We start from the raw sequence: 65,441 nt of genomic DNA, 5'->3' as shown, positions 1-65,441 counted from the left end.
GGGACTGAAGCAGTCATACCTGCAAAGTGCACATGGCCAATCATAGGGTAGCAGCCTATCAGGACAAGATAATGAGGAGGCAACTCCGCTTGAACCTTGATCTAATAGACGAGGTGAGGATGGACGCTGAGCAGAGGATGGCAAGATACAAAAACCTTATGGCTAGGCAATATGATGCAATGGTAAAGCCAAGGCGGTTTGACATAGGCGACCTCGTCCTGAAAAGGGTCTCCTTAGCCACAAAGAACCCAGCTCATGGAAGTTGGGACCTAATTGGGAAGGCCCCTACAGAGTTGTCAACTGCAAGAGACAAGGATCCTATTACTTGGAGGCCTTAGACGGGAGGAAGTTGGAGCATCCTTGGAATGTTGAGCACCTGAGGAGGTACTACCAGTAAAATGCCAGCCTAGATGAACATAACTTTGGACGAGTTTGGAGGCTATCTATCTACATAAAAGACTTGTTTATTTATATTTGTCTTATTATTATGTTAAGGACAAAATTATGGTTTGGCTTGTGTTTGTTTTTCTTTGAAGGCAGGCATTAGTTTCTTAAGAACATGCCTCGTCTATGAAAAATATCTATGTTGTGAACAATATTTGTGGAATGTACATAATGTTGTGTGAATCCATGATTTTAGTACCACTTTTTGTTCATATTGACTTGAAAAAAGCTAAAAAGCTCAACACGAGAAAATTTCTGGACGCGGAGATGTAATCTCAAGATTTCCTAGAAAGTGAAATCAAGGCATGCTCGTCCAAAGCAAAGGACGAGATGAAGCCCATGCCTAAGATCAAATTACAAACGAGCCCAAGGCATGCTCGTCCATTAAATGGGCAAGGTAAAACATAATACCTAACTATACCATGGACGGGAAAAGCATGGGCGTTTTGAAATTGTTTAAATCACCTGTTAAAAAACTGTCCACAGACAAGCAAAATGCAAAGACAAGTCTAAGGACAGACAAATGCACAGACAAGTCTGGGGACGAGTAATGCTTTTACTTAGCCATTTCAAGTAATGCTTTTACTTACCTTTTCACATGGACAAATTACACTCAAGTGGAATTCCAATAAAAATGTTTAAGTATGTATATGAAATGTAGATGAGCAAAACAAGAAATCCTGTATATAAAAATAAACACTCTCGTCTATGCATATATAAGAGAAACAACATTCATTTGATTGTTTCAAGGCGGACAAGAAACGTCCTAAACACCCTTACAAAATTAAACTGTTTTATCAAAACTCGTCCTTAAACATGGACGAGCTAAATGTACTTGAATTACATTAAAAAAAAAAAAAAACCTAAGTCATCAAGATATTTTTTAAGCTGAGGCATCTAAGTTGGGGTCGTCCTGAGGTTGGGTTGTGGCATCGTCCTCTATATTGGCGTCCTCAGAGTCGAGATAAAGGAGAGAGCTAGTGGTGGCAGCATTCAAATTGAGCACGATGGAGCTGAAGTCCACATCAAGAAACTTCTCAACAGCGTCCATCCTAAAATCTTCAAACCCTGCTGCATAGTTGGTATCCAAAGCATCAGTATATTGTTTAGATGCTTTGAATTCAGCCACTGCATCTTCCTTAGCCTTGGAGAGGAGAATGCTGTGCTTGTCGCTCTTTTTCTGCAAGTCTTCAAGACGAGCATCTTTTTTTGCAGCACTAGCCTTCAAATCCTCAACCAAAACTTTCAGATCCCTTCCTCGTCCGTCGTCTTAGCAGCCACCTCACCCATTGTTTAGCTTCTTCCTTTAACTCCTGTATCCTCGTCTCTAACAAGATCCTCGTCTTGTCCAACCCTGTGGCCTGTCTGGACGCTGCTATAAACTTGGACATGCCCTATAAAAGTCAACAACAAATATATATTAAAAAAAGAAAAAAGAAAGAAGAAAAGAAGGGAAATGAACATTTGGTCAAGACGAAGATAAATGTTACCTTGAAAAGGTCATGGACACCAGAGTGTTCAAAGTCCTTGAGGACATGTCGTAGCAAACGTTTATATCTCGTTCGAAACAGCGTTCTTGAAACGTTCCAGGCCAGATCCTCGTTTTCAATAATATTTGAAGGGGCCTTTTGGGACGGTTGAGACGAGGTGGGCACAGTTTTGGACGGTGGAGTCTTGGACGGGGTAGACTCAACAGGAGTAGACGAGTCAATATCATAGACTTTGGCTGGCTGATGGGACGACGGAGTAGGCTTGACTACTTGGGACGAGCCATGCTTGACCTTCTTGCCACGTCTGCTAGGGAGGTTTTCCAAATCCAAGTGTTTGGATATGGTCTTCCTCTTATCTCTAGCTACAGGACGAGCTTGACGATCAAGCTCAGGACGGTCCCCTCAGCACTTACCTCCTTTCCCTTATTGCCTCTCATGGTTGCCATTCCTATAAAGAGACGAAGAGAATTCACTTTGACACACAGGAAAATGAAAATAAAAGATACAAGGAATGCTGAAATTTAATACTTACTTTTTCTTACAGTAATCTCGTGTGCAAGTGCTATGTCAGACGGATTAGGGCCTAACCCCCACTTGGCTAGTCGTCTGAGATTGACCAAGGAATGGAAATCCCTGTCTGTGTGTAGACGAGCCCTGTGGACACGGTCACGGTGCAACTTGCTCAAGGCAGGTCGTCCAACGGCTGTAATGGAATAAATTGAAGTTATATGATGATAATAATAAATAAAAGGAAAAAGAGAGAAGAGGGGGAAAGCTAAGGGACTTACCTCAGGACGAAGGTTCCCTAGGTCCCCGGTAAAACGACCAAAGGTATCCGGCCAAGTCTACAAGATTTCCAGCCCAGAATCCAGAGACGAAGAAAAACTCCGTCTTCCATTTTCTGTCAGACGAGGCCAAGGATTTCACCAATCTACAATCTTTACTTCTGGCTGTGAATTGATAAAAGTAAAAAAAAAAAAAAAAAAAAAAAAAAAAAAAAAAAAGAGAGAACCAAAACGAAATTTACCGAAATAACCTTGAATGACTTGAAATGAACTAAAATTTAGCCTGAGGTGGAATGAGAGGAATATCCACCGCAATGTGTGAAAACCCAGGTAATGCTCAGAGGGTGGTCTCATGAGAAATTTTAAGAAAATGTAAGAGAGTGGTCTCATTAGAAGTTTAAGAAAACCCACGTAATGCACAATCATTGCTTAACCACGGCAACAAAACAAGAGGGTATCAACTGGACCTGGGAGGCCATCAACTAGATCTCTTCAATCAAGTGATCATATAGGGCCGTTGGGCAGTGGTCAAATTTCATGACTAGGACATATTCAACGTCATCACACTCAAAGATGGGACATAAAATAAAGAAAAATGCTAACAAGTGCTCTTAAGGTATTAGTTAATAATTCATTTTTAAAAAAAAATTTATAGAAAATAGAAAAAAAGTAATTAATATTGACTATTTCTTTCATTTTTCATAAAAGTTGTATCAAAACTTTCTTAAAATGAATTATTAACAAGTGCCCTAAGGGCACTCATTAGCATGACCCTAAAAAAAATACCAATCTCCTTAAAAAAACACCTGATAGTCTTCTATGGCTCCAAAATATAAGAATTAAGTCGGTCATTTACCAATAGCAGTCACGAACATATAATGGGCTTACATAATGGAAGGTAGTGTAAGATCCAAGAAAGATAGGATGGGGAGAAAGAAAAACTAAAGTCCGATTGACATAGAAACAGTATAGAAAGAAAAACATGGAAAGAAGTAACATCGACTAAGAGCATTCACATCAGCATATGGATAATCATGTATAATACAAAATTTTCCTCATTTTACACATTTTGGCCAAAAATCCTCCCACATCAGATTATGTAAAACCGTGTAAATTCATCTAAAAATTTCCATGAGCTACAGTACCGTGTATATATACACGGTTACTGTAGCTCATGTATAGATTATTTTAATATTTCTAATTTCGCTCCTTTTTTTCTCTCTCTTCTCCATCTGCTCAACCAACCCCTCATCATCTTCTTCCTCCGATACACACTTCCACAGACAAAATAAAAAATCAACCACCACAAAACCAACAACAAAATAACCCACAGACACCACAAAATAACCCACAGACAAAATCCAAACCGATCGGCGTGCTTGGATCGGAGCTGCGGAGCGGAGTGGTGGTGCGGAGTTGCGGATCGGAGCTCGTGGGAGCTCGGATCGGAGCTGCGGAGCGGAGCTTTGGATCGGAGCTCGTATTAATTTTTTTTAATTAAAAAAAAAAAAAAAAAAAAAAAGAGAACCAAAACAAAATTTACCGAAATAACCTTGAATGACTTGAAATGAACTAAAATTTAGCCTGAGGTGGAATGAGAGGAATATCCACCGCAATGTGTGAAAACCCAGGTAATGCTCAGAGGGTGGTCTCATGAGAAATTTTAAGAAAATGTAAGAGAGTGGTCTCATTAGAAGTTTAAGAAAACCCACGTAATGCACAATCATTGCTTAACCACGGCAACAAAACAAGAGGGTATCAACTGGACTTGGGAGGCCATCAACTAGATCTCTTCAATCAAGTGATCATATAGGGCCGTTGGGTGGTCAAATTTCATGACTAGGACATATTCAACGTCATCACACTCAAAGATGGGACATAAAATAAAAAAAAATGCTAACAAGTGCTCTTAAGATACTAGTTAATAATTCATTTTAAAAAAAAGTTTTTATAGAAAATAGAAAAAAAGTAATTAATATTTTGACAATTTTTTTCATTTTTCATAAAAATTGTATCAAAACTTTATTAAAATGAATTATTAACAAGTGCCCTAAGGGCACTCATTAGCATGACCCTAAAAAAAATATCAATCTCCTTAAAAAAACACCTGATAGTCTTCTATGGCTCCAAAATATAAGAATTAATTCGGTCATTTACCAATAGCAGTCACGAACATATAATGGGCTTACATAATGGAAGGTAGTGTAAGATCCAAGAAAGATAGGATGGGGAGAAAGAAAAACTAAAGTCCGATTGACATAGAAACAGTATAGAAAGAAAAACATGGAAAGAAGTAACATCGACTAACGCCAACAGTTATAAGTTATAACAAGATGCAGTAATATAGATTTCTTTGGTTTAGAACATGGGACAATTTGTTTCTCAAAAAAACAAGGAGTAAATTACAAATAGCATCTTTAAAGTTTTGAGATATTTAAATTTTATACCCTAAAATTTTAAATTTTGGATTTTGCCCCTTAAAGTTATATTCCATTTGCATCGGCAACCCTTCTATCTATATTTTCCGCTAAGTGTACATAAGCTTGCCACTAATGTTTAATTCGTTTTATAAAGCAATGTTACGTCATTTTTTTAGCCTATAAAATTTTTAATAATTAAAATAAAAATAACATAATATCATTTTATTGGACAAAATAAACAAGCATGGCAAACTTATGACACTTAATAGAAAATATAAATAGAAGGGCTACGAAATATAACTTCAATGAATAAAATCCAAGTTTTAAAATTTTAAGGTGTAAAATCTAAACATTTCCAAACTTTAAGAATACAGTTTGCAATTTACCCAAAAATAAAAGAACATTGCAATATTTTTGTACACATTGGAATACAATTTAGGCCTGAATGTTGGCCAAAGTCTAAGGAATCCAGTAAAATTACCATGAAATTAAATGTTTAATAATTACCACAAAATCTTATTTACATATTTATTTGTATTAATGATTAGATGAAACATCAGGCAGCTTCATGATGGGGCAGCCTTCAATACCTCAATTCTGTTTACCATGATTCAATTCTGTTTCACTATAGAAATATGGGTCTATTGAGCTACCGGAGAAAGCCATGGTAGTCTCTATCCAAAAAGAATACAGGAATGTATATACTGTACTTTCATTTAATTTTCTATAACAAAAATTTTTGATTGACAAAAATGAACAGCCTAACCTCAGACCCTAAAGATCTTCAACTTCAATGACAGCATACTTACAACTCAATTTTTGTTTCCTTTAAAAAACAAAATGCCTGAATACATCTAACAACAACGCACTCTATAGATATACATAGGATTGCTCTGCTAGACTAATACTTATGTTACACCCACACAGACAGCATCGAATGAAATTGACTTTGATTTTGAACAAGGCCGCCAACAGGCTCTTGTAGTATATCTGTCCTGGTGGTATAATAATGGTATCCATGTCTTTTGTGTTCCATATCCAGTAAAACAAATATCAAAGGTCTAAAACTACGACTTTATGAGGGGTTTGAGCCCATCACCTTCCCAACCAAGCTTGAGCATTTGATCCAGCACTTTCAAACTCAACTGCAAGCAAAAGGCAGCAACAGTGTGACAACATTTCAATTTAGAATATGCATTTACAGTGATTGCTACTTATTTCCTTTTTCTTTTTGCAGGGTAAAGAAAATCTATTCTGTTCTTAAAATACTGTTTTATAAAACAGAAAGTTCATTTTAATTAAACAATTTTGCTTACATCAAAGTAACAAAATAAATCAATGTACAATAACAACAATTAGAACAGTAAATAAAAACTAAAAGGCTGAGGAAATTTCTTTTTCTTTTGAATATCTATTGTATTCCGTTATAAAGATGAAGGCGCTCAGGTAATTGAAAGTCTCAAACAGAGTCAATTTGTTCTTTGCTTAAGTGGGACAACCACCCTCAGTCCCCAGAAAAGACTGAAAGCATTTGCTGGTTGTTAGCAATGTCCTTCATAGATTCTTCAGTTTTTTTTTTTTTTTTTTTTTTTTTTTCTTCTTTTGTTGAGCATCATATGTTCTTCAGTTAATCAAATGAAAAAAGATCATTTAACAAAACATTTGAGCATGGTTATCCCCTTAAACAGTGTTAAAAGGAGTCGAAGAAGATTCCCCAGCTCAAATAGTAGCATATTGCTCTGCCATGGAGTAAGCAATAACAACATGAAATACAAAGAATAACATAACATTTAACTTACAGCTGGATCCGTGAATATTATCAACCGTTTATCTGCAGTTGACACCAAGAGATTCGTGTTATCCTTGTTTAGAGCCAGAGCTGTAATATCTTGCCCTTCACCAAGCTCCAGTATATGAAATACCTGCAGGATTAGGTATTATTGCCTGTTAGTAGGGCATGAGCCAACTTACTCATGAGTTATGACACCAAGCAAGTAATTTGTGAGCAAAATCTAAGACATCAAAATGAAAAATATCCATGTTAAATGTCAGTCGTAAGACATGCGCAAGAGGCAAAGAAAAAAAAAAGAACAGATAAAATGAAATTCCTGTCATCATGATCTGTTCTGTCTCGTTGATATTATAGGAATGCTAAGTTTTACAAAAACTTATTCAGACCCAGGGCATGGAATGGAAGGAGAAAAGACAAGAGGGCTTAACAATTTAGCCAAGTTCCTGTATCTTAACAAAGGGCTTTAAACACCAAAACACACTCCGGCACCTCAACGTACCAGATTTCAAGTAATTTATGTGGTTAACACCACTAATATAAGGAGAACAAATATGACGGATTGTTGTACCAATCTCATATGTACCATGCCTCCTACCTTAAGAGTATGCAGATCCAGGAAGCCAATTGAAGGCGATGGAAGATCCAATTTGTTGCTTTTCCCAGTTTCATCTGATTCCAAATCAAGATTTTCAGTCCCGGGCTTCAGTAACTTCAGATCCCAGCTATTATTGGCAGTCATATCATTTTCCAAACATGAATTCATTCCAATCAAAGCACTCTCCCCGTCCATAGAAATTTCCAAGCAACTGATGCTACAATGGAAAGGAAGCTGTGCTCTAGCAATCAAAACCCCATTAAGAGAGAAGGTACTGAGAGTTTGTTGTGATTTATTCCAGGTCATTACAACCCCCTGAGATGAGAGGCAGACAGCATGGGCCTCCACACCAGAAAGCCTTCTTATCAGGCGACCCCTTCTTATAGAATGCAAGAGAATATCTGAAGAAGTGGAGCATGAAACCACAACTCCCAGATCTGAGTTGACACAACAACAGAGTATTTCCTGGTGGTGACCCCGAAGAACATGTAGGGGACCTTCAATATGACACCTCCTGCTTTTGTCTGCTAATATGTTTGATAGAGTAGTACTGCTGGTTGAAGTCGGTGCCCCTGTTCCAGTGGAAGGCTCTAATATGCTGGTTGAGCGAGAAGTAAATGCCCTATGTATTCTCCAAAGTAACACCGTCGTGTCCCTGGATCCCGTCACCAGGTAGTTGCTATCAGGTGAAAGACCAAGACAAGTAACTGGAGCACAGTGCCCATGGGCTGTTTCTAAGGTTTTTGCACCATCAGATGATATTAGCTTGATACTATTATCCAAGTGTCCACCTAGTTACCAGCAGAAAAGGTACAAGACAAAGTTAATCTAGAAGTGCAATAGCAAATACTTATCTCAGTCATCAAATTCAATATAGGCTGAATTTTAACATGCAGCAGTGGAAAAAGAGTTCACACTAGAGATATATGTAGAAAATCCAAACAACCATAGTGCAAATAACAACAATAACATCAATATATTGTAAGTTAATAACCTTCCGTAGGGCCCAGGGGAGGATTAAGTCCATCAAATCCAAGTAATAAAAGACAAAAGTAACATTAACATGACATTGGAAAGGACTAACTAACAAATCCAAGTAATATGTAGACATGTTCTTGTTAGGCTCCCCCAGGTTTCCAGGAACACCAGAATGGCAAAGAAAATGAAAACACAAGTGATAGAAATAGATTATGTCAATTCAAAATTCTACACTGTTTCCTTTGTCTTTTCCACTATCTTCTAGGGAATCAAACTAAGCAGAAATATCACGCAGACACACCTACACATTTCTAACATTAGTCTTCCTTCAGTGTGAAAATTAATGAGCAAAGAAAGAAAATAGAAAAGGAAAAAAAAAAAAAAAAAAGAGAATTATTCAGGGTTCGGGTATGTGGATTCCAAAAATTTCATTCTCTCTTATAGGCATTTCCAAATTCCTTATCAGAAATCAAACTAATAGATAGAGCAAACACACATAAAATTTGATGGAAAATGCACTGTTACCATTGATAAAAAAATATGTCAAACATCCTAATGTAATATAAGAATTAGATGAATCTGAAATTGAATAAATAGAAAATCCAAAAATAAAAAGGTCGCCAGTGATAAATTTAAAACCCCCAAAATTGATGTATTCAGAAACAAGTACCAAATTAGCTTTCCATTCTTTTTCTTCCAGTTCCATTATTTGGTTCTCCTCAAATGCAGCTCAGAATTTTCTAAGGGTCGACTGCTTTTAAACATTAAATTCCAAATTTATTACTAGTTTAATGCATGCATGTACTGTGCACCTATTAGCCAAGACATTTCGACAAAGATGGCTGAACAATTTAGCACCCGCAGGTTTCTCGGATACTCACAAAAGCTATCTATCAGAACCGCACTAATCTGGTATATCAATAGAAAATCCTATGAGTAAAATAAGTACTATCTATTAACCATGAATAACTTGCTGCTCTAGTCGGTTTCCTCCACCTTTCCAGTAACACAACAAAGCACAAGATTAGTATACAACAACAACAACAACAACACAGCTTTAGTCCTAAAAATTTGGGAAGGCAAAAGATTAGCATCAATAATTTTAATCAACCTCTGATCACTTAATAGCCTTTCAAAGATTTATTTTTGTTTGGAAGAAATGCCGTATAATTGATGAATGAAATGTGTAAGGATGAAAGTAATTCTTTTAAAATATTACCACAAATGGTGTAAGATATGCCCAGGTAGACAACACTGCTAACCTGATAGGTTCTTTACAGATACAAAAAGAGAAGCAAGAATGCAGAGTTGCAAGGTTGTAAGCTAGTAAAGTCCCATCATTAGATTAAAAAAGTACACAATGAACTCACAGTATACCCAAGGAAAGTGTTTAGCAAAAAAATACTTCATCAAGTTAAAAAATTCTCTAGTTTTTTTACAGGAATGGAAGCACTCTACTTGATGTATTAAATTCAAAGTACGTAAGGTTAGAATAAAAACAAAATATATGCTTACCAGTAATAATTTCATTGTCACATGTAATTGAAACTATAGCTGAGCTTCTGATCCCAGATGTGGCAAATGCTAGAGCTTGAGGAAAGTGCCACTCGTCAGCACCAGATCCAGCTGGTCCTTTGAACATGCGCAGAAATGTTCCACCAGCAGAGCTGGCTGAGGCTCTGCCATGTTGAAAGAGGAACGGTGTACCCTGACCATCAGGTGTGTTAGGCTGCCACTTGTGCTGTGCAACACGCGCTGCTGGAGCATTGATATCAACAATTACAACAGTATCTGAAGAAGCATGAATGGCAGCTGCAGGTAGATTGCAGCGTTCAGGTGTTGGAATAGCATATGGTTTGACTTCTTGAGGATTGCGAAAGATGGTCTGACAAGTAAAACTACAATCAGGATCATCTTTTAAGTATATGCTTTATCAGATAACAGACACCATAACAGCTGAAACCTCAATGTTAACATGAAAACTCAAGTGAAAGGAGCTTTTATTATTTTTTTGATAAGGGGTTGTATTTGGGGCGGGGGGGCGGGCAGGGAGGAGGGAGAAGACAACTCCTGCACAAAGGATGTACAATAGCAGTACACCGTTATCATCATTATCATCATCATGGATGTACCATTTAGCCTTACTGGGGCATCTTGCAATATTTACACTCACACTTCTTTACTTTATTTACCCCCAACCCACTCTTATTTTATCATCTGGATGGGCAAATAATCAATTTTAGTCCTATTTAATGTGGTCAACAGCAAAAGGCAACCTTGACGTGCCAAGCCCTTGTATCACCTAAGGTACCAAAAAAGCACTCAGGGGAGCAAAGTGAAGTGCAGAACTCTAAGTATAATTATTACACTCTTTTCATACAAGGACCACAAATTGTGCTCTTTGATTACAAAGGTAGGACATTCAATTCCATCAAAAACCCTCCTGTTTCTTTCATACCACAAATTCCACAACACAAATGGGCATGACTTGCCACACCTTAGCTACTCTATGGCAATGAAATCATCCTTGCCAATACTCCAAAAGATCAAGCCCAAATTTAGGCATCACCCAGACTAGTCCAAACAATGCAAAGACAAATGAACATATCTTTGTTGCCAAAGAACATTTAAGTAGCAGGTCATCAATAGACTCCCTGCTTCTTTAACACATACAACACCAATCAATTATCGACAAGATGCCTTTTTCGAAGTTGTCAATTGTCAAGATCTAAAGCCGCATTCCACATTGTGGGACCTTGGTCATCCATATGCTCCTCCAAGGGAAGGGAATCCTGTAGAACCCCTAAGGGCATTATAGCATGATCGAACCTTAAACATGCCTTTCTTGTTTGGTATCCACAAGGCACAGTCTTCACATGTCGACGAAGGCAAATTATCCTAGAGCAACTCAAAAAAAGAAGCAACTGATTCCGTTCCCAATCCTGATGACATGAGGATTAATGTATTGGACCTCACCCTCATAGGTATTGAACAATTAAGATGTTGAAGCCTCCTTGTCCAAAATCTTACTCGAGAGCTGGCTCATACGAACCATGAGAATTTGAAGAATGGCTTCCATCCCCCACTGATACTCTTCTGACCCCAAGGCTGCTCTGTTATCAACCCTCCCCAAACTTCACCATATTCAGCGTAGATTACTCTCCTCCAGAGATGGTCCCTTTCCGCTCCAAACCTCCAAGGCCACTTCCCTAAGAGTGCCAAATTAAAAGAGCTAAGCTTCTTGATACCCAAATTCCCTTTCTTTTAAGGGTGAGCACACCACTCTCTAATCCACCAAGAACTTCTGAGGTATCACCAATGCCTCCCCATACAATATATCTTTGGAGTTTTTCCAATTTATTGGCCACATGTGTAGGCATCATGAACAAAGATATAAAAAATAAAAATAAAAAATAAAAAAAATTATAAATAAAAGAAGATAGCATACTCTTAATCAAATTCACCCTTCCTCCTTTTGGAAAGTACACTTTTCCCACCCTACCAACCTTCTTACCACCTTTTGAACTCAAATCATATGTATCTAATGCTTATTAGGAATAGTTTGAAAATTCAAACCTGTAGCAGGCTCTATTAATCTTAAAAAAAAAAAAACAAAGCTAAAAGATTATATGATTGAAGGTTTTTTTTTCCCCCCTTTTATTTATTTATTTATTTCCTTTCTTTCTTTTTGTTGAATTTCATTGAAGCTCTCACCTCAAGCACCTTAACAATCTATAAGACGCTTGGGCTCTCACTTAAGCTTTAAGGCAAGCTTGAGTGCTCAGCCGTTCACCTAGGCTCCAAAGGCAAACACCCTATTTAGAGGCACCTTGCCTCAAGGCTTCAAAGGTGCCTTGCCTTGACCAAGAACCTGGCTCGCCTTTGACCATACTGGTCCTATTTACCTTTAAACCCTTATATTTTAAAGTATCCCTCCAAACTTCCAATGAGTTAGCTCTAGTCTTATCAACTAACAACAATATCATATGTAGAAAGCAGACACCATAGAACCTTCTCTTGAATAGAGTATGCTCATTCATAATTAAATGTGAAGAGATAAGAACATAATACTGATCCTCAATACAAACTTATTGTGATGCCTTTCTAAATACCTTATCATAAACTTTCTCTAAGTCAATAAAAACCATTTGAAAATCTCGACTCCTTTCTCTATTTTCTCCATTAAATGCCTAGGTAAGAAAATAGCCTCCATTGTTGTCTACCCTAAAATAATACCAAATTAATTCTCTGATATTGTTGTTTCATGTCTCAACCTGTGCTCAATTACTCTCCTAAAGCTTCATGGAGAGACTAATAAGCTTAATCCCCCATTTTGGTTTTAAATTATCATGAAATACATCCCACTACCTGCAACATAATGGAGATACACGACACCTCCATAAAAATCTAGGGGGAAGATATAGAATGCTACATTAAAATTAAGGATGAAAACAAATAAATTCCATATGTATAAGCAAATCTGCAAAAACAAATTGAACCCAAGAAAATTAAGGTTCAGCCAAATGAAATTGATTGTTACCTGCAAATGAAGAACATCGGCTAATGGCATCTTCTTCAAATGAGGGACAGTCAGAAGTTGGGATGGGGTTTGTCCAAAGTATGCAATCTGGTCTTGTGTAGCACGCTGTTGTACCTTTTGTTGGTACAAAAGAGGAAAACAAACTGAACATAAGTAAGAAGCAGAAAAATCGAAGAGTAATTATGGCCAGCAAAATAGACTTACTGGGTCCAAGATCTTATCAATATCAACTGTCCCTTCATAGGTGATATAAAAGAATACATTATTTGCCAATATAGCTTCTTTGCCCCGTTGCTTATACCTGAACGTTCCAATTCAACGCAGTAAACACCAGATGAAAAAAATAAAGCTACAAGTTGATTTCAGTATGACTGTTTTCTAATATCTCTACCATGGTTAACAATTGTCTAAAGATTAAAAATGAAATAACAGAGCAATATGAATCGGCGCAATTATAATTCCTGTCACAAAATTGGGATACCTACCCAAATATAAGATCAATCCACTCATGCAAATGGGCAGATACATGCTCACTCTCAAGAGCCATTCGATGCTTATGAATGAAATCAATTGGGTTTTCAGCCCAAGGAGGAAGTTCAACAGAATCTGATATGGTGAATATAAATCAAAAGAGAACATTCAACTTCAGTTTGATGGCCATCAATATTTATCCATGTTACTAAAACAAAGTACTTTGAGAAACATACCAAGCTTTCCACCTAATTGTGTTGTACCAAAATCAATTGAGTTTTCATTTGTCAAGGTCTCAGGGAGGTAAAATAGCTCAGGAACCTAAGATACGAAAACACAGAAAATTTATTCCAAATTCATAGCCATTATATGAAATTGAAAAGCAAACAAAGATGAGAGATGTAATTCCTTCATAATAATGATCATACACATACCAATTCCTTCACATCACTCATTTCCTCAAGAATTCCATTCCAAGTACCCGCAATATCTGAAAACATCCGATCTGCATGATCAAATTTGCCACCTTGCAATTGAATCGAGAGAGTTGTAAATGGTTCGACCCTAACAAGGTAATATAGAACCTGTAATAGAAACACAAAAAATTACAGAGGTATCATCATAGTGTCTCCTAATAATTAAGAAACTTCACCCAATTGATACTGAATTTAATTGGTACACAAACACAACGAACATTGTATAAATATCAGAAATGACAAGTTTCAGAATATTAAATCAAACAAATTGCCATTTTTCAACACTGACTGCCAGATTACCAAAGAATAAAGGTGTCTTGTCACGAATAAAGTTGTACTTTGAGAAATGACAAATCTGGAAACATAGATTTTTTTTTTTCAATAAGCAATTGAATTTAATTGAAAGGTGCAAAAAAAAAAGGGGTCGCACTGCCCTAATACACAGAAAGTGTACAAAGGAGAGACAAATAAAAACATGGCACATTTTATATAATATAATGAAGATAATAGATGTACCTAGAATTTCACATGAACTTTCAGCAAGGAAAGCTCAAGTTTTTCTCAATTCAATAACTAGCAATCTAGGGTCCAGTGTGAATTGCAAATTTTCGGTGTAGACAGCTGAATTACCAAAGAATAAAAAGGTGTTTTAACTTTGAAATAATCTGAGATGTATGCTCTGAGAAAATGACAACCTAATTAGTAAACAGGCAACATTTGACATGTACCTAGAACTTACTGTGAACATTTAGCAAGGAAAGTTCAAGTCTCTCAATTCACTAGTAACTAGCAAACTAGGATCCAGGATAAATTGCAAACTTTTCAGTGCACACAGCCGAATAACCAAAGAATAAAAGGTATTTTCACTTTGAAATAATTTGAAAATGACAACAAAATTGAAAAACAAGCAACATTTCATATAAACTAAGGCAAACAATGGATGGAAGCAAACTTTCATGCTAACTTTTAGCAAGAAAAGTTCAAATTACTCTTGAATTTGTGAATTGTCATAATTCACTACTACCCTAGCAAAATAGGATCCTGAAATCAAACCAGAAAAATTTTCAATATATGAATAATTTTTTTAGTTTTTAGTTATGGATTACACACAAGCAACATGATATTTTGCAAAGCAAATAAAGAAATATCAAATATCATCAAATTCCTCAATGGAAGGTCCATGGCTGGCAGTCTCCAACTTGCAGCAATCATTGAATTCCTCACTTGAGTAATTTGAACCCCCGATCTCGCCCTCCAACCAATTACTATCGGAGAATGGAGTTTCAGATGAGCTATAACTCATTGGGCACAGCAATTACAATATATTAACACAGCAAAAACACTAATACAAAAAAATAAATACAAGGGAACACCTACTGTTCCAGCACTTGAATAGTGTGAACCATAATGGAATTTGGGGATGACGGGATCCTCAAAGCTAGAATATCTCTCTTGGAATTTTTTGAGACGGTCAGGATTCAAAGCACCGACAGGCTGTAAAATGTAAGGTTTTAATGGCACCATAAAATTCATAATTGCTGATCTGCATGAGAGTTGTGATTATACAGATTATTATTCTCATCTCTTTATGGGACATATTAAAATTTAAGAAATGAAAGCACTAAAGCTATATAACTGCAAACAATATTCCTGACAATGTGAAGTTCACTCTGAACTCATACCTCCCACCTTGCCCAACGTTCCATAAGCTGAGTTCTCTTCAGGAGTTGATCAGGTCTCTCAAAGAGTAGCCAAACACCCCAGCCCAAGTGCAACTGGATGAGAGTCAAAACTTGAAGTAAACTAAAATAAAGAATAGAATGCAAGCAATCAATCAAATTAGAAAATTTCTTAGACCAAGTTACAGTTCAAATGAAAAAGATTCAAAAGCACTACCAAGCATCCAATCCAACTACTTTAGCAATAAACAATTCCAAAGTACAATCAATGAGATTCAACATACAGAATAACTCCAAGGGACCATAAATCAGCTGTGTGGTTGTAAGGCTGTTCCCGTACCAGTTCCGGAGCCATATACAGTGGAGTGCCTGTATTAGAACACCTTAATTCCTCAAGGATATCATAGCATCTCAATAAAAGTTCACAAAATAGAAAGGTAACCAGAAATTTAATGCAAAGATTGGACAAACCTTTTATGGATCTCAAAACAACAGTATTCGTGGACATTGCACGTGCAAACCCAAAATCACAACTGGGGGGCTTTGACTTATAAAATTGTAAAACCACAAACGGGGACAGAATAATTATAAATAACCCCATAATTGGTAAGGTAAACAATGCCAAATTATAATTACGAATTAAAAACTTAGATTTTGCCAACTATCCTACCCTTTCTGTTATAAAAAATTATATATATTTTTCAAGGAGAAATTATGAAACATTCATAGTTCACTGAGAAACAATTTAATTAATTATCTTTTCTATTATTTAAAATAGTACTATTCAATTGATTATTTTCAGATTTACATTAATGATTGAGTGTAAATTAAGATAAATGCAACATACCAGCAAAGTAATCTGAATAGGCAGCAAAACTGTATCGGTTTTCTTCTTCCTAGCAAAACTGACCCAGCCTACTCCATGATTACAAATTTCTCCACCAGCGCAATGAGCAAAATGACCCAGATGGGCAAAACCTCACACAAACTCCCACCCACAAAACTAAACTATCACCCAAGACCTTACCCACGCCGACAAATGAAAATACAATAAGTAAATAAACAGAAACCCAAAACAAATCATTGAAAATACCATGAAAAAAGATGCACAAACAAATCAAAAAAAACCCACAAACAATTTTAACAATATATTCCCCAGGCCTAAAACTATTTCTATATGCCCTGTAGTAAGAAAAATCTTCAAGTTTATTTAATGCCTGCAATTCAACAGAAATGGCTTCGGTTATTTAATGCCTGCAATTCAACAGAAATGGACAAGTTGTGCAACTGAAAAATAACTTACATAAGTTATTCTTGTCCATCTGCAAATCATTCCCGTTTTCTTCTCCTCACTGGTTGCTTGACTGATCTCACCTTGCCTTAAAAGAACACAAGTAAATATTAATATGCAAATCATTTATCTATTATATGTAATCGGAATTGAATCGAAGTATCATACCATGTCCAGTCCCACAATTAGGAGGATGTGTCCGTGTTCGTTGCGGCCTTCGCGACCGATCCTGAATGTGTGAAGCCTCTGGTGGGGCAGCGGGTATCTGTGTCTAGATGAACTCGGTATGCACAAACTCAGGGGGGACAGCACTAGGGGTGGGTCGCCCAGGGGTGGGCATGAATCTCATCTCATCTCTACCATGTACATCTGCGGGGGCAGTGCTAGTAGTCACTGGGGGAGACATACGGGCGGTGGGCAATGGAGATGTAGTAGGGGATGTGGGTGGGCAGGTATCATCGCTCCTCATGGATGGGGACCGAGATGTGTCCCCATGGGCAAATGCATGGGATGGACCCGCATCATCGTGTGCCATGGAGCCCATGTCATAACCAATGTCCAAACACATCTCATCTGATGTCTGACTTGCTTCCTTCATGGTGTGGTCATGCACGGGTGTGTGACGCCGACCAGATGTGGGCACGGGTGTCTGACGCCGACCAGATGTGGGCATGGGTGTTTGACGCCGACCAGGTGTCTGACGCCGACCAGATGTGGGCATGGGTGTCTAACGCCGACCAGATGTGGGCCCGGGTGTCTGACGTCGACTAGATGTGGGACGCTGACTAGATTGACGGCCTCCTTGCCGTTGACGTCTACCTGCTTGCCGACCACGCCCTACAGCCGGTTCACTTGTGTTGCCCACAGTGCGTGCATCGTCCAATGTCAACCGACCGAGCTCTTCAATACAACTGTTGAGAAAAATCAACCTGAGTGATGTCATTATAACTACGACCAGCCAGGGTATTCAGCTGCATCAGATATTCAAAATTGCTGATCTGCATGAGAGTTGTGATTATACAGATTATTATTCTCATCTCTTTATGGGACATATTAAAATTTAAGAAATGAAAGCACTAAAGCTATATAACTGCAAACAATATTCCTGACAATGTGAAGTTCACTCTGAACTCATACCTCCCACCTTGCCCAACGTTCCATAAGCTGAGTTCTCTTCAGGAGTTGATCAGGTCTCTAGAATACATAAATAATTAAATTAGTCCTCAACTATAAAAGCAAAAATGAAGGGGGAAATCCTTGTAAAAATTATAATACTGCACTGAAATCACTCAAACACATGAAGCTAAATTCAAATGTCATAGAGATCATGTCTAGTGGTTTTTTTTTTTTTTTTAATAATGTTGTGAGTGTGTTCAAATAAGCTTATTTTGTTTAAAAAGAAGCTACGTAAAAGTGTAATACCTAGAATAAGTGAGATTTTAAGCTCACATTTTAATTTTAAAAACACAAACCCTATGATTGGGGGTATCTTGTAACTCATTAGTCAATATCAAAGACTATTTAATCTACAATTGTAATTCTTTAGGAGGCTCTATCTTGTGAGTTTTCTTCTTACCTAAAAAAAATCTTTATTACTTATAAAGAAAATTCCTATTTTACACTTCCACAATCAAACAAAGAGTGCATAAGGTAGGGTGGAAAAATGAGAGGATAGACAAGGGTGAAGAGAAAATGGAAGATAGATTGCAATTCTCTCTTGTTTGGTAGAACAAAAAAGTAGAAGAAATGAAAAAAATGAAAGCTTATTGCTTTCTATCTAGGTGTGCCACTTAAAATCTTCCCAAAATGGGAGAAAAATGTCTTACATAGGTGATTTTTTTTTAAAAGTCTAACATAGGTGATTTGACAATCTAATCCCTCTAATTTATTCAATAAAAGGATATAATAGAATTTAATACAAGATGCTTTATTCTCTCCACTTTTCTCTCCCTCCTAACAAATATTAATCTCTTCTATCCTTTTTTTTTTTTCTCATCCACTTTACATTTTCTTTCCTCTCACTTCTCTACTAGACAAAACCTAATGCACTCTACATGCCTGTCATGTATACCAAATATTACATTCACAAAGTAGCTATCTGATTCATAATCTCAGATAATAAATAAATAGAAACTTTAGTTTGAGCACTATCTGGACGGGAAAGCTCCATGTCTAAAATTCTTTGAAATTTAGTAAGTTTGACTGGAATGAGAGGATATTTAAACCAACAATGGAGTTGACAGATGAAGTTATTGTGGGTGTAAAAGTAGAAAGTTTATACCTTTTATATTTTTGCTAACATGATCCTTACACAACACTGACAGACAAAAAACTTTCACAGAAAATTATCTACACATATACCAGGAGGAACAAGATGCAAACCTGAGTTGCCAAATATATATTGTTCAAATGAGGAGGACGTGCTTGAACAATAGCTCGATATGCGTTTCGCCGCCCCTCAACACTCTGAATATAAAAAGGGGGGGAAACAAGAGAAAGTAAATGTCAACAACAGGCTGATTAGCAGGCTATTGCAAGGATTGGATACCGTTAAAATACTTTTATACTTTTATTATTTAGACAAGCAAAAAGCAAAGGAAATGGAGAAGATATCTTTCAAAAATGTACCCCAAAATCAAAGAAGAAATTTGAGCGGTCAACCATGAACAGTTCCAAAGCACTCCTTCTTAGGAGATACCTGTGGGGAAAGGAACCCAGTAAAGGGAGACGAAGAACAGAAACAAACAGAAAAGTATCAAATAACTTAACATGAACAGCTGAGAGGCAATGGCATCACATTATATTACATAACTACAAAAGATAGTATGAGAAATAACATCTTGGACTTAAGTGAGGAGAAAATGAAAGAAAGGCATCTTTCTTCACAGCAAATAGATGTTAAGTGGCTTAATATCTTTTGTGTTGGATAACTATTAAGATATATCAAATCCATAATAGCTGGTTCTTGCCATTACTCAATCTAGCCTTAGTGTTTAGGTGTGTTTAGGTAGAGGTGGCAATTTGAGTTAGCATGCCCGATTCGTGTCGTGTCGTGTCGTGAGTATTCGACTATATGGGTCAACACTAACTTGACACGTATATTAAACAGGTCAGGATTTCTCAACCCTAACACGACTTGTTTATTAAACAAATCAGTCATGTCAACCCGTTTATCAGATATTATCAAAGTGAAAAAAATACAAATTTTAGTATATACCCAATTGATCTAAACCATGAAAAACCAAACAAATAGATTTTTTTAATATCAAATTTAGAACTAATGAGTAACTGCATCACAAATAATCATTAAAATCTAAAACATATCTCAAATATCACAAATATTCAATCAATATGTCAAACAAAATAAACCTTAGTTTCTAAAACCTAGGGTTTTGAAAAGTATATTGGTAAAATGACAATTAGATAAACATGTCAGATAAGTCAAACAGGTTCCATGGGTTGAACACAAACACGACACATTTTATTAAACGAGTTAGTCGTGTTAACCCGAATATGACACGAACCCATTAAGCCTCAACACATAACCTGCCAATTTCGTGTCGTGTTAACTGATTGTGTTGAATTTTGCCACCCCTATGTTTAGGTGCCTAAGGATTATAGGTAAATCAGAATTTGACCAAGTTAGTTTAGAAATGGAACCATCCACTACATTGCAATGCCCTTTTTTTGAAAGAAACCAAACTGTAAAGCTAGGTTTGATAAGAAGCAATGAAAATTCCATATGTTACAAAAATAGATTCTCGAAGGGAGAACAATTTTGAAAACCATTTTCCATTTTCCCTAACCAAATGCGTTTTATGGGAAACTTTAAAAAAAATAAAATAAAATAAAGACTGAGCCAATGAGCTCTAACTCATCTGGCACCTCCTCCCCTTGCAAGTGCTTGGTGGCAGGTGAGGTCTTAAGTTCATGACCTATGGGGTGCATGTGTGACTTATCAATCAAAAAAAAAAGAAAAAAAAAAAGACAGTCTTCAGATATTTTTCGCTGAAACAGCAGATCATTATAGTTCCATGAACCAAATGCCAGTCCATCTTTATTTCTTTTTTCTAAACTCAGTTCCCCAATGACAAACATAATCTTATTGTGCGCTTGGAACACACGTTTTCCGTGTGTTCTTGCTTTTTGCTGAAATAGTGGGTCCCATCACTGTTCACGGGACCCGCAAATACTTTTTTCAGCCAAAAAAAACTTTAAAACTGAGTCTCATGACACTATTCACACATTTAAAAATTATTTTGCTACAGTGTTTTCAATTTTCAATTTTTTACAATAAGCAGTATCCAAACAGACCTTTAATATGTTAGATACAACCCAAAAAAAAAACCTAGATTAATTCACTATTAGCTATCTAAAAGCTTAATATTTCTTACAGTAAAAAAAAAAAAAAAATTGATGTATTCAACGATATTTCAAAAATTAATAGCTCAAATTACTAAAGTTCCAACAAGCACAAAAATAAATTACAATAAAACTAACATAAATATACTATTGACTTTACCTTCTGCTATATATTTGATGAAGAGAGGACATCAACCAGCTGTGATCCTTTTCTAGTCCTCTCAACTCAGTACTGCATTCCAACCCATCTGTGATGTTGGCCTCACTATTATCAACTATAAAATTTATTCTCCTACTGGTTACCTGAAAAAGGAGACATTGTAGTCTAAGCTTAGTAGAAATTATTATGAGTAATTACAATAAGTCAAATTTCTTGGGACAAGTTATAGCACTTAAATATTGATTTCAGTTGACTATCTCAAAATTAAAAGAAAAGAAGGTAGTCCAATTTCAATTCCAATCCATTGGAAACAGAAAAAAGGTTTGATAGTCACAGTCACTGTGGATGAAATATAAAAAAATAAGACATCATTTTAAAATGCATGCTGTGTATCTAGAAAGGGGGGTTTAAAAAATAGTATCTAGAAAATGGAAATAGACAAGGGATTTTTTTTTTTTTTTTTTAAATTGTAAGTTGCACTTGCACAGGCACACAATAAGCTTCGAACCAACAACCTCACCCTCCACCTTGTTGTTACAAGGGGAGAAAGTGCGATTTCAGTTAAAACTCAATCGTTCTTAAACACATATTAGAGACTTTTTTTTTTTTTTGATAAGTAAGAAAGATGTATATTTCTTGCCAACTTATATACATCTTTCTTGCTTATCAAAAATAATAATAATAAAATAAACTTGCCAACTTATATACATCTTTCTTACTTATCTATAATTAATTAAATAAATAAATAAATAAAACATATATTGGAGACATATCTACTAGTATCTAGCAATCCAAACAAGGTTTGGCTCTATAAGCAAATTTTTCATTTAAAAAAGGACACCATGAGTGTTGAACTCTATAACACCATATAGCCACAACATAACTCCATCTTGATATCGGGTTGAGCACAGCATTTTAACAAGCAGTAATATCATTCAAACGGTACAGCTCACCGCCATTGCGCTAGGAAGTGTCTAAACAGGGCTCATTCTCTTAGGTAAGGGACAACAGCAACAATACCAAGTTGGCCCTTAAACATAAATGGAATAGTGGATATTTTCAATGATCCAAAAGAGGAATTTTCCTTAGTTCTAATTGATTGCATATACCTCTCTGACATATATGGAATAAAAAAAAATTTAGTGCGCCCACATCATAATATGTATCTAGACATGGCATGATGGCAAAGCAAATGACATTATCAAATGTAAATTGAAAGAAATGTCAGGCTTGAGCTTGTATAACTTACTTGAAAGGTTCCTCGTACAACCCTCAGTGGCCGAACCATTGATGAAGGAAGCTCAAAAACTATTCTTTCATCAAGTTCACTGGGAACATACCCAGGTGCAACTGCTGATGAACTTTGGACCAAGTCTTGGTCACTAGTGAGTTGATCATTACCTCCAAGGGATGCCTGCGTGGTTTGCTTAGCTGTCCCAGATGCTCTTGGCTGAACATCTGCACCATGTTTTGTTTCATGAGCCCTGATATCTGAATTATCAATTTCCACCTGCTCATCTTCTTCATTGACTGGCTCCATCGAGATGGCTTCAGCTGCTAGAATAGGAGCATTCGATGAATTTATGACATTTTCTTGATCCTGCTTTGTCTCAATATGATCCTCATAATTGGCAGCAGCACCAAAGTGATCAGACCCTCTATAATTCCTCCTCAAACATGGTCTCATCCTTGAAGCACTTTCCATTAAGTCCAACTTCCAAAAAACCTACAGATCCACAATAGTTTCTTTCAGAGATTATGATTCCTACCTTCACAGTAAACAAGCCATAAATGATACAAAAGGTGCAGAACCATCATATCATGAGTAACTAATACAAATGCAGCAACAACTGAAGATGCAGTTTACAGAATAAGTTCTAACAACATACACGTGCAGGATTGCATAAATGGTCCCCGAATGGACCAAAAAGACAGTTCATTTCTATCAAGCAATGGATGAGTTTGCGCCATGCACAAATTCCAGTTGAAAAACGATGACGAGCTATTACATCAACTTGAGCGCGCCTGTCAATCTGGAGAGAAAGGAAAAATGATAAAATCTTAAATGCTACCTCCGTAAGTAATGAAAACCAGAAGGAAAAGCACCACTCAAACCTCTGATCGTTGCTTGTTCCTTGCTAGAGCAAAACTTGCAACAAGTACAGCAATGAATTTGTAGGAAAGAGCATTAAAATCTTTCCCATAAACTGATCTTGTATCAACTGGTTGCAAACATTCCATCCAAGCAACTCCCATTGCTTCAGATACATTCCATCTCTTCACACGCTCCATGTCACTGGCATTCCTTCGTTGTGCAGAAGTGGCCATTGCCACAGCACTGAGACCCCTTCCAGAACCAATCTTAGCACTGCGTTCAAGATCACGTGCAGCTGCCAAGGCAGCAGCTTTTGCAGCAGCTTTGTCCTTAGGAAGTGCTGGCGATTTGTTAGGTTCCTCCAAAGGTTTATGAAAGCTTGAAAATGTATGAAGCCTAGCAGTTTTCCTTTCAAGCAATGATGAGTCACGCTTGAGCTGCAAATTAGTGGCAGGAGCTGAGGACTCACCCCCAGAAGCACCAGCAGCAATCATTGCCAATGCCATTGCAGCAGGCGGTGATGCAAAAGCAGCAGCCCAAGCTGGGGATATCATGGCAAGAGCAGCCTGAAAGATATAAAAATGATATGTCTCAAAAGATTTTTTTTTTTTTACAGGTAAACCCAACACTCAATCAGGATTCAACCGTAACATCATCCTCCACCCCTTGTTTATAGGAAATAAACCTTTTGATCCAAACAGCATTGGCAATTGGTACATCTCAACCAATAAAAAAAGATACAACATAAAAGGTAATATAGATAATAAAGGGCACACCAGGAGATACTTCTAACCATGTAATAGAAAAAAGGAATAACAGAAGATACAACAATATTGGCCTCCATTTTAATTTCAAGTACTCCAAACTGTGGATGCAAGAAAGTCTTCACAAAAAAAAAAAAAAAAAAAAAAAAAAAAAAAAAAAAAAAAAAAAAAATTCAGAATCTAAAAGTAGGGTGATTATAATTCTCCCCAAACAAATTAAGCTAAGACAAACTACCAGAATAAATTACAACATACTTGTCCTAAGTGAATATCAAATCATTGGAAGAAAATTACAACTACAAATGCTGACAGTAATCAAATATAAGCAACACAAAATTTATAAAATTTTAAACATTTGTAGTGAATAGTTGCAGTTCAAACATAGTTTTATGCACGCGATTCACTAGTGAAGAAATACAAGACACAAGATACTGTGTACTACCAAAAAGCCAAAAAATGAATAGCTTGGGAAGATGCTCCACCTTGGATTGATGGATGTGTTTTTTTTTTTTTCTAAAGTCTTACCTATCAAAAAAATGTTTTTTCTCAAATCTTGTCCTCACCCCAAAACACAACATTTTCCCACGAAAAAACACAGGAATATCAATGGAGGCCCCTGCCTGAGTACTGACGCATAATGCTAACTTATTCATATTAACACACAAGGAACAGGACCTCTAGTAAAAACATAATTTATTTTATTTGTGCCTTACTACAGTGGAATTTTCAAATGAGCAAGATAAGTCGACATCAATCAATCGACAGCATCTAACCCCAAGAGGTAGCACAATCGTTTAGGGACCATGAGTAATGAAGAGGTCACTAGTCTGAAACTCCCCTTCCCCCACCCATGGGATCAAAACTCACATTTGTTCTGTCACGGCATCTACTCACAGAACAAATGTTGAAAGATTAAAGATTGTCAAGATACCATTCACAAAGCCTTATTTAAGGCCAGAAATATGTTAGTCAGCATGTGGAAATATAAAACTGATACACTAGAAGCTATGAATCCAAAAAAAATTATACATATCAAAACAGAATAAAAGAAGGATGACAGTCTCCAATAACCTCTATTGGCAGGGCATCAGCAGCCAATGCACGGTCATCGACAATAAGAGGGTTCAAACCATCAGCAGTAGCAAGTTCATGAATTCCAGCCAAAAGTGGCCGCCACCTCCTCAGAACAGCAACAAATGGTGGTAATATGGCCTCAAGGTACTGTTTGCGAAGAGGCTTTCTGTCCCTACCAACAGCATGCCATACCTGCAAGGTAAATGCTATGCTAAGGTAACTACAAGAACAATTATCAACAATCAAGACAGCAATGGATCCAATGTCCCTTGAGAAAAAAAAAAATAAATAAATTTACTGGGACCACAACTTTTGTCACAACTTGCTCACATGACAAGTCATGAGTGGTAGAGTAAAATGGTGGGTCCACAACTCCACCACTCACGACTTGCCACGTGAACAAATTGTGGCAAAAGTTGTGGTCCTAGCATTACTCAAAAAAAAAAAAAAAAAAAAAGGGTGGAAGGAAACAATACAGCTTCCATCATGATCTCAGAATGAAACAAACTAAGATCTGACATAAGCAAACATGTAGAGCACTAACCACTGCAATCAATTACATATTTTAACTAACCTCAGAATAAATAACACAAGATGCTACCAATACTCGCTGTCTCTTGGAATCGGAAATTGGCATGTTTAGGACAGGTGAAAGCACACTGTACATCAATAGTATATATTAGTTCATAGCTGTATATTGAAAAAAAAAAAACAATAAAAAATAAAAACTTGAACAGCAGGATAACCAAAAACAATTTATACTGATGACATCATAAATGCAAGACTCATGTAAAGATATTCATAGAAGAGCCTTTGTTTATCATAGGATCACAGCTATGCAGTTTCAATATGCTAGAGGCAAAACTTACTGGAACAAAACACACATGGATCTTACAAACCTAACTAAACTCTTACTGATGCCTTCCATATAGGTGCCACATGGTGTCCATAACAGAACAAAATTTGGAATTAAATTGAGTAAAAATCTAAGAAACTAGGAAAACATCTAAAGAAAGCAAAGACAAATACAATTGCATTGATCATACCCCATATAGACTTGGACTCCTTGAGCTTTAACTACCAGGCCCAAACTAAATATCAATTTAAGCAACAAAAAAACCCTTTGATTACATAATAAACCCATAACATGACCCAAGGGACTGACCAGATGGACCCAACTACAGCCCATACCTAGAAATCTGAAACTTACAGAAAGATTCTGACTCCTAAAAGTAAAATAAATTAAACCAACAGCTTTCTAATGAAAAGGGGAAAAAAAAAAGACTCAATAGTAACTTAACATGACCTACAAAGGGTGCCCATTAGGCACGCATGTTAGACCACACTTTTTAGGAAACTGTTTATTTTTACTCTTTAGTGAGCTTCTTGCTGCCTGTGTTATTTAGAGAGGACAACATGAGCTCACACAAGCTTTGTATAGTGAAGTGTTGAGAAAAGAAGTTCAAGACTATAGTACTCGAGAATCAAAAACTTGAATTCTTCTGGAAACTAGGGCAATATGAATTAAATCCTAGGAGCAGGCATAAAACCAACAAAATAATCCAGTGCCAGTCCAGCTGACTAGAGGCAAACACATTTAAAAACAAAGGTGATGTAATTAATCTGGTTCCTCTTCCTTTTTTCAATAAGTAATCAATCGCATATCATCTCTGTCTAGATGTCATACAGCTCAGTATAACATAATATGTGGCAGCAGCAGCACCAACTTGTATAGTAACAATAAATCTAAATATGGGTGAGCCACAGTGCACAACTGAAATAGTGAGACACAGACAATATGATACAGCCAGGCCAGAATGCAAAACATTTTTTATTGGAACCATCCTTCAGGTTAATCTATTGTATATTTAAAAATGGCTCAACCTATGCATATAAAACACAATGAGTCCTATTTTTTATTATTAAACATTACTTTCAAAAGAAAGTCAATCCAATCCACTAAATCCACATTGAATTCACAAGTAGCAATCAACATTCAGAAATTAGAGCACTAAATTCTAAAACTATGGCATAAATCCTCTCTAAAAGAGCTTTTTGGTTCCCATTAGTTGGCTATGGTTTTTTTTTTTTTTTTTTTTGATAAGTAACGTAAGAAATTTTATTTTAAAAAACCAAGTACATTGGAAGTGTACTACAGTGGCACAAATCAAGAACCCAGATTACAACAATCGATAAGATTGGGGAGAGAAAAACAAGAATTAGTTGGATATAATTGGAATTCAATTAGATGATTTTAGAGATAAACTAGTTCAGTGGAATGGTAATATATAAGATTATAAAAGAATCTTAGCCAGACCAATGCAATGAAAATCTAAACAAAATAAGAGTTGTTGGAAGTATGTTAATATGAAGATATTCTCCTGTTGTGCTTAGATTTTTTGGGCAAAGAAATAAATCACAATTACAGTTGGAAAAACTGTCGATTTAAATACAAATATGAAATCTTAGTGTGCGTTTGGGATTGCTTAAAAAGCCTCTTTTTTTTTTTTTTTTTTACAATTCAACTTATTTTTTTCTATTATTCATGAGTCCCATTGCACTTTTTGGTATTATTTATAGCCCCCACTGTACTATTTCAGCTACCTTTTAACTTTATCTACAGTACTTTCAGCAAAAAGTTTTAAATTTCAACTAAATAAGTTGTTCCCAAGCAGACACTTAATGAGAAATAATTGAAGAAAATGATTAAAACAGATATGAGGTATTTAAGGCCCCCACTGTACTATTTCAACTATCTTTTAACTTTATCTACAGTACTTCCAGCAAAAAATTTTCAATTATAACTAAATAAATTGTCCCAAACAGACACTTAATGAGAAATAATTGAAGAAAATGATTAAAACAGATATGAGGTACTAGCAGCAGCAATGATGTTGAGATAAATGGTGGACAATGAAAAATTAGAATGCCTGATTCAGGGAAGAGGCCTTTCAGAACTTGAGATATCTTAAACAAAGTAGTAACAAACTATGAATCGCAGAAAGCCAGGTATACTGATGCTGTAAACAAAGAGAAGGAAAGGAATACTGGAATGGTATTTCAACATAGTTGATTTTTAGCAACAATGATTCTTAAAGATGCAAAGTAATCAGAGAAATAATATTTGTGGACAATTTTGAATAAGTAGAGTAAGTTTTTATGGTAGGGTAGAATTATAGATAGTATTACATAAATATATGTTAGGAAAGGCGCTATTGTAACTTCACTGCATAAAACTAAAACCTTAGATCAACTGTAGATGTTTCAGACTTGATGAGCACCATCTCTGTGCCAGGAACATTACCATGGGAGGTTTACTGACTCATAAAAATCATGGAAACTCAATTGATCCTGAAAAATATTCACATAAATTTCTAAGGTAACTTTAAAATAGCTGTAGCTAACTTACCTCCACAACAAGGCTGAGCGTGGTTTCCTTCCTTCTGGTATGCCGTCCTCTAAGCTTACACTTCTCATAAGCATAGTGTCTTCACCATCATCTTCTTCCCTCATTGAGAGAAGCACCATCCGAAGCATGCATAAGAATGGTTGGTCACTGTCCAATAACTGGTATAGTGCAGCCATTCCACCCATTCCAGTACCTGATCCTCCGCCAATACCAAGACCACCACCAAGTCCAGACTCATCTAACAATAAAGCTTGGAGCATTGCAACAGATTTCTTTACCAGAGGAAGTTCAATCCAGTTTCCATTTGCATCTTTTTCCAAAGCAGACTTCCAAGATTCCCAGCCACTGCCACCACCACCAGAGATGGCTGTTTTTGAAGGATGGTCAACACCATACCATAATCTGCTCCTATATTTCCAACCCTCAGCTATATCCATAGCACAACTCCCATATGACACAAAAGCACAGGCAACAGATTCATAAGGCTCAGCAGCTGCTGCTGCAGTAAGGCGTTCCATCACTGCTGCAGAAACTTGCCCATTTGTATCTGCCATTGAAGCAAGGACCTGATTGATATATTAAAATGTGTAAGTCCTACAAATAAAAAACTAACATCATGATATATAAAAGCATGACAGCATGAGAAGCAACTAGACTACAAAACTCAAACTAATATGACAGTGTACTCAAAAAAAGCGAAATGAATAAAATTACAACAATAAATCACGTTTAGGGTAATTCAGATGCAAAGCATAAAGAATTAAATTGTTCTGCTACTAAGAGTCATGTACCCAATTGACATGTCAACAAAACATTGATATAAAATATATATATATATATATATTACTCAAAAGAAACATTAAAGACTTCTACATTTCAAATACTGTACCTAAAAGAATCATTAATACGAATAAAGAGTGTGGGTGCATAGTCGTGTGTGTGAGATAAGGTTCTGGAATAAGGGTATACATACATCAAGAGCGAGTCCCCCACTATCACTAGATGATGATCTGCGATCACCCATAGCTTCCATGGATTCTCTGCCAGTTGTTAATGAATTTGGGTGGTTATTCAAAGGAGATGCAAGAGAAATGGAAGATGGAGAGCCATCTTTAGCACGTGAAGCGCAGGATAGTTTGCTCTGTAACCGTAAATGATCCTCAACAAGCATTAGTATAACAATTGCATTCTCAACCAGAGCCACAGAAAGCTGGGCAGCATTCTCTGCTTCTGCTCTAGAATCTTTTGGTGACAACCCCTCAGCTGCAACACCAGCAGCAGCTGCAGCAATAACTTGAGTCTGCTGAAAGGGAAAAACTGGATGTAGAAATTATTGCAGATTACTAGAAAATAATGAATGCTCACAATAGCTTTCATCATTCCAATGTTTAAGAACATTAAGAGAGATAACTAGCAACTCACAAGCAGCTCCAATAGGTAACAGAATGAAGAGAATAAAATGGAGAGGGAAAAGGGGGGGGAAAGAGGAAGTATAATGAGGAAATGGGAAGCAATATACTGCTCGATCATAATTAACGTATAAAAGTTCGGGGAAGGCCTTTAAAATATAATCTTTTCTATAAATGTTCAATTAGTTAACATTAAAAAAGAAGTGATTTATATCAGGCAATTTGCCATCAGATCTACAAACATTGATAAAATGCCAAATAACTGGCATAATGTCTTTAACAAACAAGGGAACTTTAATTTCTAGAAAAAAAAAGATACCTGAACCTGCAGTTCCCTTGCAGCAAAATCCAGCAAGCCACCCAACAGCCTTCTTTTAAATATTGGCAAAGATTCTTCACGTCTTCAAAAGTTGAAGATGATGAACCAAATAAGGTAATTTATTAATGATAAAGATTTCAAGATGAAAGAAAAAAAGCAACTGCTGCTGATGTTTTTGATAAGTAAAACTGTTGTTGGCATATATGAATTAAAACATAGCCGATGTGAATTTCATTTGCATATGCTACATAATTTTGTTTTGAAAACTAGAAAAGGGCAGCATTTAGCATTCTGCAGCACAGAAGCTACATGGAGTATTTTAGTTGGGCAAAGCCAATGGAAGAAAATATCTGAGCAATAAAGGCAAATTACAAGACTGACCCTGAGAAAAGCATAGGACTATGCAAATATCCAGCAAATCATAATTCTAAACATGGTGAATGTCAATCCAAGAGGCCTTCTGTGTCCTTTCTTTTTTTTTTTTATGTAAATCAGTTCTGGAATGCCATTTTCACCATTTATATTTGTCTCACAAACTAGCACCCAAGTCAGACACCAATACACGTATCTGAATTTATTTTATACTTTTCATTTTTATTTTTCAAAGGAGAGGAAATGAGCCAATGCAAGTATAAGCAAGTGATTGCAACACATCACCAGACAATGAAAAGATCTCAAATTGCTCCAAAACAAAATTAACTACTATGTTTACTTTCTATCCCTTTTTGAATGAATAAATTGTACAATAGGCTGAAAAATGGGGGCTATCCTCATCCAACCAAGTTAGTCAAAAGCAAAAGGCAACCTTAAGGGGCCAAGGCCTTGTATTGCCCAAGGCATGAGGCGACAAAAAGGCGCTAGCCCAAGTAAAGCAATGCGCCAAGTTTTAAATATATTTGTTATACATATACAACTTAAATCATATGTACCTAGTGTATTGAAATATTATAATAAAGTGTTTTTAAATGTGTTGCATGAAAAATTAGGTCTATCAAATGATTTCAAAAGGGTTAACATGGTTTAGGCTCTATTAGTTACTCTAACAATAGGTTTTACAACAAGCTTCTACAAGAAATTAATTAATCTAACAATAAGTTTTACAAGAAACTCTTGTAAATTAATTTATCTAACAATAGGTTTTATAACATGCTTTTTAAAATTAATAATCTAATGATAGGTTTTACAACAACCTTCTATTACAAATTTAAAACTAAAAAAAACAAAATTTTAAAAAGAAAATTTACAATAGGTTTCATGGCTTAAGGTGGTTGCCTTAAGCTCGCCTAGGCACTAAAGGTGAGTGCCTCACTAAAGGCACCTTAGTGGTCACTGGTGCCTAACCTCACTTCGGCAACTAGGCTAGCGCCTGGCTCACCTTTGACTACCCTGATCCAGCCCAGAGCCCCCCCACTCCAACCATGCTATATATACAAAGTATTTAAGGGGGAAACAAAAGAGGCTCATAGTCCTTCATATGTCTTTTTTTTTTTTTCTGGTGTACCACTTTTTTTTTATAAGTAAATAATTCATTAAAAGAAGAAAAAAGGTTGCTACCCAGTTACACGGGCTATGGCCTATATATACGTAAGAGTGAAGCACCAAAAAAATGTCTGGTGTACCACATGATCCAATCAAGTTAAACACTTATTTGTTTAACTGACTATGGTTAATGCAGCAAGGATTAAAAAAAATTTAGACGTGAATGGGTAAATTGTCCAATGTAAAAGGCATACAACTTGTGTGCCTGTTTGTGTGTGAGTGGCAGCACACTAAATATTCTATTTATTTAAAATTGAAAAATGAAATAAAATGAAAACCAGATAGCATTCACAACAAATAGGGATGGTAAAAGGGCATTTTTGAAGCGGGTCAGCCCAACTACTTAAACAAATAAATTTCAACCCAAACTTATCAAAACCTGCTTGGGAGGCCCACATTTTGTCAGCTATGGAATCAAGAAACAGCAGAACAGTAAAACGAAGGTAGCAAAACTCAAGAGTAAATCATTCATTTCCAAAAAAAGTAGGGAAAGTTTGCAGAACAGGCCAGAAATATAGTACCTGACCCGCTGGTCTCCAGTGCTCGATCCACCCACAATAGAAAGCCATTCTGCACAATGAATTGTAGCCTCAATATCCTGAAAAAAGGAAGTAATAACCAAAAAATATAAATAAAATTGATATGATTAGAGAGTAAGGAAATCTAGTCAGGATCAATATAATGATTTCCAGCAAAAATAGATAGAACTATCTCCATTCAGTTGAAAGTACAAGATGCATACGTATATTCAATCATGGGCAACGGTATCAAATCAGTGAAGTATAACAGGTAGAACAATAATGACTGCAAGTCACTTTTTAAGCCTAGACCAGTCAGCACGCCAAACAAACAGCAGATCCTCAACAAGGAAAGCTCTTAAACTTTTATCAGAAAACTGAGCCTTCCATTTCATTTTTTTTTCACACATAAAGATAGCAAGTTGATTCAACCAGATTGGAAATTTGTTAGAAAAGCCAGCACTCCAGAGAAACCAAGTTAACCCATCTTGAAAATATTGATACATAGAAAATATTAAACCAAACAAACTTTACTCCTCCCAGTTTCATCAACCAATTCACAAAACAGATGACACGTTCACATAGATAGGACCTGTCAGTGCAAAGAATTCGATTCTCGAGTTGTAATTAGAACCAGACCAGTAGAAGAAATTCTTTCATCGAAACTGAGAATTACAAACAAAACAAGCAAGTGGTCTGGCACATACATTATAAAAAATGTATATGCTAGATGCTTCGCCCACTTTTTTCCCCCCTGCAAACGCATTGCATTAAAAGTAGTTTATGGAGAGACCACATCCCCAAATTACTACAGGACTCTGCAGGATGTAAATTGTCCGTGCATATTAGTCTTCTGTAGGCTCCACATCATAGACAGTCCAGATCAATGCAGTCCCAACAATTAATTGAAAGGGTTATCTCATACCATTCATTGACCTCTATGCATCACTCTTATTTATACCTGAACTTCCAGTAAAATTTGAGACTTCTGTTGACTTGCACATTCTATAATCTTTAACACTTCAAAGCAGAGGCTCTTAATACAAAACTTCCAATACTCCAAAATCCAGTATTTCATTCCACAATTGACTATATTTCTTTTCTTTTCTTTTTTCTTTTTTTGATGAATTAACTATATTTCAAATTGATAGTAAAAACATGGCTCCAAAGCAGCCATTCAATCAAATGCAGAGAACAAGAAGGTATGTGCAACAGACCATAGCACAAAACATGGTATATCAACATCATTATGAACCCACGACTTCACCCTCCACCTAGCACTTGCAAGAGCAGGAGGTGCAACATGGTAGCAACATCATTATGATAATACACAACAGACTTGAAAGGATATGCAACAATCTATTGATTATGAACAAAAGCAGTGAATGTCTTAAGGCTAAGATTAACTGAAATAACCTTCCATCCATCCTTTTGGCGCATTGAATGCTCTAACATGATAATCAGGAAGTTGTGTATAAGGTCCTCTATGTCTCCTAAGCCTGTAGAATTAAGGCTTTTGCTTGCACCCAACTGTGAAAACAAGTACAGTTAGAATCTTCAAAACTGGCATCTATTGGCACATAACAAATAAGTCACACATCACAGCTAAAAACTAATACTTTCTTGCCTATGTCATGTTTCACAATTTATGTATGACTTAAACTACGCAAATTTAAAAACATACAAAAGAGTCCAAACTGAATTCTAATAGTAGCACCTCATGGTTTGAGATAAGAATTTCCAAAATCCATTCAGGCCATTCCTCCATGTTTATCAGACTGCTTCTATTTTCTGGATGACTGCAAGCCAAAAACAGAAGATCCTGAAATCATATAGAGAGAAGCAGCTCAGAACTAAAATAGAATGTCAAGGACCACAATCAGGAGAACCAAAAATGAGCAGAACAAAAGCAAGACATTCAAGCAACTAGAATTCTTGTTACTGGATAATCATAAACAAACTTCCATGATGGCTGTATCTTTTAGCAATTGACAAGTGGCTTGAAGCATATATGTATGTAAACTACAAATGGAAGACCACTAAATATAGAAAGATTGAATAAAAGTAAAATTGACAACTGTGGTTCAAAAAAAGTCCTCAGTCTAACAATGCATTAAAATAGAGGATACAACCTCTGTTGACTATTTTACAAAGGAAGCCATTAAATAATTTGCATGAAGATAGTTCTACCCATCTAGCAGTCGTTTCTAAACTCTGACAAGATTTAAGCAAACTGAAAAAAAAATTCTGACTGAAATGTGACTAAATGATTATTTTAAGTCCCTCAGATATTAAATCTGAATAGACACAGACTCTCACTTCATAGAATAAATATGACATGCTAAAGCCAAATAATGGTATATCGTGCAGACCAAAATACAACACAATCAGCCAGCATAATTCATACAAGTATCAAAACTTTTTTTCTCTTATTTATACCAAACACCAGAAAGAACATTCTTTCAACAATAGGTACCAATTCGATCTCAGGCAAAAAAAGATAAGATATAAGAGGCACTGTTCTAACAAATTCACATTAAATGAATTCACATGTCAGAGCGCAAGAAACATGGAAATAATACCTGCAGAGCTCGACTTTGAAAACTCCTAGATGCATATGGAAGTGAACGCAAAAGAACCAACAAAAGTTGTGAATGTTCAAAGCGATGACCAGAATCATAAAAGTTCAGGCCATCATCTGCCGAAGAAGCATTAATCTGAAACAAAACATGGGAAAATTACAAAATCAGATTCTCACTCTCAAAATATATGTTTCTAACACATACAAAATATAGACTGAAACCTGCATGAGCTCATAAGGCATAGATAATCCTCCCCTTGAAAGGGAGTTTTCTAGAGTGTTGTAAAGGAGCTTCAAACAAAGAAATATTGAGCACACTGAAATTGAGTAAACAAAAACTAAACACTAGAGATTGCAATTCAAACAGAACTGTCCCTGGCAAATGGAAAGGCCCCAAGGAGAAAACGAATTGCATTTACCAATTTAAATATCCATCTCATTTTCATATAAAAAGCATAAAAATAACTCAAAAGAAAGCAACTTAAGATTTTTATTGAAAAATAAGTGCAATCATGATGACAAATACAGAGCCTATTATATAAGGAGATGCAAAAATTTTAAAATCCAATGTTTTGTAGATAAAATTTTAATGCCTATTACATAATTGTAACATTTATAGTGCAATATCACAAAAAATGATCTTAAGTGGAACTATAAGGATGCAATACTGGCTCTAAGGTTTTTCATCAAAAGCCCTAAGTTTCAATCAAAAGAAAAAAACACGGGTGTTCATACAATGTCAACAGAGTAAATGAAGTAATGGAAAAGGAAACAACATCAGACCTTTCATTGTTAAACAAACAATTATTTCAGAATTACGAATCAGAATAGTTTATATATATATACACAAACCAATGCATTTATTTATATCTGAACAAAACCCAAAAAAAAAGTATCTCCCATCCCAGTCAATGAGTGTTTATATAATATAGGAAGAAAATTGCAGATCTGGATTAGTGATAATCAGGTATATAGGACTCAATGTGGAAGATAAAAACAAGTTGAAGCCATACCGAAGCCCCCATTAAAGCCGTGTATACATTGCCAGTCATGAGCCTGTTTGGTGCCGCATGGAAAGCTTTCTGTAAAGCATAAAGTAGCAGACAAACTTTATCATCAAACATAGTACCACCTCCATCAGGCAGCCCACTACCAAAAAGATTGCTTGACATATCTGAAGAAGCATGTGAACCAAATTTCAAATGCCCTGATGCTAATAAAGCACCTAAGAGACCTATGATCCCAACAACAATCCCATCACTTTTGTCAATGTTGTAAACATTATTTCTCGCATTGTCAGCACTAATCGATAAGCTTATACCGCCCAAATTTTTAATTAAAGGATTCTCGGATGCAGATGTCATCCTTTCAACTTTCATGCTGGGGGAATAAGCAACAGGGCTGATACCACTTTCAAGAGGTTGAGAATCACAATCTTTCTCATGTAAAACAAATTCCTTTTCCTCTGTGGATCCTACATTATCCTGACTTGTCTCAGGAACCCCACTATCACAATCTAGTTCAGGTTCCTCGACCGACAAACTTTCATCACTCTCAGTCACAGTATCAATATCACTAGAGTCACCAGATTTAGCTTCTCTTTGCAGCAGAACAAGAAGTGTTTCTAGACCACCACATGCTAGGAATGCCTCTGCAAATGTTTGAGCTCTAAATGTATTCGGCTGTACCACCAACCGATACATTAGATGCAACACCCTTGCAACCTGGATTAACATAGGAGTCATTTTGAGCAGAACAATAAGAAAATAGTTCATATTGATTCCCTTTAAATTTCAAATGAAAAGTAAACACCATCCATGAGGGCAAAAGGTGAATAATTTGTTCATTGTCACTACCAAATTCTAAACAATTAAACACAAAGATTATGGAGAACCACAGCCATGCAAAAGTAGAACCCTTTTTAAGATTATGATCAGAATCTACAATTCCTGAAAAACATATGTTCTTTGACAACGTAACTAGATTAAAAAATTGGATATGCGAAACAAAACACATGCACCTCTCAATATGTTACTAAACTATCAATAGTCAGTTTAGCAGTGTTGTGCCAAGAGCTTGTTTGGCTTTTTCTGGACAACTTTAAGGATAATAATTAAGATAGAAGGTTTTAGGGTGACAGCTCATGCCACAGTAAAGAAAAATGATTATTTGAGGATATACAAAAGGTCCTTGAGTTGATTCTCTAATTTTGTATTTCAAGATGCAATGAGGTAGCATGGAAGGAGAATGGAACTAACTTAATGAAACTGGCATCATATTGGTCATATTAATGTCTTTATCTTTCATATATACAAAATATATAATTTTATACATATAAAATGGCAAATATATTCTTTTCATCCTTGAAATATAGTACAGGTTGTATTTTCATCCCTGAAAATTTATAAAGTTCTATTTCCATCCCTTAAAATTTTAAAATGTCACCCGTTTCGTCCTTCTGTCCACTTTCATTAAATTTGTTGTCAACATGTCCAACAGATTACATATTTTAGGAACCTAAACAATATTTTAGGGATGAAAAAGATACAGTATAGGTTCAACTTTTGTTCCTGAAATATCATTTAGGTTTTAATTTTGTTCCTAAAACTTAACAGAGGTGGACAGAAGAACGAAAAGTACAAAATTTTAGATTTTCAAGGAAAAAATAGAACCTTTTACATTTTGAAGGACAAAAAAGAACTTAGGCTATATTTTAGGGAAGAAAAGAATATTTAGCCTAAAAAAAATTAACCACTTTACTTTTGGCTATCAAATTATTTTTCATCTCAATTAACAAAGCTGCTATTTTGGCTTTGGAACTCTTCCCTACTTTACCCACAAAATCATAATAATCACATAATTAAAAAATACAAGGGAAAATTAGAGATTGCATAAGCCATAAATCATTTTCAAGAAACAGGGAAATACTAATAACTATTACAAATAATGTGAAAAAATATATATATATATATAATAACGCAAGGAAAATATCTCGATGTGTTATATATATACATTATACATATGTGTGTGTATTACATGTACCATCTTAAAAGCCAGGTAATGATTAATTTAAATATGAATTTGTGTCATTTAAAACCAATCATGTTAGAAACTATCAAGCAATATATCATTAGCATTTTAAACCAATAACAAAATACCAGGCATTAGCAAAAGCAAATATATGTACGTACATATATAAATACATACGTATGTATGTACATATTATATCATACAAACTTTAGTTCCATTAAAAAAACACCAGAAAACAAAAGAGAAGGGAATTTTAGGTACTGCCATGTTATGTTTTAAGGGATGCCTTAAGGAGTTTGAAAAGTTAAGTGCAAAATTTTAAGTATTGAACTGAAAACGTATAAATAGTTAAACCTTTATATTTTCCTTGTTGCCTTATAGATAGATAATTGGTGTGTCTGTTCTTATTAGTAATCCAATCCCTCATTTGGTTCTGGTTGATATTGATATCACAAAGAAAAATATAGGAAAAAAAATTAACAGCTTCAAAGCAAACAGCCACACCAATATGAATCTGCTTTAGAGAACAATGTCCACACTGTAACTCTACCTGATTGGGTTGTGGGCAGTCAACCATGAACCCTAGTAAACAACGGACATCATCTGAAGCAAAAGAAGGAGGTGCTGCTCCTACTAGAAGTTCAATAATTACTAAAAGTTCATCAACCAAAGCATTCACTTCACCAACTGGACGCATGGACTCCTTTAGAGAAAAAGTATTCACCGAGTCCTTTTCATGAATTGTCCAATAGCATATTCTGCAGCCATCAAGAAGCATCTGAATAGCATTTGCATCTCGCATTACTGATGACTCTGTGAAAACCATGTCTGCAAGTGATGAGAGAAGCTTCTTTTGTAGTCCATAGTTGCACAAGCTCCAAATTTTGAGATCCAATAGCAGTGTACTGAAAAGATGCACTTTGAGGGCATGATTAATCTTTTGAAATTGACAAAGGGAGACAATGGCTGCAACAAGTTCCTCATTTCCAACACCATTGCGCTTCCCATCATCAAGAGAAGACAGACTTTGTAAAAGAAAGTTTAAGATTCTAGACAGAACCTCAGGCCCTTTGGTACGACACAACTCTTCATTGTTCCAAGGATGTTGAATAGCCATAGAAATAATTCGGAATATTGGGGAAGCAAGAGTAGCAGTGGCCAGTGAAAAAGGAAAATTCCCTGGTTGTGGATCTAGGCTATCTTTATCAACATCGCTTACTGCCAGTGGCAGCAAAGACATGGGACCGCCATAGGCCAAGGCCCACAACGCCTCCACTGGTCTCATTCGTGTAGCAACATGGACTTGCCCAAGAACCTCAGCTGGTCGTCGGAGCATTCCTGAATCATTACTAATGGGTAATTAAGAAGGAAGACACAAATGCTAGCAAATTATTCAAGGCACAACTCATAAGAGAAATTTCCTATTCTGCTTAGGCTAATTACCTATCAAAAAAAAATATTCTGCTTAGGCTAATTATATGATTAACTATAAACACTAAAAGTTTATTTAGATTTATACTCTCATTATCTTTTAATGATATTTTCATGGACACATAGATCAATGCCCTAAAAAGCGTTCGGCAAAAGCTGGCAACAGATACAAAAGAGAAGAGGAAGCAATTCATTATGTGAGTATCAAAATGAATGGAAGGTTTAAGACGAAAAGGCGAACACATGTGCAAGAGAGAGAGAAGAGAAGGGAAGTAGTTATTTTGTTACCCCACTTACTGTATTGTTTGAGTACATTGCTAATTTACCAAAAACCAGAAAATTAATTTAAACAAATGCAAGAAAACATTGAGTTAGCCTCACAAGGAAAAGGCATTAAAACAAAAAAATGAATTTCTTCTGTTGACAGGAGAGGGAAATGGAGGATGACAGAGAGCTCTTCCCCGCACCCCACAAACACCATTAGCTTATTTTGAACCAAGTAGCTATCCTTCTCAATCAGGTTCAGATACTTTTCCTTAACTGGAACCTTTTTTTTTATAATTCCTTTTGCTTCTGTATAAGTAGAGTTGACCTTCCATATTCCCCAAAAAGTAATTGAAAATAATTTATCAAATCAGCCAAAAACAAAGTTATTTTAAGAATGTCCAACTTAACCTTTTTTTTAGTAACATCCAACTTAGCCATTTACATATAATAAATATCAAACCTAGTGAAAAATCTTACTTTTTTCATTGAATGATTTATAGCTATTTATGAGACTCAAGAGTTGACTCAAAAGATTATTGTGTCAGATAAGATAGATTACTGCCTGAATGCACAGGCATCGTTATAAGTAAAATCAACCACAAGAGTAACACATATTACATATCAAACACTTGCTACATAGATATCAAATTGCCCATATTTAATTTAGTGTTATTCAAATATAGTAAATAAGATAGAAATGAGTTAACCTGCAGCACCAGAAGGAGAAGCATCTGGACAGAATCTACCACTTAGCAAACTCGGGTGATAGAGAAGGTAAATACATCCACCAATTTCTGCATCCAAAAGAGAACTTTCCTCTGCCAAGCTTTGCACATGATCATTTGCCGCTAACCATGGTAGTCCAGCTCCACTACCAAAAGAAGGCAGCACATCTCCTCCTCTAGAAGCCAAACGTGCCATCCTTTCTGGACCAATTGGTTCCTTAAAGATATAAACAGGCCCCATCTCAGCAAACAAAGGGCACTGACGTCGCCGACGTTGTAAACCAGCCATTGTAGGAGGGGGATTTGTCCCAATACAGCAAAATGCAAGTGACTTGGAAATCCGAGGAAACTCAAAAGGACGACTTTCATACAAGGATCCATCAATATACAATCTCAGTTCACTTTCTGCTTTCCCAAGCAGCCCTTGCTTGCATGTATGCTCCAAACCAATAAAGTACCAGCATTGTGGCTTAAATGCATGAGTAAAATGCAAAGAAGCCTTCTTTCCCTTTCCACTGCCACATTCAACTACCAAAAACTGTGCATGAAAGTATGCCTCTATCCCCTGATTATCAGCAGATAAGAAACTGAAGAGCCGAGGCATGTGTGCTGTGCCTTCACCAGCAAGTGCACTAGCAGCGGCAGCAGCTGACATAGCTGACGATTTTCCAGACTTTGCTGCTGCAGCTGCAGCAATAGCAGCAGCAGCAGTGGCTGTATTTAACGTGTCCGCAAAGGATTCAATGTAGATCCACGTTGCAAATGCATAACCATTAGTGAATGGCCAACGACTGTCACCAGGCCCTAGCAAACCAGAGCTTTCACCATCAAACTCAAATGTTTGTGCTGGTCCCTTTGACTCCTTTCCACCCATTGCTTTCTCCAATGCAAGCATTAAGCGAGTAGCCCATACTGTGGTAAGCGTTCTTGTAATGACTTGAAGCCATTTATGCAAATCAATAACACTAAGTGAATGTCCAGCTAAGTATTGGATGCAGTAGCATAAAGGAGTTCCATCCCATCTCATTTGCTCTGTTGAACCAACTTCCTGAGCAAAAATCTTCTCTGCTGTGCTTAAAAGAACTCCTAACAAACCAGCCATAGAGCACATTGCTCTATTTCTTGTGCAAGCCCGTAATATAGCAAGCAATCCCCTAACCATTCGTGTCCTAGGGGACATGATAACCTCACTATCACCTGCCCAAGGAAGCCATGGAATAAGTTCACCCGACACTGTGGCAGCCCGAGAATTTAGCATAACACTAGGAGGATTGTTATCCTCGTCCTCTTCGAAACTTTCAACACCACCCATTGTTGCAAGAAGCGAATCAACTACCAAGAAAGCAATGCTGTCCATTTCATCACCACTTCCAAAATTCTCCTCACCAGTAACAATATTCTTTAGTTTTTCCAAGCTTTCAGGCTTCCCCATAATTGCAGAATCCACTAAATGCAACAACTCTGGAGACACATTTGGCATAACAGGTTTGGGCCTAGGCCTTGGTGGTGAAGAAATGGGAGAATATGCAGCATCTGTATATACAGAAGAATCAAAACTAGTTGACGAGGAAGACTTCTTATGACCTACCTGTCTCTCTCGCCCAGGGCCTGATATGGGGTAATCATGTTTCGTCTCAGCAACTGGAGAAGAATCAATTTCTGCCCCAGACATGCCAGATAATTGAGAGCCATCATGAAACCGATCGGATGAGTGTCTTACATGATCTGAACTCGAAGAGCGATTTGATTCCAAATCACCACCACCCAGAGATTCATCAGCAGACTTCTCCTGATCTTTCAACGATACCTGCTCAAACTGTTCTTCATCCATGACTGCAGTCACAGAATCAACTCCTAGAGGGCCTACGATTGTATTTCCAATCTCAGTGCCAATGCCATTGATAACCCGCTGAGACGATCCTATTTTTTCCTGTACGCCACTGATTAGTTCATTACTATCTGAATTCTTCTCAGAAATTTCCTTAACTTCTTTTACTTCTTCTTCTTCTTCCATATTAGTATTGCTTTTTCAAAAAATAAAAAATAAAACTAGCAAATACTCACTCAAACTATATTCATGCCGAGCTACACACAAAGATTACAACAAACCATAGTCAAATATCATCATAACCAATTTAAACTAAGCGAATCAAAAACGCGAAACGTGTTATTAATAGAACCTTCACACTGTTTCAGCTAAAATTTAAAATCCATCTAAATCATTACAGACTCCTAAAAAGAACATGATTAAGGAAACAACACATGAAGCAACTGCATGTACATAATGAAGTCTTCGAGAATTGAAAATCAACTAACTGATCCAACGCCGAAAGAAAACCTAATAGATACTATCTTTGGCCACTGTTAAGGCAAGCCTTCCACTTTTCTAAAACCATAACCAAAAAGCGTAGAATTCAAAGTGCGAATACCATAAAATGGAAGAAAATGAATTAAACAAGAAATTCACAGATCTACCTATATATAGAGATTAGATAGATATTGAATTATCAAAACGACAATGGATCGTATTGCATTGCATTGCAGAGTAGATCAACTCAGCAAATGGATCTGACGAATTGGACCGTTACAATGTGAGAAACTTTCATACATTGAATCAGCTCTGATCGGAGCAATTTTTTTTTTTTTTTTCAAAAAGCATAAATCAGATTGATAAATTAACATTAGAAGAAGAAGAAAAAAAAAAATGGAAATGGAAGATTGACCAGAAAGGAAAGGGAGGTGAAATTGGTACCTTGGGAAATGGATCCAAACAAGAGATTCAAATCGGGTTCGGGTCCGTGTGTTTAATTCGGCAGCGAGAGAATTTGATTGAAATGGAAAGGAGAGAGAGAGAGAGAGAGAGATTTAAGAATGGGGGAAGAAAGGAGGAGAAAGAGAAGGCGAATTGGGCGCGAGAGAGAGAGAATGAGAATTGGTGGATTTGGCAACTAATAGTAATTATATGCAAAGACTTGTATGTGGTTGCCCAGTCAAATAATAATCAAATTAACTTAACTTTAATTTTTAGCTAACATTATGCAAAGGGTATATACGCCAATTTCTTTCAAGCTTTTAAGTTTCCGTCAGTTGCACTGCAAATCTTTGTTTTCACTTTGCTTGTAAGTGAAGAAGGTTTTGAGTTTTGATTGGAAGATCAAGTCCAACCTTGTCATGGCATTCATTAACTTTCTTTTTTTCTTTTCTCTTTTTTTCTTTTTTCTTTTTTTGGTCTTTTTGGGTTTAAAAATACAATTAGTGAACTGTAATTTCAATCTTCCAAGTTTAAATTTTGTTATTTTTAGCCTGTTACTTTTGGTAATGCTATTCTTTTAGTCCTTTTGCCCATTAACACTTGAAAAAACATCGTTAACTCTTTTATAACAATATCGTTTTATTTCTTTAGTATTTAAAAAAATGATTTAAAACAACGTTGTTATAAGAGAGTTAACTGTGGTTTTTCAAACAATGATGGATGGAGTGATTAAAATGATTGTGTTGTCAATGTTAATGGACTAAAATCGTAAAATTTAAACTTAGTGGACTAAATGACAATCCAACAAACTTATAGGCTATAAATTGTATGTTTNCTAGTTAACTACTATCTCCATCGAAGATTCCAATACTCCTTCTCTCTCTTCAAGACCCCATAAACGTACTCCTTTCTCTCTCTCTTCTTCCTCCTTCTCAAATACCTAGCCCCAAAAACCAAATCAAAATAAAAATTTCTCTCTAACTCTTCAAAAATAATTGATTGTTTATGATGATTAATGCCAATGAATGGAGCAAAGGGTCACATTTCATAAAATGCTACCTAAAACCCAAAACCTCCATGGCCAAAACACAGGTAATCGAAGCTCCATGGCTCCACCATAAACCAGCATGGCCAAACCTTCAAGAGCTCACCCACCACCAGTGGTGGTCTTCTCCTCTTCCTCTGTTTTTATTTTCGGTCTATTTTTCTGTGTATGGCTGAAAAAAGCTCTACATTTGTTTGGTTGGTTGTGGGTTTGAGAATTTGGAATTTTGTTTGAGGATTTGAAAAATGGAGGTTCTTGTTTTGGGCATGGATTTTTTTTCAAAATTAATCTATTTGTGGGTTTTGCGTAGGCCGAAAAAAATGGGTTCTGATTTGGATTTGTCGGCTATGATTTGTATGTATGTGAATCTAAGCATGTGTGTACAATTATTTTTGAAGAGAGAGAGAGAGAGATTTGTATTTTGATTTGGTTTTGTGGGGGCTAGGTAACTAAGAAGTGAGAAGAATGAAGGAGAAGGAGGAAGGAGTGAGAGAGAGATATTTGTCGTTGCTATCAGGAAATTTATGACATTCAATATGTGAAAGAAAATTCAGCAATGTGGACTCTAGTCTTGAGGAATCTATTGGTATTTGGATTTGGCACCTCATAATCTAATGCAGTCAAGCCTTCTTAACTCAACCTTGGATGATAAGAATCTTTCTAAGCTTCCAAATTTTAAGTTGCTGTGGAAACAACTGGTCACTATGGACTATGGAGGGGACATTTATTGGAATAAATACAACTATACAAGGATGAGTTTGAGAAAGAAAAGAGCATGCTTGGAGGCTCTTTGGGTGACAAAGCAGCAGAAGACCTATGACAGTAGCTGAACATAACAACGTAGGAAGGAGAGAGGAGTGCATTGACGAGGTTTTGAAGAAAGAGAGATTTGATATTAAGAGTTAACGGACGTTATTCATTAAATTGGTAACTGACAGGTGTCACTCTAATTTTTTGACACGTATACGATTATGCAGGAAGTGCTGCAACCTTGTTTGCAGCAAATCCTTGCTCTTTTGTATTATTTTAGTTAAAATTCAATTTAGTTCCCTAAATCTTATTTCCAATGTTAAATGAATTATTGATAAAACAAAATTTTACAACAATTTTTCAACATTTTCAAATTAATATTAAAATAAATAAATTGCATCTATGTGTAAAGTGATAGGCTATTTGAGGAATGTTATAAAATTATTGTGAACTTTTGTTGTACTCCTAACTATATTATTGTTAAATTTTTTTTTTTTTTGTTAATTTGATCTCTCATTTCAGTTTGGGAATTGTTTATTTCCTGTATTTTATTTGTAGTATTTATCAAAAGATATAATTTTTTGTAACTTTTATATTAAATGTGTTACCAAAAAACTAAAAGCTAGAGTATTTTGACACACACGAAAGAGCTTAGACAAAAAAGCAACAAAAAAAAAAAAAAACTTTTTTCAACAATTCCTAAACACACAATTTATAAATTGGGTCAATATGGTCATTCTATCCAATTTTGTTAACAAATAACATCGTTTTAAGGTTTAAACATTCTTTTTTAATTAAAAAGTTAATTGAAAACGTTCATTATATGTGTCTTTTAAACATATATTGTTATTAAATGAGTATTGTTTAACCTCAGCAAAAAATAAATAAAAAAGAGTATTGCTTAAAAAAAAAAAGGAATGTTTAAATGTTTTCATATGTTAATGGATTTGCAAAATGATTAAATTGGATCATTTTTACAAAGTGGGGGATTAAATTGACAAAAATTAAACTTGAAGGACTAATTTATCAATTGAAGTTCTTTAAATAAATAAAAATTGAAGCAAAAAATCAAGAACTAAATCGAATTTTCGAATTTTTTTTTTTTTTTTTTTTCAAATCACCAAAGACGAAAAAATATTTTAGCTTTTAGGATATTTTGAAGGAGGTTCGGAATTCGATGCGTGTAAACATTGGGCTGAAGAAATTGCTTTGGGCTGTTGGGCATTTAAATTAGGTGGTATCCCAAGCCAGGCCATGTTCGCCAGATTGGGTTGAAATAAATAATAATTTCCGGGCTAACGGGCAATAAGGCCCACCTTAGTTTTATTGACTCAATTTTCTAAGGAGCTCAATGATTTTTCCAATTAAAGCCTTTTGTATCGTGTGGGCGCCAAGGTTTTGGTAACTTTCAATGGATGTTCATCTAAGGTGTCGAGCGACAAGACCAATCCAATCTAAATCAACCCAACGCAGCGCTTCAGGTTGATTTTTTGTGGGTTGGGTTGAAATTTTATTTTTAAGTTTTGGGTTTTAGATTGGGTGAAAGTTTTTTCAACCTATCTCACTAAACATGACCCACCATATATATATATATATATATTTATATTATTATTATTATTATTATTTAAAAAAAAAATCATTTGTCTTCTTATTTTGGGAATTAGTTTTGATGAATTTAAAATTTTAGAATAAAATTCAGGCATATTACATAAATTGTAATAATTTATTAGCAAATGCAAATTATTGATAAAAGCCCAATTTTTTACAAAGCATGAAACATGTAAGCGCAATCTATCTATTCAACCTAACTCAGTAAGTTGGATTGGGTTGAAAAACTCTTCCAAAGAAATTGTGACTTTGAGTCACAATTTTAGGTATTTTTTAGAAAGTGTAAAATTGTGTAGAACAATTTGTGTGTAACAAACACAGCTGGCTTTCTTATATACCTCACAACATGTGGGACAAGAAACACAAAGCAAAATTTGAGTTAGGTAAAAAAACTCTTGAACATAATGTATGTATCACTTTTTTGTGAAATAGTTGTGTAGAACAGTTTGTGTGTAACAAACACGGCCTGCTTTCTTATATACCTCACAACATGTGAGACAAGAAACACAAAGCAAAGTTTGAGTTAGGTAAAAAACTCTTGAACATAATGTGTAATACCCGGGGAAAAAAAAAGATTAAAAGGAAGGTTATTTAAGTAAATTTGTTTATGGGGTCAATTTTATAATTAATATTTCTAAGGGGTTTTTTAGAAAATAAGGTTGAAACCCTAGCTATATATAGTATAATTTAAGTCAGCGTATAGTGACAGATGTTTTGAGAGATGAGACTACCCAAAATACTCAAGTAGAGAAGATTTGACTGTACAATTGAGGTAAGAGCCTAAGAATATCTTTCTTGTCAAATCTAAGTTTTATTTGAAATTAGAGTATATTTTATGTAGGTATTTTGGCAAGTTGTGAAACTATATAATTATTCAAGAATTTTAATGATGCAAAAGAAGAAAAGTTTGAATTTATTTTCGGTAAACTAGATGCTGTCATTATTTTATGTTCAATATCTTAATCTTATCCATGCCTTTTGTTGCGTTGAGCAAAGATAAAGGCCATGTTTGGTATACTATTTTAAATATATGTTTTCAGTTTTTAAACAATATTAAACATATTTTCACACATTTTTTTACCTACATGTTTTCCAAAAAAAATTAAAAATTGTTGTTTCACACGTACCAAACAGGCCCAAAATTTGCAAAATTTTAAGCTTGGTGGGACAAGTTTCTGCATAGTTGGAATAGTACCGATTTGATGAGTTGAGGTCTGACAAGTTAAAAAATAAATAAATAAAAAGGTAGATTGTATAGAAGAAGATGAGTCTAGGATGGATCTTCAGGATATTCTATAGTAGTGACAGTATTAGGGTCCATTTAGTACAGCTTATTTTGCTGAAAATTGAAAACGAAAAACTGAAAACTGAAAACATTGTAGCAAAATAATTTTTAAATGTGTGAATAGTGTTGTGGGACTCATTTAATTTTTTTTTTTAATAAAGTGGTTGTGGGTCCCGTGAACAGTGCACGAATAGTACACTTTGTCCCTTAAAACTGAAATGCATGCAGTAGAGAAAAAAAAAAAAATGCAAAACGCCAAACGTCAGACGCAAGTTCATCCGGATCCAAACACATACTTAAACTTTGCAAATTTCCATCCTATGATTGGACTTAGTTGGGTTGTTGATGCACAATTTCTTTTATAGACCTTGCTGTCATATAAATTAGCTTTTGCATCATAATAATAATAATAATAATAATAATAATGGCTGTTCCGTAAGGCACATGGCCTAGCTTGTACTTGGAGTTGTCAACATCTCAAAAGATGATAATGGTGGCGGGTGGAAAAAAAAGAAAAAAGAAAAGAAAAGAAACATGTACCTGAAGAGTAGTCCACGTGTTGCTTTTCTTTTATAAGTGACTTTTACCTTTATGTATTTTATGAATAAGTCTAAGTCTAGTGCTACAACTTATGGCACAACTTGTGCCACAGCCCATGTGGTGAGTTGTAGTTGGTAGAAGAGTATTCCCACATGAACCCATCATCGTCCCTCTACCAACCACAACTCGCCATATGAACAAATTGTGGCACAAATTGCACCACAAGTTGTGGCACTAGACTTATTCGTATTCTATAGGTCTTATCTTATGATATTATTAGTGGTAGAAAGTAAAGAATAAATATATGGTGAACATATGGATTTTTGCGTTGAAATAATAGTGAAAAATTATGGGATATTTTTAATAGTCTTTTTTGGCCGGGTACCGTTATAAGTTTTTCTTGAATTATTTGCAAGGCCCAATTTGGTAGAGTTGTTAAACAATTCATTTTTAGTTTTAAACAATATTATACACATTTTCACATACTTTTTCACCCACACGTATTTCAAAAAATTATAGACAATATTACTCAAACTCTTCTACCAAACGGGCCTTTGATTATTGAGTATAGTGCTTGAAAATTGTTTATGTGATATCTAAGGATTTTAGAGAAAGTGTTTGGAAGAAGTTCTTTGTGGTGAGCTAGCTGAGGTAAGTAACTTTATCATAATTGGGTTTTATTTTGCTTATACTAATATATTTTTAACTACTAAAAATTATTTATAATTGTTAGAATTTTTATTTCTATTGTATTATTGATTTCAAGTAAAGGATTATTATAAATATATTTTAATATTGAGTATATGATTTTTATATACATGCTTGAATAAGATATATTTTTGTTAGAAACTATGATTTTATATATATAATTATGGACAATCTGACTATNAAGCATGACGACCAAAGGGTCATTGTGTGGCTGTTTCACTCCCCGAGCATCGCTCTCGTTAAAGGTCATGTCTTGATCACTTCGTCTGTGCTTTGGTGGGGGCTCCATGTGGACGCTATTACCTGTCGTTGGTGCGCTTTCTTAAGTTATTTGAACGAACACCCTGTGATAGCCCCCCTGAGATCGTCTGTTTCCCCGATCACATTTGGGGAGGTTGGGAGCTGAACGACTCCCGCTCTTGGACGAGGACTCATGTTGGCCTTTGTTTTCACCTCGGAATTTGTTATATCCTCTCCTACTTTATAAACTTCTGCAACTTCCCTTTTCGTATCAATTCTCTATTTGTTCTTTGAGATCCCTACAGTCTTCAGTGTAATGGCCATGATCTTTGTGGAATCGACAATACTTACTCCTGTCACGGACGCTAGGGACGAGTGTAATGGCCGTGGCCATTTGAGGTAATGTTCATCTTGAATCTGTGTCAGAATTTTGTCAACAGACATAACAAGAGGAGTGAATTTTACCGTCCGTGAACTTTTATCATCTTTCCTTCAGACTCCGTCATTATTTCGACGATCTGAACGATCTCACTTTTGTCCTCTACGTTCCTCCCTTTTCCCTTTGTCCTCCGTTCTATCTTTGTCCTCCGTTCTATCCTTGTCTGATAGCAGCCAACGCGTCCTCGGCGTTCATGTATTTCTACGCTTTAAGGAGCATTTCAGCCATCGTCTTCGGGGGGTTCTTTGCGAGTGAACTGACGAGCTCCCTAGACTTCAGTCCTGCCTTGAAAGTTGTCAACTGCACCATATCGTCAGCCTCGTCTACCTCCAATGTCTCCCTGGTGAAGCGCTTCACATACGACCTCAATGTTTCCTTTCCCCTTGCCTGATGGTGAGCAGGTGATCCGCGGTTCTCTTTGGTCGTTGTCCTCCATAAAATGTCGCAGGAAAGCATTGCTCAGCTGCTCGAATGTGTCGATTGATGACCGTGGCAATTTCGTGAACCATTCCCGGGCAGCTCCCTTGAGTGTTGTGGGAATGAACGACATAGTATTTCGTCTGGGGGCTGCTAAAGCCCAGGGTCATTTGAAAGTATTCAGGTGATCTTGGGGGTCCTTAGCCATCAAAGGGCTCGAGCTGAGGTAGCCGGAACTTTGAGGGCACTGGACAGTCGAGGACTGCCGTTGTGAATGGCGAATCCGTCGCCCGAACTAGCCGATCCACGCTTCGATCTGTTTTTTTCTTGATGGCATTCCTTAGTTCGTCCATCTCCTTCCTCATTTCCCGAAGAATGTCCGAATTTTGTTCGACGGAGTATTTGGCTCTCGATGGTCACTTCTTCTGCAACTTTCCCCTTCGCCTTCCTGATTTCCTCTCAAGCGATTTCCTCCTGCTGAAGTCGTTGCTTCATTTCCTGGTTTTGCTTAGTCAGCTCTTCAACCGTGGCTGCAAGGGCCTGGACTTGTTGAGCTAGGGCTGCGGAATCTTGATTGGACTCCATCCTGAAATGAACAAGGGTAGGAAACTGCTATTTCGAGTTTGAACACGAAAAATCTCGTTTCCCCACAGACGGCGCCAAACTGATGAGTGTGAACTCGTCAGTACTTGTTCGACGGACGAAGACGATCTTCCTGCCCTTAGAGATGAACACCGGTGTGGTGCCTGCCACAACGCCTCCGATGCCAAAGTTAGTAAAAGAATGTTTGAACAATGCAATTGGAAAGAACTTAAGAAAATGTCTCAGTGAGTTTTCTGTGTGTATGTACCTGTTCTTCAGCAATTGGGAGGCTTATATATCCTCTCCTGGCTTCTAGCCGTTGGGTAGTTATGGAGGTTTTTAATGCTCCTTTTCGTAAGCCTGAGGCTCTTTAGTGTGTCATTATTACCTTTCAACGGACTGTACAGTTGTCTTTGGAACCGTTTTGTCTGCATTGAATGGTCTGGATATGTTCGTCAGTAAAGAGTATGATCGACTCACCTAGCTGAGTATGGAATCGTCCGTGTTGGTGGAATTGTGGAATCGTCAGTGTGTCCATGAACTTCGTCAGTCCCGTCAGTCTTTAAAACGTGGAAAATGTTTGAATTACAAACTTTTTTACAATTTACTAATAATGTAAATGATGGGCCCAAATGCAAACCAATAAGAATTTGCTACCTTAACAATTTGTAAAAATATTATAGAAAAATTTGTGACTACAACAATACTCTTAAAATAATCAATGATATATTTAAGGGAGAAAAAGTGTAATTTTCTAAAATAAAATTGCTAAAATTAGTACCCATATATATAATAATATTTAAAAAAAAAATTGGGGGGAGGGGAGGGGGGGGGCATTGCTCCCTAAGTCCAACCATGGCTCCGTTTATGGCTAAGGACATGGCAAAAAAAAAAAAAAAGGCTATGCCCAGCCAGTTAATGATGATTGATGGATAATAATGAAAACCATGAAATTTGATTCACATTCTGAGTTTCTTTTGCAAATGGTGTATAAACAACAATCTCTTTTCAAAGAAGAAAGTAGGAACAAGGGAATGAATGGGAGAAAGTTGAGGTCAGCACTTGAATGTATTAGCTCCTTGTCTTCTTGTATTAAAGTAGGGGAGCTAAGCAAGCAATTTTGATCCCCTGCTGTCTTCTTATTAGATATTGTTAGGCGAGGATTGGGGTGTTTGGGTATAAAGATTGTGATAAGGAAAATTATTTTGGAGGAAATTCTATGTGGAATTGATGGATAATGTCTGGCACACCATTAGCATAAACATTACTCTTGACCCGGTGCGCGAGGGGCTGGGGGGGGGGGAGAGGCTATTTCACATAAAGTGATACATACATTATGTCACGCCCTGAACCCAACTATAAAGATAAGTATGTAACAACTGCCACATGCTTATAAAGTAAGCACCCTACAAATGTGCAAAACCTTCTTAACAACTAAAATTTTTCCTCAAAAATTAAATCAAATAAATCCAAAATACCTCAAAATTATTTCTTTATGAATAGATCTCCAATAATTTAATAGGAACAAAATCCAAACCTCATGTACATAATGCCAATTGGCCAATATATATAAAAATATTAGAAGGTCATCCAATCCCAAACTCACCAAGCTTCTTTTCTTACTCACAACACAATATCAAAGTTCCCAAAACTTATTATTCTTCACAATCTGAAACTAGAGGGGAAAAAGAGGTGAGTTGACAACTCAATAAGTAACCAAAATCCTAATAAGTTCTATCGCAATAGATTTGTAAAGTAATAAGATGTAATATGAGTCTTCAAAAGCTATGACATACCGTGGGTTTTCAAAAATAACTAAAGAAGTTTTATAGTTTTAAAATAATAAGTTGCAAATAGATCACATACTTTAATCTTACAAATATATCATAGATGGTTTAGAAAGTAGTTAATTTTCCATATATCAAAAGCTATAACTTACAATAGGTTCCAAAAATACATAAGCAGTTTTAATGACTCAAAATAGTTCAAATACTCAAACATTTCCGAAATCAAATATATAGTTTTAAGGACTCAAAATAGTTCAAATATTCAAACGTAATTCATATTCTTAACAATCTTAAGACTATGGTCACGCTATATCCCCGTAACTAGGTATCAGAGTACCAATGAATAACCTCCATTAGCTGGGTATCAAAGTACCGCCAATGAATAACTCACATTGGTTGTGTATTAGAATACTAATGAATAACCCCTATTGGTTTGGGTATCAAAGTACCAATGAATAACTTCCATTGGCTAGGTATCAGAATCAATTTAGCAATGTGCAAACTCTCTCCCAGTGCCTAAAAAAAAAAAAAAAAACACAAACTCTTCAGTAAAAAAAAAAAAAAAATTGAAAGGGGTTGCTCGAGAAAAGCTCATCACCTGGACTAACTTATGGACGTGGCCACTAGCTACCATATTAAAGGGAACTCCAGAGAAGACCTTAAGGTCGTCGGCAGTCACTATAGTATGGGCCCGATCAACTGCCAACTTCTCGTCGCTCCAGATCGACGAGCGCCCAACGTCCCCTACCTCCTTCTCTTTCTCCTTCCCCGTCAGGCGTGGCCTCTTGGCAACGGGCGTGGGAAGCTCCTCCACTGAAGTAGACGGAGGAGCAGTCCTCGTCATTTCAGTACCGGATAGAAGGGGAGTAACGGAAGATGGCGGAGTGGCCGAGAGACCCTTCCCTACTACGCACACCGTCTTTTTGCCTATATTAGATAAGGGCTCGCTCTTCTTCGCCCTCATCTTGGCATACATGTCCTTGTTGAATTTCGACGTCTTCTCTGCCAAAAGAAAAAACGTTAGCCACGAAAAAAAAGCATAAGGACAGGAAAGGTCAGTACTGACGAACATGTAACTTACTCTTTTTGCCTTCAATGTCTAGGTTCTTCAAAACAAAAGCAGAAGGCTCAGGCCCGATACAGAAGAACGCAAGAGTTCTGGGATTGACGAGGTCGTCCCAGTTCTCGATCGTCTGCGCATACTTAATGGACTTTTGTACGCGCTCTCTGTACTTGCTCTTGAGCTTAGGTCGTCTCTTAACTATAAAAAAGAAAGAAAGACGATGTTAGCAGCCATAAACAGGAGTGCAACAAAACTCAAGAAACGAAGTAGAAATGTTGGCGCACCTAAAGTCGGGGTTTCCCACCGACGACGTAACACAGGGAGATCACTCCAAACCTCCCCCGAAGGCGTCTCAAAATCGTCCCCAGATACATAGAAGAATCTGGATTTCCAATACCTGAATGACGAAGGTAATTTCTTGACGATCCTAGTCCCTCTCTCCCAAGGCACTAGTTCATAGTACCCATATTCCTTCGACGCCTTCAAACGGTACAAATACACTAGTTTGTCTACCCTAATCATATCCCCGTCGTTAGCTGCCAGCCATATCCCCATACAGCTGATTAGAATTCTCCAGGAGTTGGGCATGAGCTACCCCAGAGCGATACCAAAATAATGCAACAGCTCCATCAGGAAGGGATGGACGGGGAACCTCAACCCACAAATGAAGGCAGCCTCATAAAAGCAAACCTCCCCGGGGAAGAAGTGACACGCCCGATCTTCCACACTGGGCAGACGAACCCTAACCCTATCAGGAAACTGAAATCTATCCCTAAATCTTGCCAGCGTGTCAGCATCTAACCCACACTCCTCACCCTGGGCATAAAAAGCCCTAACCTCTCGAGAGCCCGAAACGGCTGTATCTTCGTCCACCGGACCGCCGTTGGACGAAAGTCCAGTCTCAAGCTCACTAGACCTAACCTCCGACATATCTACTCGCACCCCAACCTCGTCCCTAAACCAATCCAAAGACTGACGAAGCAGAGGCACCAGATCAGCCAAAGCAACACTTAAGCAGTTACCCTCAAAAACAAAATCCTCAATGTTTGAAGGAACCCCCAAAAATCCACCTAGCCGAGCAAAAAGAAACGAAATTGAGGGACAAGCTACCCTAACCTCTGAGCTACTAAGCATGAAAAACCCAGAAAACACAACAGCAAACTAAACCCCCATAAAAAAAAAAAAAAAAAACAACAACAACAAAACAAAAAGAAGAAGAATAGAATCAGCGCCAAGGCAGTAACAAAACAGGGAAGCAAAACACTGGAAAATAGACATACCTTGAGGAAGCAATTAGAAGAAGAAGCACCACCAAAAGAGGAGGAACCACCACACCGGTTGCTAGTTCACAGAAAGAAGGCAAAAAGAGTTCGCCGGAGAAGAAGCTCAGAGCAAATGATTAGAAAACTTTTTGAAAAAAGAGAGAATGTGAGCAAAGGAAGATTTTAAACTAAGGCCTTGGAAAACTGAAAAACCAGTGGGAAGCCCAATAGTCCCACCAAATCAGAGCATTAACTGCACCTACCAGCACGTGCCACGTGTGCCACGATTTGCGAAACGCCGCCACTTTGCATTTACTGCGGATCGAAATCCCAAACGACACCCAGACTCTTCGCATTCTATGATCGTCATTTCAATGACGAACACAGAATCGGGGGGCAACTGACAGGACTGACGAAGTTCATGGACACACTGACGATTCCACCAATTCCACCAACACGGACGATTCCATACTCAGGCTAGGTGAGTCGATCATACTCTTTACTGACGAACATATTCAGACCATTCAATGCAGACAAAACGGTTCCAGAGACAACCGTACAGTCCGTTGAAAGGTAATAATGACACACTAAAGAGCCTCAGGCGTTACGAAAAGGAGCATTAAAAACCTCCATAACTACCCAACGGTTAGAAGCCAGGAGAGGATATATAAGCCTCCCACATTGTTGAAGAACAGGTACATACACACAGAAAACTCACTGAGACATTTTCTTAAGTTCTTTCCAATTGCATTGTTCAAACATTCTTTTACTAACTTTGGCATCGGAGGCGTTGTGGCAGGCACCACACCGGTGTTCATCTCTAAGGGCAGGAAGATCGTCTTCGTCCGTCGAACAAGTACTGACGAGTTCACACTCATCAAAGACTAATTAAAAAATATTTATAAGTCTAAAATCTAAAAAAGAAATATAAAAGCCCAAAAAAAATTAGTGCAACAACAAAAATTACTAATAGTAAAACTAAAAAATAAAAATAAAGCCTAGTCAACAAATTTGATCTAAAACAAACAATCTGATTCTTTAAAATTTTTTTAACAACTAGTAGCTAAACAACTAAGTAGCAACAAAGTAGGAGGCCGAAGTCACTGTACACAACTAATAGCAAAGCTGTCCCTCCTAACTCTTAGTTTTGGCTTCATCTTTATCCTTAGCATTGGGGTGCTCTGCATGCCTTGTATGTATTATTTGCCATATCTTTAATGGGATTTAGAAACAGAAATATATATTGTAGGGACTGAGTTTGAGCACTTCTGCTACTAGAAGAGCGGACTCAAGCCCAACCAGCCCAATACAATAAATTTCTAGAGAGTGGGCCAAAGAACTAGGTCTTAATAAGGGATATAACAACTAGGCACGGTTACAGGTTGATTTGAATAACAAGAACATGGGCTTAAAGTATGAAATTTTGTTCTCGGTCCTCATCTAAGGAGCTTGCAGTTCTTATTACTTCTTCGGTGCTTGGTTACAAGGACTTCAAAGACCATACAAATGGCTACTGAGTTTCCTTTTCCTCTTTTCCTGATCCTCCTTCTTGGAGGATCTCTTACATTATATACTCCATTTTAGTTGATCTTGGCCCTCCATTTGTTGACAATGCATGTCACTACTTGAGTGCTTGTCCCATCAGCCGTTTTCCCAAACCTTCTGTGAGTTGCAGCAACCAAGGTAGCACTGTTTAGGGGTCATTTCCTCATTAATGCGACCGGAACGCTAGTTGTAGGCATTTAATGCAAAGGTGACAGTTTCTCTATGAATTGCTCCTCCACCATGCTCCCATGGCTGGTCCATTGTACTCGTCCTTCTTTTGGAATGCTCTGGGAGGCTGTCTTAGGTGGCGTGCCACTCTTCCCTTCTATGATCTTGGTTGACCGAGGACAGGATGGTCCTCGGTGATGTTTCTCGGCAATTTGGGCCTTCTTCGTTCGTCCTTGGACATTCCTTCTTCCTCGACGTGGGCCTTAAGTTTAGTATGAAATGGGTTGGGGTCGCCAAATTCTTTGGTCCCACAATAGCCCCTCAAAATCCTACTGTCCAGATCCTTGGACAGAGAGAAGGATTTTGATGTCCTCGGGTCTTTGTCACAGCTTTTCAAGTCTTGTCTTCTGTCAGCACCTGAGTCTTTTCGCTTGCCCAAGGCACGTTCCTAGCGCTTCGATATACGGAGCGTGCCCTTATTAAATTTTGGCGGCTCTATGCTCTCTATGGTCAACGGTATGATGGTAATCTAATGGTGGGGATTTCTTTAACTTTATGGGCCGGAAATTCGCATGGTTCTTTTTAATTGGAGGTATAGATACCCATTTGAACCGATTTGTCTCTTCACTTTTACACTCAAGAGTTCTTACGCACATATCCTGAATTCGGTCAAATCTCCAACCAAACTTATGTCTCTTTTTAGCATAAAAAGCCTGTCCGAGGAGCCTTTCCTCATTTCTGTAAGTCTTCTTCTCCCTCTAATTCACGTTTTCTCTCTCTCTTTCGTCCTTCCCTGAGTTCTTTAGTCGTTCCTAGAAATAGGTAGGTTTAAGAAGTTAGTTGAGTCTGAAGAGGCAATGGAAAAGTTCATGGCCGATTATAGGATACCCCAAAATATGGGTTTAAGATATTGTGAAGAAGAGGAGTGGCATTTTAGGAGGCAAGAGAAAGTAGCGATTCCCATAATCGCCTTCCTAGAAGGTGGTATGAGAATCCCTATGGGGCCGGTGATGAGGGACTATCTTAGGCATTTCTGATTGGCTCCCACCCAGTGCACCATCAATATGTTTAGGATCTTGGGTTGTATGGACGCCTCAAATGAAAAAAATGGGGTTGAGGTTAACCCACCATGATGTAAATTGGTGTTATAGCCTCCAACACCTAAAGGGTAAGTCCTATTATATGAAGATGAGGGACGATAAAGTTCGTATTATTCAGTGCCTTCCTGAGTCCAGCAATGGGTTGAACAAGGACTTTCTCATCGTGTCCGGGGAGTGGCAAGACGACCTTCATTGCTCGACAGTAGAGGGGAGCCAGGTGGGGTATTCGGAGTAGGAGAGGGTTGATCTTTTATGTTTTCACAGTTTGCATTGTCCGGTTATTAATATTAATGTGCTTTCTTTTTGCAGATCCACATGCCTTTGAACGACACTTTCATTTGGTCAACCGGGATGATTTGCAAGCCATCCTTAGGGTGGAGGTCTTTGTGAGTGAAGCTGACAACCAAATCAGAGCCACTCACAAGATTCTCGAGTACAATCCTTTATAGAAATCGTTCTCAGCTTCGAAGTACTTGATTAGAGCCAAAGATCTTCGGCTTCACAAGATCACTGTAACAAAACAAGGGTTCTTGCTTCCTGAAGGATCTCCCATCCCAGAAGGTATTTCGTTGTCAGGCCCTTCTTCATCCCGTCAGGTTGTGAAGGCCGAGGGAGAAAGTGCAGAGAGAGAAGAGGAAGTTGCTGATTTGGGTCCTTTCGAGGACATATTTGGTGCCTTCGACCAAGTTAATCTGCCCGAGGACCCCTCTGGTGACTTAGGCGACCCCAACTTGACCGAGGCAGATATCTTATCAAAAGGGGTTTCTTCTCAGGCTGAGATGGGTTTCAAGAGGAAACCTCAAGCCAGCTTGTTCGACCTAATTGAGGGCCAGCCGGGGAAGGATGTTTTGGGGAAGCAACAATCCAAGCTCCCTCCTCCTCCATTCAAGCTTCCTCCTCCCTTACCTAAGCCTCTGCCCATGCAGACTAGGTCATCCTCTGCTTAGCCAACCCTGACTCCTCGGCTCGCGTCCGTTGATCCAAAGAGGAAGAGGCCCTCCAAAGGCAAAGAGCCAATGGACGGGGGGAGATCTCACTCTTCCTAAGACGAAGATAAAGCTCAACGACCTTCCAAGCAGTTGAGAATTGGGCACCAGGGCCAAGAAATGGAGGCCGCCCTGCAGTCTGAGCCCTAGGCCTGGCTGCTTGCCCCTATGCTCTATGGGGAGCCCTTGATGGATAACGCCTCCCTCAAGGACTTCCGAGGAGGTGAAGGGACTTATGTGGCTAATGCCCTAGAGAGGTCCTTGCTACTCCCTGCCGATATAGCCAAGTTAGGGGACTTGAGGAGGTAGGAGGTTGTCCTTAGTCTCAAGAGGTACCTAGGCATAGTAAGACCTCTGACACTTGTGCCTCTACTGATTTCTGTTTCTTGATCTCTAACTTATAGTGTATTTATTTCGATGGGCAAGCTATCCAGGCCACCTACAGGTTGGAGGAGGAGGTCAATAACCAGAGCAGGGTCCTAGATCAAAAGCGCGACAAGCGCCTGGATACCACGCGGACCCTTAAGAACTCTGTGGCTGATCTCAAAAAGGCAAGGGAGGAACTGAAGGAAATGGCTAGGACCAGAGATAGCGCGGTATCCAGCCTAGCTGGCGCTCAAAAACAGGCCGAGGTCCAGACAGAACGCCTGTTGGAAGTTGAGGGTCAGCTACAGATCGCCAAGGAGTAGATCATTAATTTGAAAAAGAAACTAGCTAAGGCAGAGGGGGCCAAAATGTCTCCGAGTGGGCCAGGGACGAGGCCTTAAGGGCTAAGGAGGAGGCTGAATTCTCCAAGACAGAGGCCGAGACCTCTAAGGAGAAAATCGAGGAGGCGGCTTATAACTTGGGAGTGGTTGAAACTCAGGCCCTTCTCAAGTCTCAAGTACCTGGGGTATGCAGGCTTTACTGTTCCCAGGTTTGGAATGAAGCCCTTAAACAGGCTGGGGTTGAGGCTTCATCTGACCTCTGGAAGGTGGAGAATGTATACTACCTTCCTACCATCATCGAGTCTACCCCCTCTAGCTCCGAGGCTGAGGTTGCTCCTGAAGAGGCTGAGGCTACTCGACCTGAGGCTGCTCCGGTGATGACTACTCCTGATGAGCCAGCTGAGGATGGTGAGTTTTCTAGGGTGAAAGAAACAAGCGAAGGCCTGAACCCTAAAAAGCCCCAGAAAACTGAAGAGTCTACGATCGATGCTCAGGCCCTTCAAGCCAAGGAGTTAGCCCTTCTAGTTGAGCCTCTTCAAGCTGTTCCCCCCGAAGCCATCCCTCCGAGCCAGGATCCTCTAGCTTTTGACACAGCCTCTTAACAACCCTCTATAGACAAGTTGGTCATAAAGTTGAAGAAATAGGCTACCTTTATTACGCTTTTACCTCATGTTTCTTTCTCTTCTAGTGTACTTTGAACTTTTGTAATGAAGCAAATTCTTTTTGTAATGGAATGTTCTCATTTCTCTTAATGGTGATGTCCTACTATTAATTTTGTTTTCACGCTTTTGCTAACACTTGGTTATCCTTGGTAGTGTGCTTTATTCTTTATTAATCGGGCTCACCACGTAAATTTTAATTCAAACTTAAACTGGTAACTGAACATCCTCAACAACAAAATTTGCTTTTCGTCAGGTAGGCTACAAAAGAACTTACATTTATAACGCGGACCTCATATTCTTTAGACTTACAGGTCATGGTAGTATGTGTTAACAAAAATTTCTCAGGGACTTACCGACCTCAAGGGGATATTACAACGTTGATTTTAAAGGAAAAGTAATTGATATTTTAAGTGATACCTTAGGTGAAATGACCTAGACGCACCTTAAAATGCTTTAAGTGAGGCTCATGGATGGGCAGGGCAGGTGATTTGAGGAGTCAAGCTCCATCTTGACTGCTTTTGTAACTCAGATGAATATATAAACTCGTTAATTTCCTCAAAGGTATGGTCAGAGGAGTCATACAACACTCGGAATCTATTTAACGCTCAGAATTTTAATGAAAATAGTTAGTTTCCCATAGGCCTGAGTCCGAGGACTTTGCAAGACCTTGGTTCTGTCTAATACTCAGATTCTTCTTGAAGTAACTAGTTTCCCTAAAGGTTTGAGTCCAAGGACTATGCAAGACTTTGATTCTGTCTAGTACTTAGATTTTTCTTGAAGTAACAAGTTTTCTCACAGGTTTGAGTTCGAGGACCATGCAAGACCTTGTTTTTGTCTAGTACTTAGATTTTTCTTGAAGTAACTAGTTTCCCCATGGGTTTGAGTCCGAGGACCATGCAAGACCTTGGTTCTGTCTAGTACTTAGCTTTTTCTTGAAATAGCTAGTTTCCCTACAGGTTTGAGTCTGAGGACCATGCAAGACCTTGGTTCTGTCTAGTACTTAGATTCTTCTTGAAGTAATTAGTTTCCCCAAAAGTTTGAGTCTGAGAACTTTGCAAGACCTTGGTTCTGTCTAGCACTTAGATTTTTCTTGAAGTAGCTAGTTTCCCCACAGGTTTGAATTCGAGGACCATTCAAGATCTTAGTTCTGTCTAGTACTTAGATTCTTCTTGAAGTAACTAGTTTCCCCAAAGTTTGAGTCCGAGGACTATGCAAGACCTTGGTTCTGTCTAGTACTTAGATTGTTACCCAAAATACAAGACATATAATCATAATAGACTTAAAATTTGAAACAAAGAAATGCTTTTATTAATAATAATACCTTTTCAGGTTATTTATATTCCAAGGACGAGGTATAGTTTTTCCATCTACGTCTTCTAAGTAGTATGCTTCTATTCCCGTTATCGAAGTAATTCGGTATGGTCTTTCCCAGTTGGGTCCTGGCTTTCTAAAAGATGGGTTCTTCGCAGCACCCACAACTTTCCTTAACATTAGGTCCCTTGGTGCTAGTGGTCTTAGTTTCACATTGGCATCATATCCCTACTTGAGCTTCTGGTGGTAGTAGGCTAGCTGGATCACTGCCTTTTCTCTTCGTTCATTGATCAGATCCAGGTTCTTCCCTAGTAGTTCATCATTACTACTTGGAGTGAAGGAGCTCGTCTTCAAAGTTGGGAAGCTTGCCTTTAGAGGGATGACAGCCTCTACCGCATAAGTCATGGCGAAAGGTGTCTCCCTTATTGACCGTTGTGGTGTAGTCCGGTAGGTCCATAAGACGTGTGGTAGCTCTTCTATCTACCTTCCCTTGGCATCATCCAGCCTTTTCTTAAGCCCATTGACTATGACCTTGTTGACAGCGTCAGCTTGCCCATTTCTCTGAGGGTAAGCTAGAGTTGAGTACCTGTTTGTGATCCCCAGCTCGCAACAGTATCTTCTGAGGGCTTTATGTCAAATTGGAGTCCATTATTCGAAATGAAGGTGTGAGGGATCCTGAATCGCGTGACAATGTTCCTTCAGATAAATTTCTTAACTTCCACATCTCTAATGTTGGCCAATGGCTCAACTTTGACCCATTTGGTGAAGTAATTTGTGCCAACCAACATATATCTCTTATTTCCAGCTGCCTTGGGGAAAGAGCCTACAATATCCAGGCCCTACTGGGCAAATGGCCATGGACTGGATAAAGGGTTGAAGACCTCTCCTGGTTAATGAATATTTGGGGCAAACCTTTGACACTGGTCATACTTCTTAACATATTCCAGGGCCTCTTTCTGCATCCTTGGCCACCAATATCCCTGAGTAATAGCTCGGTGCGACAGAGATCTTCCGGGTGAATACACAGTAAATATGGCGCAGAATAGGAGCGCTTATACAACTTATGGTCCTCAGACAACCAAAACCGAGGAGCGTTCCTTCATATTTTCTCAGCTTCTGACTTTTCCTTAGGTAGAACATCATCTTTGAGGAATCTCACGATAGGGTCCATCCAGCTAGGGCCCACAGTAACTTGAGAGATATGAACCACGCCTTTTGCAATCTCATTTGCCCTATCTAGATGCTCAACAATAATAGTCCGAGGCAGGCTCCCTGCCGAGGAGGTGGCAAGCGTGGCCAGTGAGTCTACATAGGTGTTTCCACTTCTGGAGATATGTGACAAGCAGAAAAGGTTGAAGTCTGACTACACACGTTTGACCTGGCTTAGATACCCCTGCATCCTTGCATTTCTGGCCTTCAACTCTTCCTTTACCTAGCCCACTACCAACCTCGAGTCTGAGAACACTTCTACTGCTTTTCCTCCCATTTTCTACACCATGGTCATTCCTTGTAACAAGGCCTCATACTCGGCCTCGTTATTTATGGCCGGTAACCCAAGTCTCAGGGATTTCTCTATGATGGTTTCCTCAGGAGAAACTAGGACCAGCCATACTCCGAACCCCCTTTAATTCACCGCACCATCAACATACACCTTCCAACATGGGGGTCTTGGCGCAGAAATTACCCCAACGGATTTTCCATCCATGTTTCGCTCTTTGGCCACTATTTTCATTGGTGATTTAGCAAATTCAGCCATCAAGTCAGCCAGGACTTGGCCCTTTATAGAGGTCCGAGGCATGTACTTGATATCAAAAGCTCCTAGAATTGTGTTCCATAGGGCAATCCTTCCAATGTAATCAGCAGACCGAAGCGCAGACTTTAGGGGTAGTTAGGTCAGGACAACCATCGTGTAGGCTTGGAAATAATGGGGAAGCTTTTGCATAGCATGGACCACAGCTAGTATGGCTTTCTCCAAAGGTAAGTACTTGACCTTAGCTTCATCCAGTGACTTACTTACGTAGTAGACTGGCTTTTAAAGGCCATTATCGTCCCGTATCTGCACCAAGCTCACAGCATGAGGGGCTACAGCAATATATGCGTATAGGATTTTATCGACCTCAGGACTGGACATGATAGGTGGGCAAGATAGGTACTCCTTGAGTTGCTGGAAGGCCATAATACAGTCCTTGGACCACTAAAATCCTTTCCACTTGTTGATCAAGAGATAGAATGGTCTGCATATATCCGCCGGCTTGGAAATGAATCGGTTCAAGGTTGTAATCATTCCAGTAAGCTTTTGGACTTCCTTGGCATTTCGCGACAGTTTTAAATCATTGATATCTTTGATCTGGTCTTGGTTAATTTTAATTCCCTTATGAGTAACCATGTAGCCTAAAAACTTGTCTGATCACATGCCAAACGAATATTTAGAAGCATTTAGGCACAGCTTGTGCTTCCTCAAGACATCGAAGGTGCCGTCGAGGTCCCCTAAATGCTCGGACACCACTTTGCTCTTCACCACCATATCATCGACATAGATTTCGATGTTCTTGCCTAGCTGTGGCTCGAACATCCTCATCATCATCCTTTGATAAGTGGACCCTACGTTCTTCAGACCGAACGACATCACCTTGTAGTGGTAGTTCCCAATGGGTGTTACGGAGGCTGTTTTTTCCTAATTTTTCATGGCTAGTGGTATTTGATGATAGCCTTGAAAGGCATCTAAGAAGCTTATTCGAGGATGGCCCACAGTTGCATCCACCAGCTGGTCTATCTGAGGCATGGGGAACGAGTCCTTGGGACATGCCTTATTCAGGTTCGTGAAGTCTACACAGACCCGCCATTTTCCAATTTTCTTCTTGACCGCCATGGTGTTGGCCAACCATTCGAGGTAAAAAAACCTCTTTGATAGCTCCTGCACGTTTAAGCTTCTTCATCTCATCCCTAATCGCATCGGCATGCTCTTTCGATGGGCTCCGAGGTGGCTGCTTCTTGGGAGTTATGGATGGGTTGACATTAAGATGGTGATAGATGAAGGCTGGATTGATCCCTGGAGCATTATAAGCGTCCCATGCAAACACGTCTATATTTCTTTTGAGAAACCTAATCAACTCCTCATTCTCCTGAAAAGGCAGCTGAGCTCTGACCTGAAAGAACTTCTCTGGGTCATCACCAATGACTACCTTTTCTAGATTTTCACATTTTGCCCTATCAGTAGCGTTATCAAGAGGCAACACCGAGGCTTTTGATTGCTATAAGTCCTTTTCAGCAGAGGCCGAGGACTTCACGTCAAGCTGATGTGAAATGGTGGACACCATACACTGCCTCGCTGTGGATTGGCAACCACGGATCTCGAGGACCTGATCCCCAGATGAGAATTTCACTTTCTGTTGCAAGGAGGAGGTGACAGCCCTTAGGGTATAGAGCCAGGGCCTATCGACGATGGCTGTATATGGAGAGTAGGTGTCCATTTCGATAAAGTTCACCTCCACTATCTCTGGGCCGGTCTGGATGGGTAGCCTAATCATGCCCTTTGGAATAACAAGCTTCCCGTTGAAGTTCATCAAATGAGAGCTATAGGGCGTCAAATCTTCCGGTTTTAACCTTAGCCCCTTGTAGAGGTCGGGGTACATAACTTCGGCCTTACTGCCATCGTCCACCATCACATTTTTTACATCGTAGTCCCCGATTCTGAGAGTGATCACCAGCGCATCATCATGGGGCTAGGTGGTTCTAATATTGTCTTCTTCTGAGAAGCTCAGGATTGGGTGAGACTTCACTCTAACCCTCTTTAGCTCTGGTTGGGACTCTTCGCCAGGCAGTTGAGCCATAGATAACACT

General features: G+C 37.6%; 1 protein-coding gene across 1 annotated transcript; it reads right to left on the bottom strand.

Moving 5' to 3' along the window:
• Nucleotides 1–5,734: 5,734 nt before the first annotated feature.
• Nucleotides 5,735–42,591, bottom strand: LOC111987737 (BEACH domain-containing protein C2). The gene is made up of 36 exons (XM_065776751.1): nt 40,627–42,591; nt 38,772–39,559; nt 36,205–36,915; nt 35,193–35,327; nt 34,328–34,432; nt 34,027–34,140; nt 32,614–32,690; nt 30,554–30,635; nt 29,799–30,125; nt 28,826–29,391; nt 25,991–26,075; nt 25,414–25,608; nt 23,599–24,144; nt 23,373–23,516; nt 22,733–23,209; nt 21,484–21,626; nt 19,590–19,659; nt 19,344–19,427; nt 18,099–18,155; nt 17,871–17,959; nt 16,974–17,049; nt 16,803–16,887; nt 16,518–16,648; nt 16,142–16,217; nt 15,955–16,039; nt 15,674–15,794; nt 15,369–15,485; nt 13,950–14,099; nt 13,752–13,836; nt 13,530–13,650; nt 13,249–13,345; nt 13,045–13,158; nt 10,020–10,389; nt 7,527–8,317; nt 6,939–7,061; nt 5,735–6,284 (listed from the first exon to the last, which is right to left on the bottom strand). The coding sequence occupies exons 1-36, from the start codon at nt 42,473–42,475 to the stop codon at nt 6,207–6,209; spliced, it is 9,264 nt and encodes a 3,087-aa protein (XP_065632823.1). The 5' UTR covers nt 42,476–42,591; the 3' UTR covers nt 5,735–6,206.
• Between the last annotated feature and the right edge of the window lie 22,850 nt (nt 42,592–65,441).

This window comes from Quercus suber, unplaced genomic scaffold (genome assembly GCF_002906115.3).
Source record: "Quercus suber isolate HL8 unplaced genomic scaffold, Cork oak 2.0 scaffold_141, whole genome shotgun sequence".
In the NCBI taxonomy this organism is placed as follows: Eukaryota; Viridiplantae; Streptophyta; class Magnoliopsida; order Fagales; family Fagaceae; genus Quercus; species Quercus suber.
The sequence above is the reverse complement of the archived record's forward strand: the minus strand, read 5'-3'. Positions and strand labels throughout refer to the sequence as shown.

Coding starts and splice junctions, on each gene's coding strand:
- LOC111987737 (XM_065776751.1), bottom strand. CDS start 42,475: ATGGATGAAGAACAGTTTGAGCAGGTATCGTTGAAAGATCAGGAGAAG. Junction 35,328..36,204: donor CGGCTTTAATGGGGGCTTCG/GTATGGCTTCAA, acceptor GTTTTGTTTCAG/ATTAATGCTTCTTCGGCAGA. Junction 26,076..28,825: donor CGCTCAGCCTTGTTGTGGAG/GTAAGTTAGCTA, acceptor ATTGATGTACAG/TGTGCTTTCACCTGTCCTAA.